Source organism: Rhinolophus sinicus, chromosome 1 (genome assembly GCF_057876585.1).
Source record: "Rhinolophus sinicus isolate RSI-liver-muscle chromosome 1, RSI-T2T, whole genome shotgun sequence".
Classification (NCBI taxonomy): domain Eukaryota; kingdom Metazoa; phylum Chordata; class Mammalia; order Chiroptera; family Rhinolophidae; genus Rhinolophus; species Rhinolophus sinicus.
Genome location: NC_142501.1, coordinates 103929004 through 104001092, shown reverse-complemented (window position 1 = coordinate 104001092; position 72089 = coordinate 103929004). Strand labels below are relative to the sequence as shown.

At 38.2% G+C, this 72089-nt stretch overlaps 1 pseudogene; it reads right to left on the bottom strand.

Annotated features, from left to right (window-relative positions):
• Positions 1–14988: 14988 nt before the first annotated feature.
• LOC109433960 (eukaryotic translation initiation factor 2A-like) lies at positions 14989–67989 on the bottom strand (annotated as a pseudogene).
• Positions 67990–72089: the final 4100 nt, after the last annotated feature.

Genomic DNA, 72089 nt, shown 5'->3' with positions numbered 1-72089 from the left:
TGATGTGTTATAGAAATGTACACTTGAAACCGATATAATTTTGCTATCAATGTCACCCCTATAAATTTAACAGAAAATTAAAAAAAAAGTAAAGATTCTTTCATTAGAAAAAAAAAAAATCCTTGTCCTTGAAATACACTTAAAAAATGAACACATAACTCACTTTTAACCATCTCCTGCAAGATATTTTCGAGAACAAAATCACTTCCTAATGGCAGTGACAATGTTCCTAACAGTTAACACTCACTGTGAGTGGATGTGTAAAGCACCCTGCTGAGCACTTCACATTCTCAAAACAATCCACGAAGCAGATACTCTTTCTATTCACATTTTCTAGACAAAGAAACTGACCTTTATAATGTAATAGGCACTAGATTACAAACCAGTTTATATTCTACTACAGCTTTACTCTGGCTCAGAAGAAAAACAAAATGTCCATAAAATTACCTTCTATTGTCAAGGAAGAGATTTTCCAAAATAAAATCTTGGAATTAATGCGTTAAGATAAACCATATAAAATTACTCTTTTTGTAGGTCAACAGTGATCAAATGTCAACAAGTTTATATGGTTCAAACTAATTATTTTAAACTGGAAGCAACTATAGAAAAATACATGCAAACGCATTATAAAATAAAATTCTTTATGGGAATATCATTATCAAAGACCACTTAATGCATTTCACAGAGGGCAAAACTGAGACTGATAGAGCTTACACAGATTTTCCTAGCACTTAACAGAATTATACTTTTAGAAAGATTACATCTTTAGTAATGTTTTGAATTTTCAAAACTGTAAATGTTTTTATTCTTTTCATCATATTGGTAAATATTTTTGCCTCCTCAAAATTAAAATTTGTTTTCTTCTTCCTTTGTCTCCCTACTTTTTTCTAACCTCGCCCTTCCCTCCAGCTCTCTCATTCTCTCTCTCTCCCCACCGTCTTACTCTCTATCGCCTTCTCTGTTTTTCTGCCTCTCTTTACATCTATAAATGTTTACTGAGAAACTACTAAGTATTATACTATACTCAATGCTAAATTCTCATATGTGGTGATAAATTGGGCACAGTCTTTCTTTTAATGAGTTTGTCCATGAGGCATTAGAGAAGAAAATAGCCAATTTATTAATTTATTTCCATTGGATATGAAATGACTTGGCCAGGGCACTTCGTAATTTTGGATGATGGTGGGAGGCCTTTGAAAAAAGGAGATGACTTTGAAACTGAGATGTTCAAGGGGATGGAGCCCAGGGAGACTTAGCATTCTCACTGAACTTAGAGACAGAAACTGGGATTCAAGGCTGTTGAAGTGGTCAAAATTAGTGGGGTTGGACACTGGAGGTAAGTAATTGCATTTAATAGCACCATGTTTATATAAAAAATAAAATTTTAAATAAAAATCTTCCCACAAAGAAACTTTTATGTTCAAATGATTTCACTGATGAATTTTATCAAACATTTAAGAAAGAAATAATGCCAATGCTATTCAAGCTCTTTAAGATAATAGAGGAATAGAGAACAGTTCCCACTCATGTTATGGGGCTAGTACAAATCTGATATCAAACTCTAACAAAAACATTAAAAAAATAAATTACAGGCTAACATCCCTTATGAACACATATAACAAAACCTTAAGACATTGGCAAATCAAATCCAGCAATAAGTAAAAATAAAAGACATCATGAACAAATGGTTTTTATCTCAGGAATGTAAAGCTGTATGACATTCATTATTTTGATAGAAGAAAAGAGAAGATCCACATGATAATCTTAGGGTACAGAAAAATCATTTGCCAAATTCAACAAATATTCATGATACACACCCTCAGCAAACTAGGAGTAGAAGGACACATTCTCAACTGATAAAGTGTACCTACTAAAAACATTCCACTAGCATATTACTTAACATCAGATACAAGGCCAGGATGTGGGCTCTCATCACTTCTATTCACAATTGTTCTGGAAGATCTAGGAATTGCAAGGAGGCAACATAGAGAAAAAAAAAAGGCAATAAAAAATGAAGACGTAAAATTGTCTCGATTCTCAGTTGTCATTAGCATTTATCTATACAATCCTTAGAAATGTACAAAACAACTTTCAGAGATAATAAGTGAAAATAGTATGGTGGCAAGGTGTCTGGTCAAGAAACAAAAGCAGTTGTATTTCTATACTACTGTAGCAAAGACTTGAAAAAATAAATGCAGATATAGAACGGATTTAAAACAAAATGTCATTTAGAGTAGCATAAAAATCATAAACTGTGTGGGGCAAATTTAACAAAAGGTATACAAGACCTTTATACTGTAAACTATAGAGATAAAGAGCTATAAAAAATGAAAGTTGTACCATGTTCATGGATTGGAAGACTCTATGTTAAGATGTGAAGTATGTTGATTCCAGTACATATCTGGGGATAGAGAAATGATCACTGCATGGTTCCAGGGACTCATTTGACCTAGTAGGAGATGGCCCTGTCTCCGTTGCGACCCCACTCTAAGAGGGGTCCCTGACAGTGCTTCAGGTCCTCGGGTCTGAGGGCAATTTGGATACTATGCAACGGTTCCCAACATGCCTGGCTATTCCCCAATGTATGGTTACCCATGTAAATATGTGTGTCCCTCTGAAGAAGTACTGGAGGAATCATAACTGCACTTGCTCTAGCATGGCAGACTCTTTCCTCATGGAGACCCAGTGTCTCCTTTAGACAATGAGTTCCATTTCTGAAAATTGGCACATTCATACCTGGTATCAAAATATGCTCTCAGATAAAGAAAATGAACTCAGTGTAGAGAGCACATAATTCTCTAGTGTCATATTTAATAATGTAGGTACATGCATAAGAAACACCTGAAATGTTTGTTATAACTGCAGATTTCTGAGCCATATAGCTGACCTACTGGTCAGAAAATGCTGTAGCAATTCCCAGAAGTCTGCATTTTTAACCCCACCCCCCATCCTGTCATTCTGATGCACACTAATATTTGAGAAAAACTAACTTACTAGGAAGCCAGCTCCAAGAAATGGCAGATAGCTACAGTGTCAACCCAAGAAATTATACAGGCAAGTGTAGTTCTAAGAAAGTGTATCCAATAACATGCAATGGAAATCAATTTCAAGTGGTGGTCAGGCAGAGTCAATTTGTGTTTAGAGGAGAGCAATTTGTTCAGAGTAGGTTCTGGGTGGTACCAGGATGGATGGGGAAGTAACCTTACCCTTTGAGGAAGGAAATATTTAGAACTAAATTGGTATGATGGCATTCTGGAGTTTGGAGCACAGCCCTAGTCTAAGGGGCAGTTCTAACATAGGAGTCTGAGGAATAGGACAAATGAACAAGACTTGCTGAAGGCGAAACACTGGACTAAGGGCAGCTCTGACACCAGGTAAGACGTAGGAGGCTCTGGGACTCGGCCTACACTGACGTTCAGAATGTCCACTTGGTCTTCCTGATAAGATGACTTTGTTCAAAGCTCCAGAACACTGTGCACTGGGGCTGCTGTCAGCTAGATTTGGCCCTGAGCTCAGCCCACAGATGGCCTGTTGGTCGATCCAGTGATAGGCTGCTAGGTATACAGCGAAAACAAAACAATGCAGTTCAAACGAGCTGATAGTTGACCTTCTTAAGCTTTCGTAAACTATACCCCGAATCTCATATTTTTATTTAAAATTTTAAAGTTAAACAGAATATCGAGTAAGTAGTTCACTCAACAGCTATCTTAATTTCCAGCCTATCTCATCAACATGTCCTCCGCATTATTAGTGGTTTAGCTTCTGCTGTCCTGCTCGATACACTGTCTATTCTAGACTCTTCTTATTGCTTGTCAGAATAAATGAAGACTCTGTGGGCTTTACTGGGTAGGCCTTGTGAATAATGATGCCACTGAAAAGATGTCTTTCAAATGTTACCATACTGTGCTTATGACAGATTTCAAAAGCAATTTCCCCCTAGTTGTAACAAAAAGATATTTCCATCACTGCTTCATGCTACAAGTTCCTTAATGCAATTGAGAAACTGTTTAGTTCTTGTTCTTTAAGAAGATGTAAATCACACACTTTCACACCAGCACTAGATGACGTGCTGCAGTGTCTTATTGTAATCGAGCTATCTGATTTAGAAATGTTGTACGTTACTAAATGTACATTACCAACCACCTTTCATCTGCTTGTAAGGCATCGATGAAGGTTGCTGACTGAAGTAGGGTGAGTAATTCTTCCTCACTTTAGAGTATTTTCCAGTCGTCCTGTAAAGCCATGGCAGACCTTGGCATTTCCAACTCTATGTTCCATAGTTGGCATCTTTAATTCTGATCATTAGACAGACACTATTTCCTGGAAAGATTGTGTGTGTGTGTGTGTGTGTGTGTTTGTGTGTGTGTGTGTGTGTTTTATAACCTTCTTTGGGTGAGTTACGTTAGCTTATGAGGGCTAAGATGTTTTTCAGCAGCTATATGTACTTGTTTCTTTTTTATTATGTTAATGCCTTATCTGGAAAGATTTTAAAAATACAGTCCATCTCCTGAAGATGAGTTTATTTTTTTCCAAGTCTAACAAAAGCACTTATAGAGATAATACACAAAATAAAAATGGTGTATGGTTCTAGTTAAATTAAAATGTTGGTTTTGCTGGAATGGAGATAGTGAGGTTTTAACACTGCAGCATGTTCCCATGGACAGAGAGGCAGTGAACTACTTCTTTGACGATGCAAGTTCTAGTCCTGGCTCCATCTGAAATACATTTAGGACCTGTGTGAAGGTCATTTCCCATATCTAGACTTCTATCCTACCAGCCAAAACACAAAATATACCATGTACTGGCAAAGACAGCCAATCTAAGGTTCCTGACCTCTCTAAGATGCTTACCTTCTATGTATCAACTGAATATATGGTGTGGCTCTAAGTCTGTATTGGAACAAAATCTCTTGTGGAAATAAAAATTCCAATTATAGTTTGATTCCTTCACATGTCTGGCTAGGTTGGCTTTTTTTTTACTGAACGAACTCAACAACAAATTGCTTTAATTTGCCTAGAATGGGGATTTAAACTCAGAGCCTCACATTCCACCTGGGAGACGGTCTGCATCACCCCAGCCAGGGCCTCAGTGCAGAGGATAGTATAAAAGCCTGAGGTGCTGACGGAAGAAAAGAGGGAGAATCTCTGCCCAGTGTGCAGTCCCTGGCCAGGAACCCCCATGTCTGGATCCTGTTTTTCTCATGTGGCTCTGAAGTGCCAGGTCTATAGACTGACTCATCCACTTAGACTTGGAGGAAAGGGGGTGGGCCCAGTCCTCTATTTAGGACAAAAGCAGAGTTAGCATGTTACCCAACAGTGCACTTCACTATTTATTACAAGCTTTCACATGAATTCCAGATTATCTGAAGACATGCCTGAGACTCTCAGATGACAGATAAAATGTGAAGAGGTTGATGTGTTTGGGTTGATAACTAACCCAAGTAAGTTTTCCTGGTTTTAGATGTCATGTTCTGGGCCTCTCCGTCAAATACAAAGCTAAAATGTTTTCCAAAAAGAAGCCATTAATTAAAGACTACACAAATAACAGCATTTCTGCTTTTCTCGTTTCTTTTCTTTTTCTGTTTTGGGAGCCTGTTCTTTAAAACTCTGAGCAGCTGAGGTAAACCAGGGCAGACTTTCATTTGAATTGAAGCTGGTCTAAATCATCCTGTTGGAAACCTCCCAAGTACAGAATGCTTGGCACCCAGGTCCATTAAGGAGTGAAATGTGACCAAATGCTGATGTTTTTTGCTTTACTGATGCAAGACCACTCTATCAAGTGGCAGCTGAATAGAAAATAGGCTTTTAGCCTGAAATAGAATCTCATATTTCTTTACCTCCTTTCATGCAAATATTTTTTTTAAACATCATCAGTGAATGATAGATATAATTCTTTAACTATTTTAACATGACTAGTATACTTTTTCATGGTAACATTTTAAGTTATGCAGCATAATTCTGACTCTGTCATAGAGAATTTCTTTCCATTATTTGAAAGCAGAATGGTAACTTTGAAACCTATGGAAAGATGGAAAGACATCTCTCCCTTTTTCTCTAAGTTGTATAATTAATCACCTTTAAATATATTACATTTCTTTCCAATTTGGATAAATATTTTTAATTCTGTGTGTCTATGTGTACATGTAGATTCTTATATTTTACATTAAAATTATATCTAAGCACAAATATTTACATGGTCAGATCTTATATATTTTATTTTTTGTTTACATATTTTAGATTTTAATATTTATATGTATATCTGAGTATAGATATTTATATATGTGCTTATATTTATGTTACAACTAAGCATAAATATTTATATGCATATACCTATGAATATATGGGTAAAAATAAGTCACTTATTGTGTTTATATATGCTCATGTAGGGTTCTTATGCATTTTCACATTTAACAAATGTTTATTGGGTACCCAAGCACTCTTCTACATTTTGAGTACATTTTAGTAAAAGTTAGGCCAAACTTCTGCCCTCATGAACTTTATATTGTCAGTTGAGGCATTCTTGATTTATCATTACTATGTGGGGTAAAGTGAGTATATTTATGGCTTTTTGAGTATTGAAAATATTGTTAAGGGGGAAGAATAAATAATTGACATTATTTTTTTCTGAGTTCTATTGCTTCATTTGTATCAATTATTAGGTGCAAGATATTTTTATCTCAATCAATTCCATTTTGTTATATTTTATATGTATAGTCTATGGCATTTTATTATTCATATTGTAGACTTTAATAATTATTACCAAGCATCAGAAATGACACAAAACTTAAATAACTCTATAATTATTTGTCTTCTAAATTAATTTAACAACAGGTAAGTTAGTGTAGGGAATTTTGTATCCTGTATCCCTAGTTCAGGGTCCAAAGCCAAATTTCTTCTTGAGCACGATTGTCCCTGTTCATGTCAACCACCTGCACTGTTTATTTGATTTTGAAAATTACATAAGGCAGCTTGTAAAAATGTATACACCACAACCAGACAACATGTTAAAATTGATGATAAAACAAAAGTGGAGACACATTAGGGGCATAAGTATGTGACTAAAATGCATAGTAATGAATATATTTAATTGCTGTCTGCTTCTCAACTACAGTTGCAGATTGAACTGATTTAGATAGGTTAAAAATACAGATTCCCAGAACTCTTCACCCTTAAAGTCTGATTTGATTGGTTCCCTGAGGTGGGGACCTCACAAAGTTAAATGTTTAAGAATTTAAAATCTAATCTATGAGATCTGATAATTACATTTGGGATCTCATCCTAGAAAAAGTGCTACATACCTCATTGCTGAATATCACTATGGTCACCTACAAGTACTCCCCTTGGGAAGCTATGTACCCATGCCAGTGCCTAGTCCACCCTTCAAAGCAATTTTGGAACTCTTTTTCTGGAATGGCCATTAGAGCTGTCTTCATATTACCTTTGATGTCCTGAATGTCATCAAAATATCTTCCTTTCAATATTGCCTTTATCTTCAGGTAAAGAAAGAAGTCATTGGGGGCCAGATCAGGTGAGTAGGGAGGGTGTTCCAATATAGCTATTTGTTTACTGGCTAAACACTCCCTCACAGACAGTGCTGTGTGAACTGGTGCATTGTCATGATGCAAGAGTCATAAGTTGTTGGCGAAAAGTTCAGGTCGTCTAACTTTTTCACGCAGCCTTTTCAGAACTTCCAAATACTAAACGTGGTTAACTATTTGTCCAGTTGGTACAAATTCATAATAAATAATCCCTCTGGTACCAAAAAAGGTTAGCAGCATCGTTCTGACTCTTTATTTGGACTGACAGAACTTTTTTGGTCATGGAGAATTGGCTGACTTCCTAACGTGCACTTTGACTTTTTATTTCAGGGTTGTATTGATGCACCCATGTTTCATCACCAGTGATAACACGGCCCAAAACATCGTCTTGCCTCTCCAAAAGGTCTTAGCACACTTTGAGTCTCCTTTGCTTTTGTTCATCGGTGAGCTCCTTTGGGACCATTTTTGCACACACCTTTCTCATGCCTAGATTTTCAGTTCAGATTTTCCTAACTGTTTTTCTATTGATGTTTCCTTGGTCTGCTATGTTTCTCACAGTCAGCCAACGATTTTGACACACAACTTGATGAATTTTTTTGCAATATTTTCGTCAGTTCTGCTTGTTTCTGGCCGCCCTGACCTCTCTTCATCAGTGATGCGTTCTCTCCCCTCAGAAAAATGTTTAATCCATTTGTACACTGCTGTTTTCTTCATGGTATTATCCCCATAAACTTGGATTAAAATGTCCCTGATTTTACTTCCATTCTTGCCAAGTTTAACAAGAAATCTAATGTTTATTCATTGCTCTAATTCAAGCTCAGACATTCTCGCAACAGCACACAAAAACACATAACAACAGTAATGAACACCACTTAGCAAGACACCACCACACGTTGACATGAACACAGCTGTGAGACGCTGAATACCCAGGTTATGAAACCTTACCAGACTCTTTGTACGGTGCTGCCAATGTAAGTGCACGGTGGCAAGTTTGCAAACTTAATTGTCAGACGTTGTATAGACCAGGCAGGAGAACCACTGCTTTCATTGAACCACAAAGTTGTCTCTCTCTCTCTCTCAGCTTCTGGCCAAACCAGGCCCCTTAATAACGTCTACAAGGTTAGAAAGAAGCCAGTGTTCAGGATAAGTACAATACCGTGCTCCTAGACCGAAGTAGATATTTCCCTGGTGGGGGGGCAGGGGGTGGTGGCCATAGGAGGACACATCGTGACACAATGAACCAACCACACCGTCAGTAGCATCTCTGTAAAAATATATAATGATAAGATTCATCAGACTCTTTCTTACAATGATTCTGATTGGAAGCACATTTGTTACATTGCTATTAATTTTTCTCAATTACTGTGTAATTAAAAATAGGAAGAAAAGGAAAATTTAAAAGAGGTGCAGGCCTGCTGAAATAAGCAGCACTAGGATTGATAGTAATACTTCCTCTAGCACGTTTTTGTAGGCATTGATCAGACACAGGCTAATTCTCACTTCATTGACTCTGCTATATTAAACCAAAGGACTCCCATCATTAAATTAATGAGGGAGACAACCTATGAAAGTAATTAAGGAGGAAAGGAGGGAAAATTAACCTCAATAAATGGTAAGAGAGGGATTTCTTTGAGTAAGATGTAGATGTTCTATGGCTGTGAGAATGATGCTGTACAGGTATCATTAATCTTCCTACGCGGCTGGTGCCGTGGAAGGGAAGATGGTGAAATGCCGAAGGCTGGTCTAAGCTGTTCCAGCCAGAGTTAGAATTAGATTTTGTGAGTCTGAACAGCACCTTTCTGCATCTATGCCTCTGTCTTCTGATGTGACAGAGAAAGGATCCTGTCAACACTGACTGAAAAGCCGGCATTGGTTGGAAGCATAAAATGCTTAATGTTAAGACCACAAAAAACAGATTGTAAACGTTTCATAATGTGACCTTCAAAAGGGCATATTGCAGAAACCCACATCCCTCCTCAGTGATGACTGGGGATCAATTATTAGTGGCACTGTGCCTGCAGGCAGGTCATCGATCACGTCTATCGCTGCTGCAATGGCCGCTGTTACTGCGGTTAATAAATGCTATTAACCCAGGAATCCGGCCCCGGATCACGAGCACTGGCCATCCCCTCATCCTGTTTCCAATGTTGCAGGAGAATGGGAGTTCAAAACCCGGATTCAAAAGGTTGCCAAACCCTAGTGTCAGATTTCTTTTTTTCTTTTCTTTCTTTTTTTTTTTTTTTTTTTTTTTTTTTTTATGAAATGTTTGCTGTAAAAGATACTGCCAAATAATTCAATAAATATCTTCATATTTATAAAAGTAATGATACCTCAAAATCTATACTAAAAGTTAATCTTATTTCATGTGTAGTAAACCCTGGAGTAAAAGAGCCTATCAGCTCACCCTGAACGCTTGAGAGGGCCATGGCTGGCCCCTGGAAGCCCATGCCGTTGGCATCATTAGTTGCCAGAGAAGTGGAGAGTTAACTCTTGGCACTACTACTAGGGATTCACAATATCGGGACTGAAATTTTGGGAAAAAAGAGACAAGTCTGCTCTAGTCTCCAAAGTGAAGATCTAACTTGTGAGGGAAACTTCCGGGAAATTGAAAAGTGGAAAAAGCAAACAATAACTTTCTTTTGGCCTACCCTTTTGTGATTGTGTTTTTTTAACTTTATTTTGAGTTAAAAAGAACATTTTATGTGTGGTAGTATCTAGGGACACTCAGATGTGATTGAACCTGATTCTTCAGGAGGGGTCCAGGAGAATTGAAAGATCCAGGCTACTTCTTGCCAGCCTGATAAGGAAATACATACATATGTGTGTGTGTGTGTTTGTGTGTGTGTGTGTGTGTGTGTGTGTGTGTGTATATATATATATATATATATATATATATATATATATATATATAGAGAGAGAGAGAGAGAGAGAGAGAGAGAGGTAAATGTTTAAATTTTAAAAACTTCATTACAGTAAAAGACACATTGCCATTAACCCCCCTCAAAATACTCCCCCTTACTTTGAACACACTTATCCAATTGTTCTTGCCACTTTCTGAAGCAGTTCTGGAAGTCCTCTTTCATGAGTGTCTTTAGTTGTGCTGTTGTGGCTGCCTCCATGTCCTGAATCATTTTGACTTTGGGGAAGAGCCAGAAGTCACACGGTATCAGATCCGGTGAATAAGGTGGATGAGAACACCGTAATGTTTTTATTTGATGGAAATTGCCATATACCAGAAGTGATTTGTGACACGGAGCGTTGTCAGGATGGAGGATGATTTACAGCTTTAAAACGCACCTTTTCTCAACCGTAGCTCACACCCAACAGACAGCACTGAACAAGTTGAAACTTGTCACACACTGTTTCTAAGATTCCATGTGCAGCTTCCCATATTGAATATTCCTACCTTACTGATGGATGGCACTTGGCAGCAGCATTCACTGCATATTTTGATCACACCTCGTATTTATATTTATATGACAAAAACCAGTGTGGGGCACTGAGCATCAGCAAACACACAAGCAATGAGTAAAGACAAATGCCAAAGGCAAGTGTGGCAGAAGTGATAGCAAAAAAAAATCAATCAGTTTAGGCAACTGATCCACTAATGTAAAGGAAGTCCTGGGAAAAAAACAGCAGGAAAACATTAAATCACTAAAAATGATGTGTTCTCTTCTTTTTTCAAGGAAAAGAAAGGGGCTGTAAGGTACGTGATGCTTCCGAGCACTGCTGTGAGGTCTCAGAAATAAAGACCAGCCATTGGAGTCCTGGTCCTCCCTTGGTGGGGGCTCGAACTTCTCACAGGATTACAATCTGTCAACCAGCAGGAGCTGTGGCCTCATCTGAGACTCGACTGGGCTTGTCACCACTCTCAGTTCTGTAGGGTCAGAGTAAGGGCCACACTCACTCTTGCACTTCTGTCATGACCAAGAGAACATGGCCACGCTAGCTTGACAGAGGACAATGACACAGTGTAAGACATTCGGTGCCCTATCCCAGAGCCAGCTAACTGGCAGTCGTGTGACTGAGGTCCTCTGAGAAAACAGCTCTGCTGAGGCCAGTCTTTTGGCAAAACTGGGAGGTGAATAAAAGCTTACTGTGTTAAGGCACTGTTTTTGAGGTAGCTTGTTAACGCAGCATTATTTTGTAGTAGATAACTGATATACTTATAACTAATCTATCTTAAAATTTCTCATTTAATTTAAAGTTATTAGCACTATTGAGGGGTGTGTGTGTGTGTGTGTGTGTGTGTGTGTGTGTGTGTGTTGGTTGGGAAGCTTAGTAATTCATATTATGGATTTTGATTTTTTTTTCTTTGATAGCTCAGCAGTCAATTTTTCTAGTAATGAATGAAGCTAATGCTGATCCAAGATCCCAGATATCAGATATGACTTGCACAGGATATTATGCATAAATAATTGGATACCAGTAAAATTTTATAGATGTTAGCATGATTTGTTTTCCCCACCACATTCCTGATTTCTTATCAAATTGCCTCAAATTTATGCAATGAAAATGATATTTATCTTACAAAGAAGTTTCCACAAGATGGCATTTGACATATGCATTCATCATAGTCAATACTTTTGTTTTGAAATATGGAATCTGTACACCTATTGCCTCCCAAGTTTTTGTAAAAAAAATAAGGCTCTGAGAATTCATTTCCATTTTTCATGTTTCAGTTCATGTACAACAAATATTACCATACTTTAAAAACTAATCCTGATTTCATTCATTTTAATATTAATTGACTTAGCTAATATCTTACAGGAGTAAATTATCTTCAGCTTAAAGAAATCTCTTACTGTGGAGTGAAGAACAATGTCAAATACCAAATGGCAATCAATTAACTCCTAGTTAGATTTCTGCATTTAGCACCTACTGTCCCTGAACTTTTTAAAACTGAAAATGTACCTATTCTTATATTTCTCTTTTAGCATTTATTTTAAAAGACTGCTAGTGACATTCCAAATGACATTTTTCTAACCAGATATTTTGATTACAGAAACTGTGGTAGGAATTTTGGAAAACCACATTACCTAAGTGAGCAGCAACTATTAGAATCCTAAACAGTGCTATGTGATGGGAAAGAATTCTGAAAGCAATCCCCAGAAATGTATGACATTCAGGGATCATTTTATTCTTGAGATAATTTCATGATCTGAGCTTTGTTCAAAAATTGGAAAGAAAGTTACAGACTAACACCATAATTTGCTTCAGTGGGTTAAATTGTATGTGAATTAAATGTTTTTCTACTATATTGCGATATAATTCATTTACAGTAAACTATGCATATTCAAATTGCATAATTTGAAGAATTTTGATATATGTATGCAAGGTGAAACCATCCCCATAATCAGGATACTAAACTTTCCAACTCCCTGAAAAGTTTCTTTATGTCTCTGGGCCATCGTCCCTCCCTACAATCCTATCCAGCAACCACAGATCTGCTCTCTGTCATTCCGGAGTAGATTGCATTTTCTAGAATCGCATACAAATGGAATCAGAACAGCTATGGTGTTTTGCCTGTCTGCTTTTACTTAGCCTGATTGCTCTGCAATCCATCCACATTGTTGTATGTGTCAGAAGGTTGTTGATTTTCTCACTGAGTAATTTTCAGTGGAATGAATAGGCTGTATTTTGTTTACCTGGCAGTCTATTAATGGACAGTTGTGATGTTTGCAGTGTCTGGCTATTACAAACAAAGCTGTTATGAACACTTGTTTAGAAGTCCTTTATGGGCATATGTTTCCTTCTCTCTCAGGTAAATACTCAGTAGTGGAAGGGGTGCTTCTTATGGTCGATGTATGTTTAACTTGTTTAAAAACATTGTCAAACTGTTTCCAAAACAGTTATGTCATTTTAATTCAGGGTGCATGAGAGGTTCTGTATCCTCACATCTGTCTTTGTAGCCATTCTACAAGGTGTGTCGTGGTATCAGACTGTGGTTTGAATTTTCATTTCTCTGCTGGCTCATGATTTAACCATCCTTTTGTGTGTTTTTTTTGTTTTTTCGTTTTTTTTTCATTTTTGGAGGAAGGTAGGATTTATGTATCTTATTTGTGAAAGACTATTTGTTTAATAGTTTTAATTTTAATGAAGTTCAAGTTAACAATTTTTTTTTTCTTTTAGGATTCATGGTGTGTGTGTGTGTGTGTGTGTGTGTGTGTGTGTGTTTAAAACTCATAGTTTTTTTTTTTTTTCATTTTCTTCTAGCTATTTTCATTTTAGGTTTTATATTACTATCTATGTTCCATTTCAAGTTTTTTAATGTATGCTATGAGTAAAGTGTCTAATTTTCTGATATCATGTGTTGAAATGACTCCACTTCTCATAGAATGGCGTTGGCATATTTGCCAAAAATAAATTTACCATATATGTGTAGGGCAAATTCTAAACTGGTGGTCTGAATTGACAGGCAATTTTACCCCTAGGGAATATTTGGCAATGTCTGGAGACATTGCTGGTTGTCATGATTCAAGGTTGTTACTGCCACCTAGTGGACGGAGGCCAGAGATGCTTCTGACCATCCTACAATGCACAGGACTGCCCCACCACAGAGTTATCTGTCCCCAAATGTCAACAGTGACAAAGCTGAGAAACTATTTTCTAGGCTTTCGCTTAAGTTCCAGAGATCTGCCTTCTCACCAGTATCACGCAGCATTGTTTTCTGTAGCTTTAGAGTTTTTCCTGAAATCAGCTAAGGGAAATCCTTCAGTTTTAAAGAAAACACTTCTAGGCTATTCTAGGTTCTTTACATTTCCATATCAAGTTTAGATACGACTTATCAGTTGTTACAAAAGCAGTGCTGACTTTGACTTTTGTTTAATTGCATAGACCATATAAATACATTTTGGGGGAAATACTGAACTTTCAGGAACATGATGTACTTTTGGCCTTTAATTTCCCTCAGCAATGTTTTGTACAGTTTTCAGTGCAGCGTTCTTGGACACCACTTGTTAGACTTACTCTCACGTATCTCATGTGTTCTCACGCTATTGAAAACCTCTTGGATACATGGTTAAAGTTATAGATAAACATTAGTGGTGGGCACGTGATGTTCCATACATACCAGTGGACTTAAGGTAAGTTGTGTTCACTCTGGTTTCTGTGAATCTTTAGATCCTACGTCTTCTGGCTCCTGGAGTAAGGCCCTCCTGCTGCATTTTCTCCAGTCGATGTTTTCCCAGTTGTCTCCAGCTGCTGCTTGCCTCTCAGGTGTTGACTGCTCTCAGCTTCTTCTTTAGGTTCCGGATTAATTTGTCTGTCTCAGGGTCTCCAGAAGGTGACCGAGGCTGCCTACCATGGGGTGCTCCGTGGGCAAGCCTGGGCCACCTCACTTCCTGCCCAGCAGCTGTCTCAGCCTCATGCTACCTCTCATTTTCAAGGCTGTTTTGATAGTGTTTTCCTGGTTGTGGTTTTATATTCGGGGTGGCTCCCCTCACACAGTTTCAAATGGGTTTATTTCTTAAAACGGGGCGTTGTCAGTGGTTGCACCTTCATGTTCTTCACTGGGGAGTTCACTTGGAACTGCTCGGTAAATTATTGGTTTTGCTGGAAATAGTCTATCAAAAAATGGCTGTCAAGAAACCTGCCATATTTCTGTTTGATGCAACACAGAGCCTGGTTAATGCCAAGTCTTGTACCCAGTGTTAACACATAACCTGGGAGGACACATGGCTATTAAAATGCACTCGACATCTGGGCACCAAGGAAAATAAAATGAATCAGAGGCCACAGATTCAGAAATAACTTTTGTAGTTGTAACCTCTCACACTTCCTTGGGCTCCTCAGATGTCGGAATTCAGCTAGTAGTAGTAACATGTGTCCATGAAGGCTGTCACAGGCTGTATTATGACAGCCAGTTCCAAAGTCAAACACAGAATCATATTGGGCAGGTGCAACAGCACAAAACTAGAACTAGAACTGTAGAACTAGAGATCTGAACTACACCATAAAGGAGCCATTTTTTGGTAATTGCACTACAGTGCTTCTTCCATTTCTGTGCAGCTTTACCCCATAGTGGGAAGCTCTTGTCTTGTCCACATCTGTGCTGTTACAACACAGCAGTAGCTTTTTCACGCCCTAGCATTGTAACTTTATCAGCCTCAAAGAAGCTTTTGTTGGCTAAAGCTGTACCAGGCACACCAAAGTTGGGGTACTGAAATAATCTAAAAAAATGAAGATATGCCCTTACTGCCTGAAACATGGGCAGCCAGCCACCTTGTATGGTTAGGTTCCAAGCATAACTCAAAACAATTGCTTGCAAATTCACTTTATTTGTAATTGTATTAAAATTGTTGTTTGCAAAGAACTGGACTTGATTGTTAGCATTTCTGGCACAAATAGTTATGTCTTCTGACAAGCATGGATAATAATTTTGCAATTTTTCTGAATGAAGACTTCAAATACACCCCAGTTTTCATGTGACAAAGTTGGAGCTTGGGTATCCCAGCTGCGCTCTAAGTTGGTTTTAAAATATATAGAATGTATGTAACATTTTGTAAGAATCAAAGAAGAAAGAAAATATATTTACTGTATTTTTTTTCCTTTCGATGGCTCCTGACTCATGAAGTAGTTGGACAAAAATGTTTTATTTCTTAATTTTAAAATTATTTTTATTTTGAGATAACAACAGATTCACTTACAGTTACAATAAATCATACAAAGAGAACCCGAGTGCCCTTTAACCTAGTTTCTCTCAGTAATAACCTATTATAAATTATAGCAAAATAACAGTCAGGATGTTCACATTGATACTGTCAAGTTACAGAATATTTCTATCACAAGGATCCCTCATGTTCCCTTTGATGGTGACACCACTTCCCCTTCTCCCTGACATACACCAGTGTATTCTCCATTTCTATACCTTTTCATTTCAAGAATGTTATGTAAATGGAACAACAGAGTATATAACTTTTGGGGATTAGCTTTATTGTTTTTCATTCAGCATCATTTAATCAAGATTCTTCCAAGTTGCTGTATGTATCAACAGTTTCTTCTTTTGTTTGCTAACTAGTATTCCATGGTATGTATTTTGCTACAGTTCAACCATTCACCCATTGAAGGCCATCTGCTTTGTTTCCAGTTTTTGACTAGCAAGAATAAAGTTTCCATAAATAGTTGTGTATATGGTTTTGTGTGAACATAATTTTCACCTCTCTGCCGTAAATGTCTAGGAATGCAACTGCAAGTTGGTATGGTAGTTGCATATTTTTTTTTTTTTTAAGAAACTATCAAACTGTTTTCAGAGTGGTTGTCCCATTTTACTTGTAATTTATCATATTACTGAAGGAATATCAGAGGAGAAGAGTTTCTGGCAACTTAATGAGTGATGGTTTCCTTATGTGGGACATGGGAGACCCAAAAGGAGACACAGTTTTGATGAGGTTAAAATCATGAGTTTTGTTTTAAACAAAGTGTGTTTGAGATGCCCAAGATGGGAATACAAGTGAAGATGGCTGGCTAGCATTTAGATAACTACCTACTGCCCAGCAATGAGACTGGCAGAAGACACAGATTGAAGATATGTTCCTGAAGTCACATTTGAAGTCACCAGAGGACATGAGGGTTGAGTGATAAGAATAGAAGGCAAGAAGAACCCTAAAAAATAGGTCAAGGGAGGAAGAAACTGGGAAAGAGACTGTGAGGTGAATTTCAGACAAATTAAGGAAATGTAGCAGGTGCTGATGTCCATGAAGCCAAGGCAGAGCATGATTATAGGAAATGCTACAGATGGACCACTTTGGCATGTTCCCTTTGGTGGACTGGCAGAAACAGAAGCCATGTTTAAAAATAAATATGGCTGACCTCTGGCCGAGTTCCAGTCAAGATGATGCAGTAGGTAAATGCTGTGTTTGCCTTCTTTCGTGACAACATCAAAATTACAAAACAACCATCATTGAGAATCACCTGAAATCTTGCTGAACTGAAGTCCTACAACTACAAACATACAGAAGAAGCCACTTTAGACTGGGCAGAGATGCCGAACAGGCTGGTCCCACATCTGCATGTGACCATTAAAAATCAGGAGGGCTATCTCAGCTGTGGAGGGCCCCTCTGAGGAGGGAGAGGTCCTAGCCCCACCCCAGCCCAGGGTTTCAGTGCCGGGAGAGAAGTCCCCATAATTTCTGGTTGTGAAAACCAGTGGAAATTGTGTCTGACTGAGACAGGTGGGCAGTGGCTGTAGTCCCAGGTGCTGCTCTTCAAGGGACTGAGCACAGACTAACTCACTGATGGAATCACTGGCTGAGCTCCAGAGCTAGGGCAGCAGCTGGAGAGGGAGCAGGGACATATGGGGGCGGGGCAGGGGTGTGGCTATTGAGTTGTCTGGTTTCAGGATGAGGGCTAGAGGGAAGCTTTCTCCCAGATGGGGGAGCTGGTGGAGGCCATTTTTTCTTTGCTGAGCCCTCCCCCTTCCCAGCATGCAGATGCAGGCAACCACCATATCTGAGTCTCCATCAACCCTGTTGACAGTGTTTGTTCACCATTCCCTGGTGATTCTGAGACCCAGCCCAACACAACTTTCGGACACACCCAAGCCACTTCCAGTGGCTTTTTTGTACAAACTGCCTGCCTTGGTTCAAGACGCAGGCTTTCTTCAAAGGTTGTGGAACCCAGATAATCAGCATCTGGCTTGAGAGAGAGTGTCCTGTACCTCTGACTGAGGAGCCCTAAGTGCAGTACTAGTGGCAGCCAGCCTTGGTTCGTAGCTTGGTCTCTTGAGGCACTTCCAAGTATGGCACAGATAACAGCCATCTGTGGATTTCTTTGTGACTGCTGCCAGGTGGCCCTGGGTGGATCACAGGCTGCTGTTGAATTTGACCTGCAGCAGATCCCCTCCCAGATGGCCTTGGGGCTGACATGCCTAGTAGGTAATTCTGCAGCATTACCTACCCACCTAAAAGTACAACACACCCAAGGGGTGGATTGGGGAGGCACCAGAGCTCTGCTGAGGCAGATCCTGCTCCGTAGGGTCAGCTCCTGCACAACAACTCCTCCACTGTAGTTGTGGCTAGTCCTCACAACCGTCCTCACAACAGTCGTCACAATGAGCCCAGGGGTCAATCCCTCTCATTGACATGTAAACAGCAACCAAGACTCAACTACAAGAGGACGGCACACACAACACACACAAGGGACACACCTGAAGCACCCAGCTCTAGTGACCAGGGAGACTAAAACACTGAGCCTCACAGCACTCCTACTACATAAGGCCACTTTACTAAGACCGGGAGACACAGCAACCCTACCTGATACATAGGAACACATATAGGGCTAAAATGGGGAGACAAAGATACATGTCCCAAATGAAAGAACAGAATAAAGCTCCAGAAAAAGAACTAAACAAAATGGAGACAAGCAATCTACCAGATGCAGAGTTCAAAACACTGGTTATAAGAATGCTCAATGATCTCAGGGAAAACTTCAACAAGGAGATGGAAAACATAAAAATAGAGATAGAAAACATTTAAAAAGATAGTCAGAAATAAAGAATATAATAACAGAAATGAGGAACACATTACAGGGAATCAAGAGTAGGTCAGATGAAGCAGAGGATCAAATCAGTGATTTAGAAGATAAGGTAGCATAAAACATCCAATCAGAACAGAAAAAAGAATAAAGAATACAAATGATGAGGAAAGTTTAAGGGGCCTCTGGGACAACATCAATTAGACCAACATTTGCATTATCAGGGTACCATGAGGAGAAGAGAGAGAGCAAGAAATTGAACTCACTTGAAAAAATAATGACAGAAAACTTCCCTAAGCTGGTGAGGGAAATAGATGTACAAGCCCAGGAAGCACAGAGAGTCCCAAACAAGATAAACCCAAAGAGGAAACACCAATTAAGACACATCATAATTAAAATGCCAAAGGTTAAAGACAAAGAGAGAATCTTAAAAGCAGCAAGAGAAAAGCAGTTAGTAACCTACAAGGGAGCTCCCATAAGACTATCAGCTAATTTCTCAACAGAAACTTTGCAGGCCAGAGGGATTGGCTGGAAATATTCCAAGTGATGAAAAGCAAGGACCTACAATCAAGATTACTCTACCCAGCAAAGCCATCATAATAGAATAGATGGACAGATAAGGAGCTTCCCAGACAAGGAAAAGCTGAAGGAGTTCATCACCACCAAACCGGTATTACAAGGAATCTTAGAGGGACTTCCTTAAGATGAAAAATAAATAAATAAATAAATAAATAAATAAATAAATAAATAAATAAATAAATAAACAAACAAACAAATAAATAAATAAAATGATAAAATAGCAATAACTCAAACCTATCAACAATTACTTTCAATGTAAATGGATTAAATGCTCCAATCAAAAGATAGGAGGCTGAATGAATAAGAAAACAAGATTCTTACATATGCTGCCTACAAGAAACTCACTTCAGATCAAAAGACACACATAGACTGAAAATAAAGGGATGGAAAAAGATATCTCATGAAAATGGAAACAAGCAAACAAACAAAAATGTGGGGTAGCAATATTTATAGCAGACAAAACAGACTTTAAAACAAAGACTTTACAAGAGACAAATCCCAGTTCTTCCCACTTCTGGGTATTTATCCAAAAAAAACCTAAAATGCTACTTCGAGGGGATGTGCTCATCCATATGTTCACTGAAGCATTATTTACATAAGCCAAGATATGAAGGAAACCTGGGTGTCCCTGAATGGATGAATGGATAAAAAACAGGTGGTGAATTTGATTCTATTTATTTTGTTTGTTTGTTTGTTTTGTTCTTTAGATTCCACTTATAAATGAAATCATACGACATTTGTCTTTCACTGTCTGGCTTGTACTCAGCACAATACCCTCTAGGTCCATCCATGTTTTCGCAGATAGCAAGATTTCCTTCTTTTTTATGGCTGAGTAGTATTCCATTGTATATACAAGTAGTCAATAGTATTGTGATAGCGTGGTAAGGTGTCAGATGGCTGCTGACTTATTATGGTGGATCACTTCTTTAGCATAGGGAATGTAATCAATAATGTGGTAACTCTGTATAGTGCTAGGTGGGTACTGTTGAACAACTATGATGCACACCTGAAACTAATATAATATTGTATGTTAGCTGTATTTCAATACAACTGTTAAATGGATATGGCTGAGACAGTATAGACAGTACTCTGGTCTTTGACTCTGTTCTGCAGAGCACATGTGGCTGCTCCCGGTGGGGGGAGACTTTGTCCCTGAGTGCTCACATTGCCCTGTGTCAGAATGGTTGATAAGGCAGCTAAGGGTTTCCTCAGAGCAGGTGGGAATCAAATACTTGCTGCTAGTGTATGAATCCCTAGTCTCTTAACCTTCATAATTAGATTCTTTAAAATTTTGCCATAGGCATTCACAATTAAAAAGAGGGTAAAGTTTCTTTCAAATTGAATGTTAAGTTTAGGTATCAATAATGTTGAATAATCACATTACATAATAAAGAAATGATAATTTAATCATCAGAAACTAAGGAACTAATATTGGGCAGCTGTTGAAATATATCTCTTAAAATTGCTCACAGTTCACTTTGTCAAGAATCTCTATAAGCTATAAAAGTAACATGTGAATTTTTAACATTTCAATAATTTTTAAATACTCTCTTTATTTACACAGAATGATATTTACTATTTTGGCTTTTGTTTTATTCAAATGATCCATCATATGTTCAATAAAATAATGTTCATGATCTGAATATAATTGTATTCCTTAATTCTGAAAGGATTTATGTTTTTTTTACAGAATGTATTATAAAATGAATGACAAGATAATTATTTGATTAGCACATGGATGGTAATGACTGGAAAAATGGGGTTGACATAAAGAAACCCATTAAAATATATTGGACAGTGGGATCTGGAAAATGAATTATAACAGCAGAAGAGTAGTATCTAATTACCCCTAGAAAAAAAGGAGACTGAATTTTTTTTCCCCCCTAAACTATAAACTAAAAAAGGAATTGCTTTTAACCCATCAGGAAGCTCCTTCATCCTTACTTGGTTAATAATAACCCCACCTATCTCAAATCTTGGTACTTACAAGGCTTTTATAGCAAATGAGAAAACAGTAAATTTAATGCCCCTTTACAGGAATTTCATTTGCACCAGTTTCATTCTGAGTATGACAAATCCATTCAATACTCAACATTTACCTAAAACGATTTAAAATGGACAATTATATGGGTACAGTAATTGAACTTTCCCCCTCAGCTATGAGGAAATCATGTCTTTAGTAATAAAGACTTTCTAAAACAACTGCATTTCAGTACAAAGAATGACCTCAGAGGCCGACTATTAATTTTTCATTTAATTTCTCTACTTTCACTCATCCCTATCACATGGAGACTCACTTATCCAGTTTCTTAATTTCTTTCCCTTGATGTCTCTACTCTACCACTTTCCCACTGGAAGATGGGCTTGTCCTTTCTACCCTAAGGACACATTGTTAGGTTCACTTCACCAAATAAATTTTCTCAGTTAGTGTGCGCCACATGCATTTGATGCTAAAATATATGGAGTGGGGTCTTTACTTTAAAAATGTGGGTTTTCTGACTCCACTCTTTGGTCTTTATAAAGCCGTATGCGTTTCTGACTTTGGATAATGTGAGGCAGTGGGCAGCTGAGGATGTGCAAAGGCTGCTGAGGATCTGTGGAAAATAACAGAACACTAACAGAGGACGTGGCACCGTCCTCAGCTTCTAAAACATCTATGTCCCGTTCCTTGGGACGCATCAGGAAAGACACCGGCACTGGTGGTAACAAAACTGCTATCAAACACGTGGTTTGTGAGGTGACAATACTTTTGCCCCTGTGAGAAGTTCCTGACCGATTATCCACGTGCACTTTAAATGAATAGACTGGGCAGTTAGGGCACAACCCAACCAGTGGGATTTAGTAAATCCAGCATCCTAAACCTTCTCTCTGAATAGGCACATACAAGTGCATTTAACATGCTGACATTTCTTTGTCTAATTAAAATGGTAAGGTACTTGATTTCAAGGAGCCTAGGAAACCCAATCAAAACTTTTTTTGAGTTTTTATTTAATTCTAATTTCTACGTTACATTAGTCATAGCTTCTGTAAGTTTCTGTACAGGAAACTGCAAACTAAATTTTAAAGATTGTGAGAAAGTAAGTAGGCTTTACTAAAATATGAAGTATAAAAAGATCAGCTTGTTTAAATTATCTATGTAATTTGGCCAAAGATGCTGAAGGGTATCCAATTTAAGAGTATTTTATGCTTTATTTTGCTATTCCATGAATGACTAACAATTCTATCTTTTCTATACAATGAAATGTGATATTTACATGACTAAATTTTAGTATATTGTATGCATTTTGTCCTGTCCATATTTACACCTAAATACCAACCATAGTTAAGGAAACAAGCCAGATTACATTCTTCTGAATAAAGTTACACAAATGTTAAATATTAATTTGAGAGTAATTTTACTAGTAGGACTATATTATAAGAAATTCCTTAATTTCCAAAGTATACAAAAGCTTATTAGACAGAGAAAAGAATTATTATGAATGTGCTTTTTTCTTTATTTAAAATTGTTTCTCAAAGCTACAAAGACAGGTGGAAGGGCCAAATACCCACAGTAGTATGTTCATTTAGTGACTTTTTTTTTTTTTTTCAGAGCACAGTAAGTAGACTATTTCAAGAATGTGATTCAATGGATTACTGGTCTCAGGTCAAAAATAGGTGCTATGCATTTTTATAAGCTTGTTATGTAATCATTCACCAATAATGGATTCTTAATCATTCCTCTATGCCTTCATGAGTTTTGAGAAAGAGTACACTGTTCCCATGAATTCTGGGACTTCCATGGGTATCATGACTGCCTGGCAGTATTAAAACACAAAAAATTGTGTTACTTCTATTACACAATAACCAATATCTTTCACACTCTGATAAGAAAGGGAGCAAATGGGTTGAAAGCATTTTGCAATTAGAAGATGGCTATGTAACTTTAAAGAAATTGTTTTTTCATATTATTGTGACCTATTAGTTCTACATAACTTGAAAGTAATTTGAACTTTAAACATGTGGTCTAGGAGGGTTCAAGGGACAAGTGCCCTTTACAGAAGTCAACACAGTCAACTGCCATCAGTGACCAACCATTTTAGGAGCACCTGCCTCTGAGGTTCTTAGTGTGTTTCCAAAGGGAGCACCCTTGAGAACATGCCCACCAACATGGTCCTAAATCCTTGGTCTCCAACTTTGCCTAGAAAGTAATCTGTTGTAACCTGCCTTTGGTTCTCAGTTGAAAAGGACTGCTGATTGCTTTTAGCAGAGAATAGCTCAGCAGTAAACAGCTGCCCACAGGCTAATGCATCTGTGAAAGCGGTTTCAGAAAGTGACAGCAGGAAGCTAAGTGGAAAGAACCAGATACCCCAGGAAATAATCGGGCAGACACAACTATCTCTGCCCCAACTACACCTGCCCACAAGCTGAGAGGCTCATAAACCGCGCCAGGGGAGGCAGCCAGGAGGAACAATAGCATTTTTCATCACTGTGGAATCTGCCAAGGAACCTATCTGACTTTTACAATCTCTAGGTCTCATCTGCACATCAAATTTTATTAACTGTCATCCCAACCTCCAGAAGCCTCCTGCTGAAAAAAAAGTCCAATTATAGACAGCTCAACCAACTCATTTATGATTCTGACAATTCAGCATAAGAAATGTGTTCAATTTTATCAGATTGCAAGTTTCTTTTAACCCTGATATCTGTATCCATTCTATATCTCTAAATACTTTAAACCCAAGAGAATTTCCTTGTCAATAAATTAAGTTCAGAGGTTACTTCCTAATAGTCCAGCTGTTATGTACAATAAGGTTAATATACAGCATTTTTCATTTTTTTCTTCCCCCACTGGAAAAGTAATGGCCCACAATTTGACTGGAACTGCAAATCTGTTCTTTTGGCCATCTGGGATTGTTTCTGGAAATTTCATTGTAAAAATTAGAAAGTCAGGGTGGGAGATACAAATTTCTAGTAAGTCACTGGTTCCAAACCATGAGTTAGATATTCTCACAAATAATCATCCAGTGTCATATAAAAGAGAACAATCGAGCCAACCAGTATGTCACAGTTGTTCATGTCTGAGTTAGGAATGGCCTGGAAAAAATGCTTTTTAATCATCAGCCATACTTTCTGTTCTTCCAATATGTCAGAATGGGGAAAATTGGACAGAATTTTTTAATAAACATTTAATTATGCAAACATATTTCTTATATCACATATATAAAATATAAGATATCACTGTAATATGTTTATATTCTACGATAGTGTTATGAAGCCTGGTCAAATACCTTTTGTTGTCACTAAAATTATAATAAAACAAACCTGACATTTGTCATGTTACAATGGCCCTTTTTTTAAAATGCAAAATCAGGATTAATAGGTTTTGAGGATTGCCTCAAATTATTCTAGACTCGATGTAGCTCTTTCCCAGAGCCTTTCTATTCTTTTTCAAGAGAAAGAAAGGAATGTAAGACCCGTAGAATCTCTTTCTCAGGAGATGGTATGAGCTAATATTTCAGGTTTTTACTAGAGAACAGGGAAAGATTGAGTCTCTTGGTGCCTCATGAAGCCAAGAGAGTGTTGGTTGAACATCACCTTTGTACTTGCTTCACACTGAATAAGAGAATTATGAATGGGTGGCCCCTATGACTGATCAGGATGATTAATGATATTACATGGGTCCCTTCCCCAGCACACACCTATGAGCAGTAATCTGTTCCTTCCATAAAGCTGAGCTGTGAGTGTGGGCAAATCCCTGTGTGCCTTCCCCTGTCGCGTCCCACATGACGAGAGTTGTGGGGAGCGAGGAGGGCAGTGCAGGGTTAAGAAAAGACAGTAGACAAGAATAGAGTGCAAGCAGGGCCAAGGGACCACAGTCTCAGGACTGAACCCTGAATTGGGCCTACGCATAGCTTTTATTAGTTAGGTGGGGAAGTAAAGGAGATAAAGCTTGTCAATCTCAAGATCTGTGAATCCCATACATTATAATAGGAAACTGATTCAAGCCAATCACCCTTGTCTGCAGGCAGCAGAACCATAAGTCTCAGGATGTATGTACTTCCCCAAAGAACAAAACCTTTATACATATGAATAGATGGAGAGCACACCACTGAATCTCTTCCCTTGCAAGTTGTGGGAAGGAATGCAACCACAGAGGCAGAGGCTCTCCTTAGCTAGGGGAAGGTGGGGGGCTGTGCCCACCTCTATGAACCCCGTGGATTCTCTTGCTGGTCCCCACTCGGCTGTGCCTGGCTAAAGTTGTCCCCCCTGTGGGGAGTCTTACTCGTCATTGGCTGACCAGCCATCTTTCTGGGACCAAACAGGGAGACATAAGGTACAAGCACAAAGGAGAAGCAAAGTCCATGAAACGATCCATCTCACAGACTCTCCTTTCTTTAGGGGCAGGTAGGAGGAGACAGACGGGTAGGCTGCTGCATGGCAACATTCTCCCACCTCCGATCCCCATTGACCAAAGGAATAGGGCCAGCTTGTGGGTGGGGCAAGGGACAGCTCTCCTGAGCAGAGGAGAGAGAGCATGGGGATAACACCTGGACGTTACTAAAACTGCCTTGTAAAGGCACCATTGAACAAACCAGTGAAGTGAGTATCTGTCTCTTTGGTATCCTGAAATATCCTTCTCAAAGAAACTCCTAGTCAGTTGGTCAGGAAGATTCCTAACTTCGCCAAACCCTAAAATAGTGAACCTATAAAATCATTTAAAGTCTTGCATCACTATAGTATCACAATGAACTATTGATTGGCTAAACAGATAAAGAATGCTCTAATGCTGATACATAAAGTACCTCTTCGGTGGCCCCACCATATGTGCAAATGCAGTTGTTGTTTTTTCTTTTTTTTTAACATTTAGTTTTTATTAGTTTCAGGTGTACAAAGCAGCATAATAGTTAGACATTTAAACCCTTCATAAAGTGATAACTCACCCCCAAGCTACTACCCCTCTGACATCTTATATAACTGCAACAATACCATTGACTATCTTCCCTATGTTGTATTCCATGTCCTGTGACTATATATATCTATATATTTAGTTAAAGTTGACATTAAATATTATGCTACTTCAGTTTCAGTTGTATTGCGCATTGGACACAGTCTATGAGGTGATCCCCCTGAGAAGTCCAGTGCCCACCTAGCACTTTACATGATCTTTACATCATTGTTGATTATATTCCCTGTACTATATTAACTACCAGTTTGTATTTCTTAATACCTTCATCTTTTTCACCCTGCCCTCAACTCCATTCCCTTTTGTCACTCTGACAGAACTGGTACCTACCTAGCACCATACCTAGCTATTACAATATTATTGACTATATTCCTTATGCTATACCCTACATCTCCATGACAACTGTGTAACAACCAATCTATACTTATTAATCCCTTCCCCTTTCACCCATCCTTAACACCCTCCCATCTTAAAGAAGTTCGTCTTAGATTCCTTGTAATACTGGTTTGGTGGTGATGAACTCCTTCAGCTTTTTCTTGTCTGGGAAGCTCCTTATCTGTCCTTCAATTGTAAATGACAGCCTTTCTGGGTGGAATAATCTTGGTTGTATGGTGTTGCTTTACATCACTTGGAATATTTCCTGCAGTTCCCTCTTGGCCTGCAAAGTTTCTGTTGTGAAATCAGCTGCCAGTCTTATGGGAGCTCTCTTTTAGGTAACTAACTGCTTTTTTCTTGCTGTTTTTAAGATTCTCTTTTGTCTTTAACCTTTGGCATTTTAATTATGATGTGTCTTGCTGTTGACTTCTTTGGGTTTATCTTGTTTGGGACTATCTGTGCTTCTTGGGCTTGTATGTTTATTTCCTTTACCAAGTTAGGGAAGTTTTCTGTCATTATTTCTTTAAATAGGTTTTCAATTCCTTGCTCTCTCTTCTTTTTCTGGTACCCCTATAATGCAAATGTTGACACACATGATATTGCTGTTCTGGTTGGGTGTTTTCTGCTACCTTATTTCTTTATTACTGGTTGGATCCTCTGCTTCATCTAATCTACTGTTGATTTCTTATAATATATTCTTCATTTCTGTTATTGTATCCTTTATTTCTGACTGGTTCTTTTGCATGAGTTCCAGCTCCATTTTTATGCTTCCTATCTCTCTGTTGAAGTTCTCCTTGAGATCACTGAGCATTCTTATAACCACTGTTTGGAACTCTGCATCTAATAGATTGCTTATTTCCATTTCACTTAGTTCTTTTTCTGGAACTTTGTTCTGTTTTTATTTGGGATCTGTTTCTTTGTCTCCCCATTTTGGGTGCCTCCTTGTGTTTGTTTCTATATATTAGGTAGGGCAACTATGTCTTCCAATCTTAGTAGAGTGGCCTTATGTAGTAGGTGTGCTGTGGGGCTCAGTGGCACAGTCTTTCTTGTCACCTGAGCTACGCACTCCAGGTGTGTCCCTTGTGTGGGTTGTGTGTGCCCTCCTTTTGCAGTTGAGCCTTTGTTGATAATTGCACATCAGTGTGAGGGACTGACCCTTGGGTTCACTGGTTGTGAGGACTGGCAATGACCACAGTGGAAGAGCTGTTGTGCAGGGGCTGATCTTATGGAGCAGGATCTGCCTCAGCAGGGCCCGGGTGGCTGCCCAATCAGCCCCTTGGATGTGTCATACTTGGAGGTGGTTAGGTGATGCTTCAGCTTGTTTTGAAGCTGGCTTCTAGGGCGCCAGCCCTAGGATCACCTTGGAGGGGATCCACTGTAGGTCTACTGCAGCCACAGCCTGTGCCCCACCCAGGGCCACCTAGTGGGAGCCAGAAAGAAATCCACAGATGGCTGTTGCCCTGTTGTGCTTGGAAGTGCCTTGAGAGGCCGAGTCGCGAACAAAGGCCAGATGCTACTAGTGGCGGCTTAGGGCTGCTCAGCCAGGGGTACCAGACATGCTCAAGCCAGATGCTGCTTGTCTGGGTTCCACAAACCTTTGAGAGACCCTAGGAAAATTTGCAGTTTGAACCAAGGCAGGTAGTCTGCATGAAAAAGCCACTGAAAGCAGCCTGGGTGTACCCAAAAGTTGGATGGGGCCATGTCTGAAATCACCAGGGTGGGGTGAGTGAATGGCAGAGACCGAGTGGCAGTCGCCTTTGTTCACACACCAGGAAGAGGGAGGGCTCAACAAAGAAACAATGGCCTCCACCAGCTCCCCGGTCCAGGAAAAAGCTACCTCTCCAGCCCCCGTCCGAAGCCAGACAACTCATTTCCCCACCATTTGTCCCTTGCCGCCTTTCCAGCTGCTGCCCCAGCGCTGGGGCTCAGAGTGAGTGATTCCATTGGTGGGTAAGTCCATGCATGGTCCCTTTAAGAGGAGCGCCTGAGAGTGTAGCGGCACTGTCTCACTCAGGCACAATCTGTGCTGGTTTTCACAACCAGAAATTAAGGGGAATTCTTTACCCAGCACTGGAACCCTGGGTTGGGGTGGGTCTGGGACTTCTCATTCCTTTAGGGGTGGGGGGACCCCACAACTGAAATATCCCTCCAGATCTTTAATGGTGACACATGGGTGTGGGACCAGCCTGTTCTGTGTCTCTGAACTTCCTACCAGTCTAGAGGTGGTTTCTTCTGCACATCCTTAGTTGAAAGGCTTCAGTTCAGCTTGGTTTTAGGCAATTCTCAATAATTTGTTTTGTAGATTAGTTGTAATTTTGATGTGGTTTACCTACTGTGCCATCTTGGTTGTCTCTTGCAAATGCAGTTTTTATCATCTCATTTCCTAAATATTTTGCTTTTACCTCATAAAGTATTATTCATGCACCCTATATATAACCAAACACCAAACACCATTGTCATCTTTGAGTCTTAGGTAGTATAAGGACAAAATATTGATATTGAGCATGTTCTAAGAAATATGGTTTAATTCAGAGAAAATTATTTGAAATATGAAATTCCTTCTACAGTCTACATTTATAAACAATTTATAATCATATTTCTAGCTAATTTTATCCAGGTGTAACTGTACTCACTCATTATAACCACTTGGCACTTTTAAACTAGGCGAATTTATTTTATTTCTAACAACAATTATCATTCATGTGTGCATTCATAGTGAAATTCACTCTAATGGGATTCATTAATTTATGTAGGATGTTCTCAAGTCTTCAGGCAAGAACTTAATTATTTCATTTCCTACTTTTAAAAGTGAATTCATGTGCAGTTCATAATATAATTAGTACAATGTCTGAAAGATGTCAGAAATTACTGCAGTCTTTTGCAAGATAGGAAGTTACTTCTTTTAAAGAATGGGTTAATACGTGGTAAGACATAAAAGACTCATCCAGCTTTAAATTCCACTCAAAACCCATAAAGCCTGGAGCTTCAACATTAAATAATGATTCTATTGCTTTACCGAAATAATTTTCCCTTTTCTCCAATAGTTTCATTATATTTTTTAATTCACTAAATCATAGAAAATAACTCCAGATCTGTAAGCCTAAGGTGGTAATTTTAAAACAAGTAAAACTTTAAAAAATCACTCATTTTCTTTTTCACTTGTTATTGTTCTTTGGAAAACAAAAACAATGAGGGGATATTAGGGGTCATTCAGTCCAGTTTACTTTAGAGATGAGCAAACTTGTGCTTAGAGAGAGAAAGCAAGTCACCCCAGAGAGAGCAGACACTCAACAAGGAAGAGTGAATCCCCAGTCTAAAGTGAGGCCTGCAGCCAGCCCACATCCTCATCTTTTCCCAAATTCAGTATTAATTGATTTAATGGTTCTTTAGTCTGAAAACAAATAAACCTGCAGGGCTTTTCCCTCCACATTAAGGCAAATTTCTCTGTTAATAAGAGGCCTTCATTTGTCTTTAGTTTTAAAAAGTCTGAGTTAGAAAATGTAATCAGTAGCAGAATATGTGTTGGATGCTCCTAGCTCCCTGGTCTGGCTCTTTGTCCTTTCCCGGTAAGGCCTATTGGCCTACTCTCTGAAATCTAAGGACCATCACTCAGAAAACTTAAAGTGTGTCGCTCTCAAGAGCACATCCCTCTTGAGAGGGATGTGCTCTTGAGAGGGACGTGCTCTTGAGAGGGACACACTTTAAGTTCCTTCTTTAAGGAACGCCTCCATACTGGTGGAATGTCAGAGAGTCGTGCCTATAATTTGACATGAAGCACACTGCCTGAAATTTTTTTTCATGACACCACAGATATTTATTCCTTGCTTATTTGTATCCCATGTTGTTTCCAAGAGGATTTGTGGCCATACCACATCCCACAGGAGGCCAGGGTTTCTGTCCAGGTTTAGACAAGGTTTCTGCAGCATTTAGAGACTAAGCTCAGCATTAACTGTAAGGCATCTAGGTATTTTTAGTCATTAAGTACTAGTAAGAGTTATAGGATGGTCCCTAAGGCATAAAAAAGGAGGAAAACATGAATAAGTTATGAAAATCACAAGCAAAAAAAAAAAAAAACAAGAAAGAAAGAAAGAAAGAAAGAAAGAAAGAAAGAAAGAAAGAAAGAAAGAAAAAGAACAGTGAAAGAAAAATAACTACAAAGTCAGCAAGTAAGGAAAAAGTGGCTAAGTATCCAAATAGTCATAATTTAAAAAAATGAGATGTTTTGCTTATACAAAAACCAAGTCAAAGCCACGCACTTAAAGTCTAATATGCTCCTTTATACTAATGAGTACCAACATTTTGTCTCTCTTAGTAAAATGTTAATGTAATGCAAATGGTATTTCTCTATCTTAAATAAATGTACTCCTCTTGACTATAAATTAATAGAAATAGATCCAATTATAAGAGTTTAAAATACTCTCTTTTTTAATACCTATTTCTAAGTTATATAAATATTCAAATCTAGACAAAAACAGAATACATTATTGAGTCAACATCTTACCATAAACATCTCAAATTAATTATTAACTTACTACGAGCAACTAATTTATTTTGATATATTAAAACATAAAGGGTTCCACATAAATTATTGTTAATTACATCAATTTCATCTGCAATGCTGTATATTTTCCATTGAGCTGAAATAGAGCTATTTATATATGTATACATAGAGATATTTATACTATATAAAATATTGTATTTTAGGTTTTTTCTGGAACTGCCGTCACAAAGGAGAAAAAAGTAATCAGAAGTCAAGAAGTAGAATGGAAATAGTATAATTCAGCAGAGTGCTAGGATAGCAAAGGGTACTAAGTTGTTTGGAGATTATTTTTCCTTCCCTTTGGACAATCTTCTGTAACACAGAGTCACTGACCTTAGTGTTCTCATGAATTACCTGTAACAGTGCTTCACAAACTTTAATATGCATAACTATTGGCATTCAAATCCTTGTATCAGCTTCTGGTGCAACCCATCTTAAAACAGTGTCTAAGGTACAACAATGAGATACACTTTACAAAGGGCTACACTGAATGTCCAATGTTCTCTACTTACCATGGGTCGTTGGTTCCATCTGCCAACCATCCATGTATCTCTGGGCCAGTGGTCTCTATGAAAGGAGAGGAGAACATGAAATAAGTTGTCGGAAGACCTGGGTTCTAATGCTTGTTACCCCAACATGTTAGCCTCGTGACCTCAACAGGTCACTCGCCCTCTGTTGAATGTGGCTTCCACATCTGTAAACATGACAAGGACTTCCATGATTCCCTCCCAGAGCTGCTGGAAGTATTGTAGTAATGAAAGTAAAGTCACTCTTGAAATGGAAAATGGAACCACTATTCCTAGGCGCCTGCAGGAGACAGCGGAGAGCAAGTCAGGGACAAAAGCAAGGAGGCTCCAAGTCAGCTGTGTGCCTTCCTTCTTCCCGTGACACAGGAGATCCATTTCCTCAGTAGGAAAGACATTTTATGAAATGTTTGCTTTGTGTTTCTTTCATTTTGTCTTCAGTAAGAAGACCCATTTTCATAGGCCCCTCAATGAATAAAACTATATGAAAACGCAGTATATGCGGTGAATTTCCCTTTTATCAAGCCAAACTTTGCATCTCTAAAATAGTAAACTGTTTTCTGAGGTCACCTCAACTGACATTAAACAGACATGAATTCACTAAAATTAACTTGTCTATTCCAAATATCACAAATGTCACACAGTTCTCTCTCTGAAGCCACAATTTCCAAAAGATTCAGGAGGCACTAAAAAACATTCAGAAATGAAAGGCCACTCTCAAACACAAATACTAAATGAACAGTTGGATTATTTTGTGTCCCTGCAATGATCTTCAGAGGTTTCACTTCCTTTTATCAGCTTTTGTTCTAAAGTGGGGGGAAAGAGAGGACTGCAAGTGTAAGTGGTAAGTCACACAAAGTTGCCATTTCTCTACTAGATCTATTATCATTCGTATTTACTGTAGCCGATATCTGACTTTTAAGGGACCTTTTTTTTTTTTTTTTTTTTTAAGTAAAGAAACATGGCTTCCCCTATTTGGTGACATCTACAAAATGCATTGTGCGCAGGACTGTTGCTCAGTCTCTGTCTGTGCTGGTCATGCATATGTGTGAATTGCTGAATGACACTGGGCACCAGGCACAGTGGCTGATGCCTTCACTCTCTGCCAAACATCTAGAACAAACGGGGTCCCCGCCTGGTCCGGTATTCACCTCTTCACCAGGGGCAAAGCAAGTTAAAACATATCTGGTAAAATAGCTACTAAAGCCAAAATATATTACCCAGTGCACATTTTATTCCTTCTTTTTGGAGTGGAAACACCTATTGGTCGAAGAATGATTTAGGATTACTCTTAGCCGGGAAGGAGGAATTGATATTGAATCTTCATAGCCTTTTCCTAACACCTGATTATGATTTGTTAATTCTTTGGTTTTTTTGTTTTGTTTTCATTTTCTTTTGCCTTCTTATAAAGCATTTAGTAAATTGTGAGCATATTTTCAAGAATCCACAGGTTTTGTCACTTCAAGATTCAGGCCAGCCTGTGTATAGAGTAGATAATATATTTACATTTGGCAATGGAGATATTTGATTATATAACAGGAATTTAACTAAGAAATTTCCATTTTGAAACAGGATTTTGTAACATGTTAAGCTGGCTTTTGGCTTGTATGCCAGGCTTTTTCCCAGCTCGTACCTCATGCTGCAGTAGTTCTATGACTGCACACAGTCAGCGATGGTCAAGATCAGACAGCCAGTGGTCTCTCTCTGTATAATATATAATATGGTCTGCTTTGCAGCCCAAAGAATGGAGACAGAATTTAAAAGATTAGCATTTAAATTAAAATGTTAATCCTTTGATGTCTCAAATTCCATCAGCTCTAGATACTGTTATCTGCCACTCAGAAATCAAAACGCCATTCTTTATCCCACATCTGAGTTCTCTGCCAACAGTTCTGGAATACTGGGTGCTCATTACCCATTGTGTTCTATGGGAAAGACTGCTCCCTGCCTCTTGGGCGCCTGCTCAGCTGTACGGCCTTGCTCAGGTCTCACCTGCTCCTGGAAAGCCTCCAGAATCCCTCCAGGTCACAGTCATATTTGGCATTTAACTGCTGTGATCACTCATCTAGAAAGTGGTAATTCTAGGATAACGTGCTTTGTTGTTTCCCATTTCCGTTTGCACACTATCACCCACTGGCACTATTGTCCAGTCTCTGTGACTTACAAATTATACTTTGCTTCACAAAGTGGACTGCAGAACTGCATTTATTAGTAAATACACAATATTTTTGTCAATTAATTAATTAAAAATTTTTTTTTGAGATCTCCTCTGCAGCTGGTGGGCATGTAAAATGGTTTATCTGCCTTGGAAAACAGTTGGCAGTTTCTTAGAAGTTAAACATAAATCTACCTAGGCATTTACCCAAGAGCAATGAAAGCATATGTGCATACTAAGACTTCTAGAATTTAAGTTGAAAGAAAATAAACCAAGCTCAGTCTATAGAAACCAATATCTCACAGAGTGATTGGAGCTTCATAATATAGACCAGTCCCTCAAAGGGTCATTTAAAATTCTGTACCAGAGAACAACTTGAGGTTTACTTCATGACCAACAGTTATTTTCTACAATATGGTGGAACTCAAGGGCCATTAGAAATGATGATGTAAAGGAAAGAAGTGATCCAGGAACATAGAAACAAAACTGAAAGACACAATCCAGCACTAAGAAACAAATGTGAGGAAGATATATACTAATAAACACACCAACCAATAAAATAATTCTAAGATAAATAAACTAAACACATAGTTTTATTTCACTCAATAGTCATAATATAGTCAAGGTTAGTCAGATACATTTCAAGGGGGACAACATGCTACAGTAGAGGAAGAATTAGATGACTAAATAAGGTCTGGGCCTTAGGTCCAGGTGTGACCTTGGGTAAGCCACTTGACCTTCCTAACATTTGGTTGGGTATTAGGCTTGTATGAGCCCTAGAGTGTCTTCTAGCTCTAAAGTACTGATTTTCCAATGAACTACATCTCTAATTTGTAAAACCTAACATTTTGGATATCATGTTTCTAAGGAATGAAATGTTCCTGTTACTGGTGGTGTTGCTATATCATAACATCATTGCTCCCACCAAATTAAGGAAAATTGGAGTTGTCACTGATATATGGAATGGCTGTTTAAAGACATACTTTTAAAAGACAATTTTAAGTACATAAATGTTTTATAAAGTAGTCCTGAATGATTCCCCAAAATAAAGAAACTCTAATTTGGTATATATTCTTTAAGATTTTGGATAAGGTATATTAATTCAAGTTAACAATGGCTGTTATGCAACAAATGAAGCAAATCTCTTCACTTGCTTTCAGTCATTTGCATACTATATTAAGCTGTGCAATTCACACCCCAATGACAGCTACAAATAAACTGTTTGAGAAATATGACATCTTTGTCTAATAATGCCCCCATATGTTTCTGGCAAATACATAATTGAGGTTTCAAGGAAATGTTATCTCTGCTCTCATTTCAAAAGAACAAAGCTCCAGTATTCCTTTCTACTTATTTTTTTTTTCAAGTCATAGGTCACTTACATTTGAAGGAAGCCAGTATTAGTATTTCCTTTTCACCCTATAGTGCTTACACGGTAGTTCCAACTGAGATGTACACACCCATCCTCTAAAGATGTGATTGTAAGACTCTCGTGTTTTAAAACTTCTCCAAAGGACTGTCAAACAACTGTTTGGCCTAAATCATCTGGCTAATCAGCTGGTGACATCAGGCCAACTCAATGGAAAGAGAAATAATATGACTTTGCTATTTAATCGCAAGTAGAATACGAGTGGGGAAACCCCCACCAAGTTCTCAGTCATTTCTTTAAATAGTTCTCCTAAGCAATGTGAAATACAGGCAAACAGTCTTAAGCCCAGCTGCTTTAATGAAAATTAACAAAGCATGCCAGGATGCATGACCCAGTAGCTCAGGTAAACAGTGGTAAATGTTGTAAGACAGGTAAATTTCCTATCCTGATATCTTAACCTTTCCTACCCTCCCGGGCACACCCAGTTTGTTTCAGCCCTGACAATGATACCCCAAACTGTCCTCCCTGGCTGAAAAACGGTAAAACAAAACCAAACCTAGACATTCACTTATCTGAATTTCAGTTCTCCTGGTATAAAAAGAAAACAAATATGTATGCACTATACACATGTTGTTATGTCTAAAAGATTCTCTTTATCCAAGAAGAGGAGCTGCTTGAATGGTATCGTGGAGCCAACAGCATTTTGAGTGCCTGCTCTGTCTTTATAAGGGTCCTCGACCTTCATTTTTCCCTCAGTTACTTCCATGAGCACTGTTTGTCAGCATTTAGGATTTCCCATTTGGCAGTAATCACATTTCTAAGTTTGACAAGATTTAAGTCATTTCAAGCTGTTTTCAAGGCTCACTTTCAATTCCTGTTTTAAATTGCCGTATATGAAGCATGTCCAACACTTGTTTCAATGAGAACATGATACTCACACTTAGTATTTACACAATATGAAATAAATCCTGTCACAGTAAATAAGGGCTAATTCTATTAATGTCAGAAAAGATTAACGTATGTTCTCTCATCTAAGCAGACTTACCCAGTACTCTCTGAATTATTCTTGACAGTGTGAAAATTAGACTGAGCCTACAAATAAAGTAGGCTAGCAAATAAATTGAAGTCATAAATTAAGAGGTTGTGTGAGGAAAGGTGTGTGTGGTAGAAGCAGCGGGTGTGATTGAAAAGCCTTACTAGAGTTGTCGTCAACAACATGCTTATCAGTATCTGTCCCTATGATTCCAGCTGCCTCTGAACTGAGTTTGTTTCCTTTGTGTGTTTTTCACTAAATGCAATTTTCATACTTGACATGTAAAAAAGTTAATGATAATTAAGACAGGCTATACCAAGCAAGTGAGCACGATTTAATCATACAACTCTGGTTTTGCTTGTCAGGTGGATTAGCTTGATCAGAGGTCGCTAAAATGTGTATCTAAACCTCAGGAGTTTGTATAGACAAAGAAAATGTGCCTGAGGTTAACTTGCATTATCCCTTTTATTTCTACATTTGAGTGCATTTGTTTCCAGGTACAAATTAGTACTCATACGGATGTGTTCTTACAAAAAGTGGGAAAAATAAGATGTCATTAACCTTTCACTGAACTTTTTCTATCTAGCCATGAAAAATTATTGCTTTCATACAAAAGTTATTATTTTAAAATGTGGTTGGCATTCCAACTGGCAGTAAATGATATTGTTCCAGTATTTCATAAAAAGGAATATAGATCAAGTTGGGGGCACTGGAAGAGAAAGAGAAAAGTGATGTGAAATAATGTAGAACAATATAAGAACAATACAGAAACCTACACCACCATGTTCTCAATGGGCAATCTACTTGACTGAGGATATTATAGGTATGTACATATTATTCACTAGGAATTTACATTATTAAGGATATATACTACTTAAAGCTTAGATTCTCTCAAGTATTTTGTGTAAAATTTATTATAATCCAAGAATAAAACTTAGTCAATTCAAAGAAGAAAATTTTGTTCTAATAATGAAATAGGAACAAGCCATGCTTTAATTTCCCCCAAGAACATGGTTTGGAGACTGTGGCTTCAAACATTCAATTGAAAGAAATAAAATGGGAAATAATGTAGCTACCAGTGTCATGCTTTATGATGGCCCCCAGTCCAATAATATTTTTTCTGCAATAATGGGCAGTTAAGAAAATGATTCAGATGACCTTGAATTTTAAAATCCTATGATTCTAAAAATAGTGGAAGAAAACAGAAGCGATTCAAGAGAGTAGCAGTTTAAAAAGATGAATACAAGTTAATAAATTAGATGCTTTTAATAGGTTAGATTGGACCTAGAAATTAAAAACACAAATAATCTGAAACAAAATCTGAAAAAATAAATCTAAAACAAAAATAACATTAAAAACAAAAGTAAAATTGGGAAATAAAGAAATATACGTTAAAGAAAAACAAACAAACAAATAAACCAGGAATAGCTCAGTGTATATGAGACAAATACATGACCAGATGATACCTGTAAAAGAATCTGCCCATGACCAGCGAATGAGTATAAAGCTTTAAATTACAGGAGTCTGAGATTACAGGTAGGGTTGCCATGGTTTGCACAGGAAAGATGTTGAAATCAGAAATGACAGACTTGTCCCCCTACCAACAAGTTAAACAGCTTTTAAACATTTGTGCTATTCACTTAATAACATTATATAAAATTAGAAAAGATGGTCATTATTTGAAACATTTTCTTAGAAAAGAAATCCTGATCATATCAGTTTGGATGATTATGTCTCTGATTAGTCTAGAAGAAAATAGACATACTAAACTGGTTTTATTTTTAATTATAGAAACGAGGCTTAGTTTTCTTTATTCTGATAAAGAAAAAAATGAAATGATCCAGCCTTAAAATATTGTCTGAAATTCGAATACTAGGACTAAACACACCGACTAAAGTAAGAGATCATGAAAGTGGTTCGTTTTCTTTGGGGAATTACACATTCTCTATAAATTCTCAAAATACAAGTAAATATCAACTTGTGATACTTCATAGCTACAAAATGGAAAACTGGTCATAAAAGAGAGCTAGTGTTTCCATGGGAACACTTGAGTAGTATGATGAATAATGTGAGCAAAATCCATTCTGGAAAAGGTTTCCTAACCTGATTGTCTCAGTAAACATAAAACATTGACTTCTGCATCTGACAAACCCCAGTATCAATGGATTAAGCACACAAAGGACTGCCAGTCATTTCTCTGCTAACATGACACAAATATAAAATATGAAAACTCTTTCAATCTTTATGGAAAAGGATCAATTTTTACTTTTAACTTGCTCAATCCTCTTACTGATGTTCAATAACAATTTACCCTTTAAATGCTACTTAATTTAACCTTAATTTATTTTCTAGAAAATGACTCTAGGCAAAAATTGAATTGAATAAGAACCCACGTTCCCTTCTTAACTTTCATCCTTTCAAAGACGCTATAGCACAAATCATTGTAGACTTTTAAACTTTATTGTTAGTGTAATTTATTTAAAGAAGACTCCTAGCAAACCAAACCAAACAATTGTATCATCTGTTTTCAGAACCCTATCAGGCTTCTTCTGTTTCAGGGAGAAGGGTGAAGTGCTCACGTGAAAAGTTACTAAATGAATCAGTTTTCAAAAAATGGATTTGAAGATGCTGGGAAGCACCCAAAAGTAGAGAAACGGGGCATGTCAAGACCTGAAAAATGAAATTGGAAGAAGTAAGAACTGAGAGTTGTGACTTCCTAGGTCACACTGGTCATCCTCCCGTGAAACTGCAAACACACGGTGGAGAAAACCACAGCCTTATTACTTAAAGGTGCCAGAGCTCCACGCTCAGGGCTGGAAGCGAGACCATAGGAGAAAGGATCAACACTTCACAAGTCCCGAAGATTGAGAAGACACATTGTGCCCACGAAACAAAAACGGGGTATCAAGAATAAGGAGAAATCATGGCATGTGAAAAATAAGGTGTAAAATGGAAGGTTCAACACAAGGGTGGGTAGATAAAATAAGGAAAATTTCTCTGAGTTAGTGTAAAATCTCTCTGAGTTAGTATAGGAGTTAAAAGAGGAGAAAAACAGTTTAGAAATATATGGATATAATAAAATAAGTACATCAATCAATCATGTTCAAAACCCTACTTATGTGTGTGTATGTGTAGGCATCTGTGTGTGTGTGTATAATGACAGAGACAACTTTTTAAAGAAAATAGTACAAAAAATTGCTAGAATGGAAGAACTTAAAGCTGCCATATTGAAATTGTACCCAGTACCTGATAAAGTGAATGCAATATGTAAACAAGGCCTCCTTTTGTGAAATGTAAAAGTAGTAGCTATGAAGAAAAGACTAATAGCTTAAAGAAAGAAAGATCAGGTTTCCTACAGAGAAACAGAAATCTCCACTTTAACGTATACTGGAAGAGAAATTAAAATCAATTCCTTTCACACCTCAAAAACACTGGTAGCCAGGAACACGGAGGAATATGCCCTTCCAGTTCTGAAAGGAAATAATTCTCATCCTAGAAGTTCATGCTCATTAAATCTACCACATGTGGAGACCATAAATGTACCTTTAGACATGCAATGACCCAAAGTACCTACCCATTTACACCCTGTCTTTCAAAGTTTGTTAAGTTTTCACCCTGGAATATCTTTTTCTAAAATCTCCAACCTTACCGAGTTCTCTTTATTAATCTCCAAAACATATGTCTTCTCAGCATCTCTCTGTCTTCCCCATTCCATCTCTGTGTCCAGCAGTACCCCCCCTCTTTTCCACAGAGGAACACCCCCTAATTCATTCCTCACATACTGTCACACTTCCTTTTAAAATATACTCGTCTCACTAGCCTACCCCAAATCTTTGAACGGCTTCTCACTGCACGTAAGATGTATTTTGATATCATGCTCTGGTATTGTAGATGGAATCTTGATGATTGGAACTGACTTCTCCAAAATCACTTGAGTCAGTTATCTCATAGTTCCAAACACGATGGCCTGTTTTATTTTCTTGATCACATAACGCTCTCCCTTTCTGTAGGATCTTGTCCCATGTTCTTTATTCTGCCTGATTTTTTCCTCTCCCAATTCTTATCCTGTCTAATCTATGCTTATTCAAACGTCCTGTCTCCCACCGGACTGGACTTTTGATTAAAGCACAGATTACATCCATTTTTGATACTAGCATGTAGCTTACCACTTGATACAAAGTGAGTGTTCGCGAAAAGGTGGCTGAATAAATAAATAAGTCATTTTCTCTATTTGAGATCAAGTTTGTTCTCTCTGAAGAAATGAAAATTAGGACATGTGCTTTTATATGAATTAAAAAAAGCAGATAGTCTTGGGAAGGTTATGACTAATTCAAACAGCGTATTGGCAAGATGCAATGCAGTCAAAAGGTATTATAAAAACGCTGAATTTTATCCCCTCTTTTGTTTGTCATTTCTTCATTCTACCTGTCTTTTTTTCTTTTTATAGTTTTCAGGCATTTTAAAATTTAATCATGACACATAGATCTGGCCCTGACTCGGGGATTTAGACAGCCATATTAGTCAGCGTTCTCCAGAGAAATAGAACCAGTAGGATGTGTATATTTGTGGAAAGAGATTTATTTTAAGGAATTTATGACCCACATGATTGTGGAAGCTTGGTAAGACCAAAATCTGATTGGGGAGGCCAGCAGGTTGGAGACCAGGAGGAGTTACAGCTCAAGTCCAAGGGCCATGTCCTGGAGGAGCTAACGATGTTTGAAGACAGTATGTGGGAGAACACCACTTGCTCAGGGTTGGGGAGTGGGGGTGTCAGCCTTTTGTTCTATTCTTCAACTGCTGTGTGAGACCCACCCACATTGTTATATTTTACTGCTTTACTCAAAAGTGCACCAATTTAAGCGTAAATCTCATCCAAAAACACCCTCCTAGGAACATTCAGAATAATGTTTGACCACTGAAGCCCAGCCAAGTTGACACATAAATCTATCACAATAGCTAATGAGACATTTAGGTTAAATTGCCCAAGTATATGGTCATTCCAACTTTCGAGGGTCTAGAACAAAAGTATATTCCAACTGTCAATGCAACACAGATTAATAATGGCAGTATTCTTTCCTTTTCTATTTCTATGAATACTTCCAGTGTCCAGTGGGGTGTGACACACAGGAAACAGAAATCATCTACGTATCACGATGTATAGTAACATAAATTGAAATTTGTGAGTTAAATTTCCATTATAATCATGAAAATATTTTTATGCTTTTGAAATAAATTTAAAACTTACAGACTAATTGCAAAAATTGTGCAATGAACAAAAGTGTATCCTTCATTTAGATTCACTGGTTGTTAATTCCTCTATTTCTTTCTCTTTCTGAATGTACGTGCATAGTTTTCATCATCTCTTCCTTCTTCTCCTTCATAGTATCACTCTCATTATGATTAGTGCCAAATCAATAAAGAGTAAGTTTTGGACATCTTAATCCTTCAACCCTGAAAACGTCCTCATCTATCTCCTAAGAACAAAGCCATCACCTTACATAGCCACAGTACAAGTATGAAATTCAGAAAATGTATCAAGATATCATACCAGTGTGTATTATAGACCCCATATTCATAGTTCACTAATTGTTTCATTAAAGTTCTTTTTCAGCATTTTTTTTTTTTTTTTTTTAAGTCAGCATGCAATCTGGTATTGATCACTTCATTTAGCTGCCATGACTCTTTATTTTTTTCTGGAACAACTGCTCAATCTTTGTTTTTTATGACATTTACATTTTTTGAGGAATATTTTCAAACTGTCCCCTGATCTGTAGATTTCTGATTGTTCCCATGACTAGACTCAGGTGTGTACTGCGTGTGTGCTTGTTGACAGAGAGGCTCCCTGAGTTGTGCACTCTTAGCTAACCATGCTGGGAGACACATATCTATTCCATTCATGGAATGTCACCTCTAGTCACTGGGCTGTGGTGGTTTCTGCCAGCTTTCTCCACTGTAAAGTTATTCTCCTCTGTCGTGAATCTCTGGGGAAATACCTAGAGGCTGGTAAATATCCTTTTCCCAACAAACTTACACCAAATGGCTTTAGCAATCATTAATTACTCTTGTGTAGATCAACTATTCCTATTATAGTTGCTAATTGGTGACTACTGCCTCCATCCTTCCTACTGCATTTATCAATAAGGCTTTCCCTGCCTCAACTCCACTTTTTGAAGTTAATTTAGTCAAGCACTTTGAAGTCAGCATAATAAATATTAAGCTGGGCTAAAACAGGACAGTACATATATATCTGGTACACAGTATATGATGTGGACCACTGAATAGAACATTAAATCTGCATTCAGTCCTAATTTTACTGATAATGTGTAAGGCATGTTAGGGAAATTACTTCACAGCTCTAACTTTTAATATTTGTTGTCTACTTTGACTACTTTGACTATTTAATATCATTTTGTTTTAATTTCAATAATCTACAATTCTAAAAAAAAATAAATAAATCAGTGTTTGTGTGGCCTAAAAGATATGTAAGCGAGGAAAATCCCCTTCTCAGTCTTGGTAACAGCTGGCTTGATTAATTGCAAATGGCCAAAAACAGGCAAACAAACTCCTAACCCCATTAACTTCTTTTGGTTCTCATTAAACGTTTAAATTCATTTACTTTCCCTTTCCTTTGTCTATTTCAAGCTGATTTTCATCAGTGTTTCTTCTTTGGTAACCGTATTTGGAAAATGCACAGATTGAGCACGTGTGTGGGAGGAATTATTCAGCTAAAAAACATTGCATTTAATGATCGTGGTATTTCAATTTGCTTCAGGATTAATTATAGTCCTGCAATTCCCACATCAAGGCAGCCTATGGGTTAAAAGGTTGGGCTGAGAGAGTTGTCATCCCAGTAATAACATTCAAGAGGAGTGATTTACTAAAACAAAATCTGTACCAATTTCAACCTACACTTTTAAAACAGCCATATAGCCATTAAAAAAAAAAAAATGCCACTAGATGTATTCCTAGCAAATTCTGCCCTATATGTTCTAAAATGAGAAAACTGTGGTGGAATGCTGAAGGGTGACAAAATGTATAACCTCGGGAATGATCATTTTAACATCATTACTAATACTTAAGAATCTAGAGAGCAGAATGAAAAACCATTCTGGGGATAATATGGGGAATGTAAAATAGTTAAGCATATATTAAAAGTTTAAAGTTTCAATTCCATAAACATCAATATATTTGGTTGTTCCTCTTGACATTGTTCGGAGTATAAATTACGTATATATAAAACAATGTTATTTTCATGCGTGTAATTTTTAAACTATAAATTTTAAATTTAAAAGAGTTAAAGAAGGTTTATAATTCCACTGTGATTTTCTTGGAAATAAATATTCAAAAAGGACATGATAAATGGTCACTCTACCTATATCTATCATCTATGTTTGATATGTATATGCATATATGTGCATAAACATATCACTATAAATATATGAGCATAATAGATCATTTTAATTGAGTACTTTCTTGGAAAGAGGTGCTAAGCACTTCACAGGAATTATGACTTTATATAAATTATGTCATTTAGTTTTCTTAATCCTGAGATATCTACTGCCACTGTCCCATTTTGCAATCAAGGAAATCAAGTCAAGAAGTGACTAAGTAAGTTGTCCATAGTCAGACGATTAATAAATGGTAGAAGCCATTGGAGAAATAATCATATGCAGCTAAATACTATGTCTTTTATTCTTAAAATTTATTTCATCAAATGACTTAATATGGATGCATTTTTCTCTTCTTTTTTCAAGGTGTAATATATATATATATATATATATATATATATATATATATATATATATATATATATACATATATATATGTATATACATATATAACTTGGATCTGTTTTTATATTTGCAACAATGTGTATGTATTATACGCTCACAAGTTGTACTGGGTACAAATACATTTTCTGTCTGTTTTTTCAACAGTATGAGGAGCCCAGACTGGCCATGTAGGTTGTCCTGGCTTATAATTTGATAGAACTATGACTATGTTCTCTGTGAAACATTGTCCTCTTGGTCAATATTACCCTTTAAATCATGTAAGGACCAAGATTGTGGAAATGAGAAGCAAAGCACTTCTTAGTGGTCTACTCATATAACATGAGGGGCTGCCTTTATTCCTGCCCCATGGTTCCCAGTTCCTACTATGGCTGTGTATTTGACAGTCAAGCACAACTCCTTAGGATTGCAACCCAAACTCAAAGGGTTTTATCTCTCGCAAGCTTTCAGCAGGCTGCTCCATCATCCTATCAGCTGTTCTAGTGTGAGGAGACAGCCAATGACATGGGTTTGGCCCCCGTCTCCTTTCTTTGCTGTGAAATGAGGTTGTTAGTGATTAGCAAGGATTTTTGAAAGTCCATGAATAGTTATTATGGCAGGAGTATTGCAGCAAGTGAAGGAAAATTCCTATTATATTTAAAATCAAGTTTCCCTCTTCATTATGAAGAGTCCAAGGTCATCAACTTGCTACTGGGTGGATGGCTGGCCCTTCATGTAATGGCGTGATAAAGGTAAACAGAATTGGTCTCTCCTTTAAAACTGGGCACTCAGTAGGACCAATAACCATTAACCTTTGATAGTGGAACTAGATACATTTATGACTAATAATTATTTTAGGAATTTACATGAACAACTAAACTACTTCCTATTTTGTTCTCTCTGTCTCTGTCTCTCTCTGTCTCTCTTTCTCTCTCTGTCTCATCTCTCTCTTTATATATATCTTTATCTCTATCTCCATCTCTATCTCTCTATATCTCTATGTCTCTCTCTCTGTCAACTTTGAAAGCTGTCTAACCTTGTCTTGCCTGAACTAGAGTCAGGTGAGTTTCCGTAGTAAGTGAAGGACTAATAGGAAAGTCAGAGCTGCTGGACTCTCATTCTGGTGAAGGTAGCACCAGGTTTGCACGAGTCCAATATACCCCCAGGAGTTATAAAACTGCAACAAGACTGACACATAACAATCCAGGAAAGAAGATTTGAGGACAACCAAGGTGGACAAGCCCCTCACCCTTTTTAGAGATTTTGATTACCAGAGGCTTTATTTTATATCTCATTTAAAAAGAGTCCAGGAGTGTCGCATCAAACACGCAGGCAGGAAGGCAGGCAGTGCGGGGCCGGCGGGTGTGGTCTGTTTTTAATCCCACTCTTCCTGCTCCGACTTGGTTTACTGCCAAGCAGCTATAAGGGTAGCACCCACGGGAGTGTAAATCACAAGTTCACTGTGAACAGGAACGTCCTTCTAGTACACGATTTGAAAATAGATCCAAGTGAGACCGACACAACTCAGAACAGCTTGTTTGTTTCCTCCTTGAATGCCACAGTAATACAATCCCGTCTCTACAAAGCCAAATGCCCGGGAACGTAGAAAAACTCTCACGTTCTCCTGGCTCCTGCTTGAGGAAAGGTCCTACTCAAATCAAGAGACAGACATCAGGGCCCAAATCAGGAAGAAAACAATACCAAACAGAAAAATAATCTACTGATGCCTTTCTTTTTTTTTCTTGTTTTTAAATTTATTTTTTAAATTTATTGGGGTGACAATTGTTAGTAAAATTACATAGATTTCAGGTGTACAATTGTGTATTACAACATCTATAAATCCCATTGTGTGTTCACCACCCAGAGTCAGTTCTCCTTCCATCACCATATATTTGATCCCCCTTCCCCTCATCTCCCACCCTCATCCCCCTTACCCTCTGGTAACCACTAAATTATTGTCTGTGTCTATGAGTTTCTGTTTCTCATTTGTTTGTTTTGTTCTTTTGTTGTTTTTGGTTTATATACCACATATCAGTGAAATCATATGGTTCTCTGCTTTTTCTGTCTGACTTATTTCGCTCAGCATTACTCTCTCAAGGTCCATCCATGTTGTCACAAATGTTCCTATATCATCTTTTCTTACTGCCGAATAGTATTCCGTTGTGTATATATACCACAACTTCTTTATCCATTCATCTATCGAAGGACATTTTGGTTGTTTCCATGTCTTGGCCACTGTAAACAAAGCTGCAATGAACATTGGAGCACACGTGTCTTTATGTATAAATGTTTTCAGATTTTTGGGGTAGATACCCAAGAGACGGATTGCTGGGTCATATGGCAATTCTATTTGTAATTTTTTGAGGAACCTCCACACTGCCTTCCATAACGGGCTGCACCAGATGCCTTTCTATTCAGTTTAATGCCATCCTTTATCGTTTGGGTACTTACAAATAAAAGGGAAATTTGTGCTGGTATGAAAGATTACATTGATTTTCAATTGTCCACATACTCCAGGCATCCCTGTTTTTTGCCCAACCATGGTGATCCTGCCCTGAAACTGCACCAATCTTTGATGGCTGATGAAGTATGCAGGCTGGCTGCATCCCCTTGAAATCATGCCTCATGAGGTGAACAGAACCCCGAGTTTGTCGAAGATACCTTATACAATTGGGGGTGCTGATACAGGAATATGTGGAGTGAGAATTGGGACATAAGACTATGGTTTCAAAACTTCTTTAATATTTTTCGGATCTGTTGATCATAGATAAAATTTTACACAAAAATAAAATCAAGAGAACGGTAGCTATTGTCAGTCCAAATCCTCTGAAAAATACAGATTGTAGGGTGAATCTTTAGGATTACATGCATCCTCAGGTACAAACGAAAACAATTGCAATCAGTTCCCAATAACATGGAAGAAAATCAGAGGGTAAATTCTTTGGGAGATGTGTTGATGGGCTCATAAAGTATTGAAACTGAAATACAACAGTGTTACAGGTTCTTACTGTATTTGCATCATGTTACACCCTATTTGTCAAGTTTAAGTCCATTTCAGTTTCTCTGAGACAACCCTAAAATCCTGACACCATCTCTAACACAGAACTCTCCCAGCTGGTCTCACCTTTCAGTAAGCCTACAGGGAAGTGCTTACGTGAAAAGCATCATTCTGCTCCCATCTTCGAGTTGTTTTGTTTTTCCCATTGAGGAGTTTTGTTGCTTGAAAAACCTGCCACAAAGGAATATTTTATCTTACATTCTGTTTAGAAAAGTCGTTAACATGAGTACTCGGCATTAGAATTGGCGAACACAGTGACACACACACCCACATAGGTGGTACCAGTTTTTAACCCAGTTCAACGTGGATCCAAACCCCCAGACTGGGGCATTTATTGTGACAGCACTGCAGTGTGTCCTCTATAACTGTTACATCTAGGGACAACTGGGTACATATGTTTCTAATTGACTCATGCTTAGCTCATCGAAGTCTGGTTTTGTGGAGGAAATGCGATGTCCAAGAGGCTGTTGGGAGGTACTTTTCTTGGAAAAAGGAAGTAATGTTCTTTTATTTTATAGTTGACACACTGACGTCTAAAGACTGGAATTTATTTCCAAGGTATGAAATCCCAAAGTTCAAGTATATTCTAAATTTGGTGTGGCATTCTTCCATTTCTGATTAGAATGATGTCACTGTATGAAGCTAAAAAGAGAAACGACAACACCTCTGGACCAAGCAAGCAGAAATTGCGTCTCCAGGTTTCTTTCTCTTGAAACTCCCTTTGAGTGAGGCCAATGTTTGTGTGCACACAAGGTCAATCCATGATGTCATATTCCCCAGTAAGTCTAGAACAAAGTTATAGCTCCTTGAGCAAATCTGATTAATATTACAAAATTCATTTTAATATTTTTTAAGATTTTATTGCTCTGTGGAATCCTTCCAACCTTCAATACACAGTATGTTTAAATTTTGATAGTTCCACTTTAGAGAATAAATCATGCATTGTTCCAGCATTATTGGAGACAGCAACTGAGTGTGGTGTAAAGTTCAAAGCCTTTATTGTCTCAGACCTTGGCACTTCCGCTTTCTCGGCTATGTGATCTTGTACAAATACTTTATCTCTGTGTTTTAGTGTCTTCATGTAAAATGGGTGGTAACACTCACTTGCAATTTTGGCAAAAAAAAAAAAGTAAATGAGGTCATGGTTGAAAAACAAATAACTCATTGGCATTTGTAGTGACTCAACAAATGGTGACTTCTTACTGCATCAAACAGGAAATTTCACTGCCATTATTGACAACCAGTCCATAGAATGAGTTTTGCTAGATAACAAAAACCTAACTTTTAATCACATTTTAGGGAGTGAAATTCTTATGGCAACCAAGATTTATTATCTTTGTGGAGAATGCAAAGTGCTCAACGGACACTGAAACTATATTTTAAACTAGAATTTAAACACATTTAATTAAAATTTTAATCATGCATGATAGACTTTTTGACCTCCCTACCAAGAAGAGAAAAATTGGAGAGCTTCTAGCCACTTTTGTTTCTCTCACCATCAGCATCTCTTTCATCACGGCTGCGTCTTCCTGAGCATCTTCTCTGCTCTGACGGCTGTCAGGTCTGCTAGCTGATCCACCAGGGCACTGGTGAGGAGGAATGCCGTTGTGTGGGTGCTTATCCCACCACGCATCAATTTTTGGAGAGAGGTGAGTTTAAAAATACATATGTATGTGTCCATAAGTTAAAATAACCTTTAAAGTTCATCTCTAATGTTTACATTTTGAAAACACTCAGGCTTCACTACTCTCATCAAAGCACGTTGATAGTCTATGCAGTATTTTAATATGCCAGGGTACAGTGAGATTGGCCAGTATGCGGAGCCCACAGAGCTCAGGTACTTTATCTTGCTGTATCTGTCCCCTCACTGCTCTCTGATGGGGACCATCACCAGTGGTGCTGCTTTTACCCTGCTGGGCCCCCACCATGGCTGCTCAGGCACAGGACTTCTGTGACTGCTTTCAGCCCTGTGCCCACCCAGGCTTTCCCACTCTGCATCTCTGGCCTATGACTACCACCTTTTGAGATGACCACATGTCGCTCTTTTGAGTCGATGGCTTCAGAAGAGTTCCTTTGATTCCGTTTCCTTTAGCACTGACCTTGTGTAACCTTGCCTACCCTTTTCTTCTCTGTTCATCTCAGAAAGAAGTATCTCTTTGTGATCTTGGAAGAAACAACATGGCCCAGTAATAAGAATGTGGCTTTGATTGGGCAAACCTAAGTAGAAATCTATCCCTTATTAGCTGTGTGACCTCGAATGAGTTTCTTAAATGTTCTAAACCTCACTTTTACATCTGTAAGATGATGAAAATGGCCTACGCCTGCCAAGGGTGACCATGAGCATAACATTTTACAAAGTATTTAAAGCTGTTTCTCAGGTTCTTGTACATGCATCATTTCATACCTTATCAGCAGCATTCATTAAAAATGTTTTTTGTTTGCAGCTACCCTGTTTCCCCGAAAATAACACCTAGCTGGGCAATCAGATCTAATGCGTCTTTTGGAGCAAAAATTAATATAAGACTTAGTCTTATTTAGTCTAAAGTATAGTCTTATTTTACTGTAATATAAGACTGGTTCTTATATTAGTTTTTGCTCTAAAAGACGCAGTAGAGCTGATTGTCCTTCTAGGTCTTATTTTTAGGGAAACACGGTAATAACAGTCAGTTTCATAAATGAGTGTGAAAAATCCAGCCAAGAAAGCTGTCTGTACGTACAATGTGGAACAGATTTTGCAAATTTAGCTTTCTGTAGAGTGCTTTTTCTAGCATGTTTCCACTCATGCTGGTGGCAAAACCCTAATTGCTAGGTGGTACCCACATGCAGCGGATTAGCTCCAACAACACTTCTGTGAGTGCATCTACTCTTGCAGGCTCTCGGACCTCTAGCCTCCAGAGCTGTGAGAAATAAACCCTCACTGTGTAAGCACCGCTCTGTGGCATTTTATTACAGCAGCCTGAGCAGACGATGTTAGTACACCTCAGCAGTAATAGGTCAAAAAGAGTCACCTTTGTGGTCCAATTTGGATTTCTACTTGTGTATTTTCCAGACTATATGTGTGTATTTCTGTGCATCCCATATGCCCACAGATCTTCCTGGCCAATGCTGGGATATCGTATTTGAGTAGAGCCTTATTATTATTTCTGAATTTTTGCTTTTTAAATTGTGTAAGTTCACTTTCAGCCAATTCCCTCACAGTAGTAATTTTGGGGAAGAGACATTAATCAAATTTTCTTGACAAATCAACTCATTTATTGATTAATTCCTCTTCTTTTTCTCTTAAAGCTGTTGTCTCTAAATGCTCTTATTACTCCGTCTGGCCCAGCTTGCCTGTAGCACTGACGAGGGGCTGGGGAGGAACTGAAATGTTATAGTCCAGCTTTCACAATGATGTTTTCTCACTTGTCACACAGCTAAGGAAAACAAGGAAATCACACACATGGCTTAGAGCAGGACTTCTCCTTGTGGCACGACCAACACTTTGCGCTGGATGATTCTCTTGTTGTGGGACGTCCTGTGCACTGTAGAGTGTTCAGCAGCACCCCTGGCCTCCACCACTGGATGCCCAGAACAACCCCCTCCCCATCATGAAAATAAAAAATGTCTCCAGACATTGTCACATATTCTCTGTGAGGACAAATCTACCCTCACTGGTTTGGAACCAGTACCTTTCAATGAAAAAAATGACACTCAGGAAGGAGATTTTCATATGTAGTTACTTGAATAACTGGGTATTAAATCATACACAAAATAATTTATTATTAATAGTAACTGCAATAACAGCTCACCTATTTCGAGCACTTCTTATGCGTAACATCGTGGTAAATTCTGCACATGCATAATCTAATTTTACCCTTAAAACAACATCAAATGCCTTTTTGAGCCTTGTATAAATCTAGGCAAGATGTACAAACAGACTGAGCCTTGAAATTCTGCTGCCTTAAAGGCTACACAAGGGACCCGGTGACACCACCTAATAAATTTTCCTCATCTATTCAGCATCAATTGATCTATTTATTTTTTCAATATTTTCTATTAAAATGGGTAGTCATTAAAAGATACCTATCTTAAATTTCTTCTTTGAAATAAATCCTGCCACTTTATTTTATTTTTCTGTGTTCTCATCAGTGGTGGGCAATACATTTAATTGATTTTCTTTTCTGTGTTCTACAGCGATCACAGCAAATTGTGTATTTAAATGTATTCCTGCTATTTAAACTGTCATCTTGGGAAGTAAACTAACAATGGAGTTTGCCTTCGGCCTTCGGGAATTATTAATAGAACAATACTACTTGGCTGCACAGATTTTCTTCCCCACTGATGAAAATGGATTTTTAGTATGCAGTGCAGGGTTTTCAAAAGAAAGAAATAAACAATGAATATAATTGCTATATATACGACTCATTTTATACACTTGATTTTCACATAGTACAGAAGAAGATTTTTATTTTAGTGAAAACAATCACATTTCTCTAAGATAATTCCTGGTCATGTTATCAGAAAATTTGTGAGCGACTTGTCCAGCTGAGAGAGTGGGAATTCATAACTCACTGTCAAGGCACCATTCATTGGGAGAGGCTGAAATTAAAATTGTGTCTAAAGACAGATTGACATTCAAGGCCAAGTTTCTACCATCTCCTACAATCGATGCTAGCATTTAACCGGACAGTCTCATCTGGACAATGTGAAAAATTATTTCATATCCTGAACTCCAATGATTAATAAGTATTTTATTCCTCACAATAAATCACAGACTTATTGAAAATAAATGAACAGCCTTTTTACTATGTCCAAAGTACATCAATAAAGAATCTTATATGTAAAAGAAAAAGTGGGTCCCAAGGTATAAATGTTGAAGAAAGTACTAGAATTATCTTCTCCATTGAAATCACTGGGCTTCATTGTGCTGTTATAGTCACACATCATCAGAACCTATTTCTAATGTGCTCCCTTTCTCTGGCTCCTTGATCTCTGTCTACAAAGAAAGAAAACATTTGAAGAAACAATGAAAACTGTAAGCCATGGGTTCCTAGATCATTTCAACTGCTGTACACGAACCAGTGGAGCACCTGGCAGGTGTAGGTCTTACATGTTCCGAGGAAGAGGAAGGAGTGCCTCAGACACACCTCTGCTTTGAGTTTGACAGACACCAGTAGAGTTGCTTCATTTCATCACAAATGAGGGGCTCGAGAATGTGACAAGCAAAGGAACAGAACTTCACAAGAGCTTACAGAAAAGTTTCTAAAACACACGGTCATCCTTCTGGACAAATACAATTTGAAGTGTTGATTGATCAAGAATTCTATATTAAATAGAAAAAGTAATACTGAATAGTTTACAATGTATCTCATGCTGATGCACAGGACATTTTGATAGCTCGCTGTATGTCAGACAGCCTGCTAAGCTCTCAGACATAGATCGTTCCATAAGCTAGTCCTAGTGTTTCATCCCTCACTCATTCTTCATAAATACCTAAAATACTGGGGTTTGGGGCTGTTGTAGAAAATAAAATAGATAATATAAAAGAAAAAAACCTGGTCATCATTAAATACATTGAAAAGATAATGGAAAGCTGGTTTCACCAAAGTTCTGAGCAAATAATTATCACATATTTATTTAACCAAAAATATTTTCCTAAGACTTTCACGTACTATTTACTGTGGCCGTCACTGGGTTTAGAAGGATAAAGAAGTCAGGCTAGTTCATCCCTGCTCTTGTGGCTTATCTCTCCTAGATCGCAAAGACCAAACTAAGCATGCAAACAAACAAGTGAACTGCAGGACCACCGTGTAACACTGATGTAGGATAGTGATGGCACTAAATCGACTGTGACATTATCACCAGTGTCCTGAAAGGCAAAGCACATACAGTAGAGTTTCCAGAATAGCCTCTCAGAAGAGCTAGCAACTGAACTGAAACTTGATCAGTGATGAGAAGCCAAGCACGTGAACAGCTAGAGAAAGAACATTCCAGACAGGAGGAACACAAATTGCAAAGCAGAAAATTGCTAAGAATTTTGAGAAGCTGATAATAAACCAGTGTGTCTACATTCGAGTAATTCAGGATCCTTGAAAATTCTGTTCTCAACGCACTGAAGACCATGGAAAAACATACAGAACAGTCACACTTTTCCTTCAGAAAGCTCATACCACCTCTTGTGTAAAAAATGGATTGTAAGAATCAGAGTTTTAGCAGGTGCATCGTTTGGCCGTTATTTCATGTAGTGCAGGTAAGGGATGAGAGTGAGTAAGCCTAGCATTCACAGAGATTTGCAGAGAAATGGATTTATTTGGAATTATAACTGATAGGAATGACCGAGGGAACTTAGTCGTCAGGGGCCTCTGTCAATTTTCAGAAATACTTGTTTTATTAAATGAGTTTTCTTGAGTCACTCACCGTTTGCCTGGTTTCGTGTGCCTATTAACATGGAGAAACACGTTGATAAGTTGATTGGGTTTTAGCAAGAGCAACATGAGGTCCTAGTGCTATGAGTTAGGGAGTTGAAGCTGCTTGGTGCTTACGTGTGAACAGAACTAAGTGTACAGTCCACTTCAACAATAGCACAGGCCTGGAAGTATCTACAGAGATACACAAGAGTGTTATGCATGCCATTCTTTCTACATTCTGACCACATAAAGAAAAGGGCAATTTTGCTCACAGAGGTGATATTTCATAGAATGAAAAATTTAACTGTGGTCTTAAAAATTGAAAATAGTTTTTCCAAATAGAGAGAAGGAAATATTGCAAAGAACAGATAGCACTTAAAAAGGCATCATGATGCTGAATGAAGTCAGACAGAAAAAGTCAAGAACCGTATGACTTCACTCATGTGGGATATAAAACTGAAAGCAACAAAGGAACAGGACAAGCAAAGTCATAGACACAGACAATAGGATGATGTTTACAAGAGGAAAAGGGGGAGAAGGGTGGTAGCTGAGGGTAAAGAGGGTCAAATACATGGTGATGGAAGGAGAACTGACTGGGTGGTGAACACACAATGTGATATATAAATGTTGTATTCTAGAACTGTACATCTGAAACCTATGTAATTTTATTAACCAAGGTCACTCTAATAAATTTAATACAATTTTAAAAATAGCGTGAAGATATGATAGACTGTGGTATATTGGGGAGTGCAAGGAAATGTGGGTAACTAGATTATATGGTCAATAAGGGAAGGTAGTAGGATAGAGTTTAAGAGTTGGTTGAGCATAGGTTACAAAGGTCCCCACATTTCATGCCAGATTTTGGATTCAATGGGAAAGGATCATATTTGGATGTTTTTAGATAGTAGAGTAAAATAATTGAATCCATATTTCAAGAAGATAACACCCAGGACAAAATTGTGAATTAGCACAGGTTGCTATACTGCTTCTTTTCCCAAAAGCAACCATGGAGAAGCTATAAAAGTTCAAGGAAAACATGGTCTGAGCAACACAACACACACACACACACACACACACACACACACACACGCACACACACACACACACAGACTCACACAGGAATATGCTTGGGACCACAAGGCATGACATAAACTGCTGTGTGATGGATTGAAGGGAAGAGACTTTCCTGATGGACTACCTTCCCCAGTACTACGCAGCTAAGGCTCCCCCAAGTCTTTCCATTGCTTGAGAGCTTATTTCTTTTAAGCGCTGAATAATATTCTATTGCCTATTCATCCATCACTTCCTGAAGGACGTCTTGGCTGCTTCCATGTTTTGGTGATTATGAATAAAGACTGGCAGGTGTTTGTGTGGACACAAGTTTACAACTCTTTTGGTGAATATCAAGGAACACAACTGCTGGATTGTATGGTAAGGGCCTGTTTAGTTTTTGTAAGAAATTGCTAAACTGTCTTCCAAAGTGGCTGCACAATTTTGAGTTCCCACCAAAGATGAAGGAGGGTTCTGTCACTCCACATCCTCGTGAGCATGTGGTGTCGTCAGTGTCCTCGACTTTGGTCAGTCTACTAACTGAAGCAGCCTTGCATATCTAGATAAATGCCACTTGGTTATGGCATATAATTCATATAACCGTTGGGTTCGCTTTGATAATATTTAGTTGTGGATTTTTACATCTACGTTCATGAGAGATATTGGTTTGTAGTTTTCTCTTCTTATAACATCTTTGATTTTTGTATGAGGGTCATGCTGACAATGACTTTGAAGTGTTCCCTCTGCTTCTGTCCTCTGACAGAGACTGCAGAGAATCGGAATATTATTTTCCTTAAATGTTTCATATAATTCACCAGGGAACCCCTATGTACTTGGCACTTTCTGTTTTGGATTGTTATTAATTATGGGTTCAATTTCTTTAAAATATATTTAATCTATTTTATATCTATTTTATTATAGATTTAATAGATAGGACTTTTCAGATTATCTATTTCTTCTTTGTGCGAGTTCTGGTAGATTGTGTCTTTCAAATAATTGGTCCATTTCCTCCAGGTTGTTAAATTTGTGGGTAGAGATGTTCATAGAATTCCTTTAATATCCTTTTCGTGTCCATGACATTTATAGTGATTTATGGTATTAGTAATTTGTGTCCTCTCCTTTTCTTTCTTGGTAAAACTGATTAGATCCTTATCGATTTTATTGCATTTTCCAAGAAACAGCTTTTGTTTTCATTGATTGTCTGTATTGGTTTCCTGTTTCAATTTCCTTGATTTCAGCTCTGATTTTTATTATTTACTTTCTTCTACTTACTTTGGATTTAATCTGCTCTTCTTTTTCCAGCTTCCTAAGTGGGAACTTAGATTATTGATTTTATATCTTTCTTCTTTTTTAATATATGCATTCAATGCTACAAAGTTCCCTCTAATCATTTCTTTCACTACCTCCCACAACACACCTTATCAGAAAAAAATTTGAAAGTTGTGTTGTAAATACCATTTAGTTAAAAATATTTTAAATTTTTTCTTGAGATTTCTTCTTTGACCCATGTATTGTTTAGAAGTGTGTTGTTTAATCTCCACATATTTAGGGGTTTTCCAGGTATCTTTCTGTTATTGATCTCTAGTTTAATTGCTTTGTGGTCTGACAGCAGATATTGTGTGATTTCTATGAAAAGATGCTCAACATCACTAATCATTAGAGAACGGCAAATAAAAACCACAATGAGATATCACCTCATTTCTGTCAGAATGGCCATCATCAATAAATCGACTGAGTGTTGGCGAGGATGTGGAGAAAAGGGAACCCTTGTGCACTGTTGGTGGGATTAAAAATTGGTGTAGCCACTATGGAAAACAGTATGGAGGGTCCTCAAAAAATTAAAAATATAACTACCTTATGACCCAGGAATTCCACTCCTCAGTATTTACCCAAAGAAATCCAAAATATGAATTCGAAAAACCATATGCACCACTATGTTTATTACAGCGCTATTCACAATAGCCAAGGTGTGGAAACAACTGAAATGCCCATCAACAGATGATTGGATGACAAAAACAAAACAAAAACCAACTGTGGCACATGTATACAATAGAATATTACTCTGCTATAAAAAAAGAATGAAATCTTACCATTTGCAACAATATAGCTAGATCTAGAGAATATTATGCTAAGTGAAATATTCCAAGAAAGAGAAATACCATATGGAATCTAAAGAACAGAATAAATGAGCAAACAAATCAGAAATAGAGTGATATATACAGAGAACAAACTGATGGTTGCTAGATGGAAGGGTGGTTGGGGGTGGGGGAGAAGGTGAAGGGATTAGCAAGTACAAATTAGTAGTCACAAAATAGTCACGGGGATGTGAAATACGGTTCGGGGAATATAATCAATAATGTTGTAAAGACCATGTAAGGTGCCAGATGGGCACTGGAATTATAACGGGGATCACGTCATAGACTGTGTAGATGCCTGACCACTGCACCGTACACCTGAAGCCGATGTAGAATAACATTGAATTTCAACTATAATTATATATATGGTCATGGGATGTAAAATACAGCAGAGGGAATAGAGTCAATGGTATTGTAATAGCAGAGGGGTAGTAGACTTGGGGGGGTTATCTCTTATGAGAGGTATAAATGCTAATTATGTTGTTTTGTACACCTGAAATTAATATAAAATAATAATAATAATAAAATAAAATAAATAAAATTTCTTTAGGTGTGATTATGTCTCAGAGTGTGGACTGTCTTAGTGAACATTCCGTGTGTGCAGAAGAATGTGAATTCGGCTGTTGTTTGATGAGGTAGTCTATAGATGTCAATTTGATCTAGGTGATTGATGACATTGTTGAGTTCAATTCCAAGTGGATTTTTTGAGGAAAAAATAAGATACATGAATAATTCTTGCCTTTACCCATGTCTAGGTGTCTTTTCTCTTCCTGCTTTGCTGTGGTGGTCCCTAGTCACCACATTGCCATCTTTCTTCCTATTAAATTAACAATATTTACAACACAATCACCAGAGCATTTTTTTTTTTTTTGCATTATTGCAAAGTAAATTTATTTGAAGATAAACTGTTTCATAAAAGGTCAGAGGCCATTTGAGATCTCATCACCAGTGCATTTTTGAGTGAGCATAATGTGAAAAAGTTTTTGTCAATGTCTTTTTGCAAATTAGAGTTTAACATGAAGACAACCCCTTTTACAGTCAAGTCAGTAAGGAAATATTGGGAGGGAGGAAGAAAAAGTGAGGCAATTTTGACAGGGAACTTCTAGTGTGATGTCAGTTGTTATTTAGTTTGTGACTAAAGGTCAACCATACATCATTTTACCCAGCCACTCTTGATCTGAGGACACTCACGTTGGTTCACAGGCATCAGTATTGTTGGCTTCTCACTTTATCACTTTTCCCACAGATAAGTCTCAAGGGGTACTGTCCAGCTGTTGGGAAGAGAGAAGGGGAGCCTGTCTAGCGGATTATGATGTGAACACTGTGGAGTTAGGGGATTCCCAATGGGTAACAACTGCTTGTGTTCTTTAAATAAAAATTAATATTTTACATATCTTGCACAATTTTAATTGGTATTTAATATTATTTATTACTGATTAAAATATAAAACTTCTAACAGATTATTTTTATAATTGATTCAGACATCAATGAAGAAAGATATATAGGAAAGTACCACTCTACACTGAAAATTTTTTATTTAAAGTCATTGAATGCTTTTAAGTAATGTAGTTTAGAGAATTTTGAACTGTTTAGTTATTTTCTAAGATTGCTGGGAGAATTTATGCTAAAACAGGCTTTTTGAGCAGTGATAGTGATATTTCTATTACTTATTGAAATTCGTCTCTCCGTCAAGACTAAGTTTCTTGGGATCAGGAATTTGAATGCAGCATCCTGTTTATCTCTGTTTACTTATTCTTGAACCGAGTAGGTGTTTAATATCCTTTTGTTGAAAGAAAATGGCATCTTGTCATTGGCCACTGTTTCATTTCTGGGGACCTTGCTATAGAGAAAAGTACAGCAGTTGTTTTGAATTAAGATGTTCTGAGAATTTGCTCACTGATTCACCTCTGCCAAGTACGAACTATTGTATAAACCTAAAAGCATCAGTTGCGTACCTACTGTGTATTTAGCATCATTAGATTGGCACACCTACTCGATAACCATGAACAGATGGAGTTAGCTGATATAAAAGAGCATGTGTTTTTCCCTCTCCAACCCCCACCCCCCAGAGTAGAAAAATAGAATTCATCATTTTTTTTCTAACAAGGACATCTTCAGATGTATTAGTCAAACTTGGAGTTCCTCCAAAACTAAAGCTGATGTCTAAATTTAGAACTAATGAGCTCTCTGTATGCACCAAACTGAAAGCACATATTCTCTCTCTTAGCATTAAGGCACTTTTATTCCACATAGATCTACTGCCAACGAGAATATTAATGTTTCTTACTTAGTGTTACTGGCTCACAAAACTCAGTCTTTCCTTAAAGTGCTTGAAAAAAACATGAACATATTCACAGGGAAGAACAACAAGTTTGTAGAGAAAATTGATTTCCAAGAACCATAGAGCTCTCCATCTAAATGGGCCTGTAAGGGTCTTCCAGCCCAGCACTCCTTGACAGCTAGAATTCCCTTCAAAACACTTTCCTGGGTGATGACCCAATCCTGAAACACCTCCCCACCAAGGCACTTTCACCTACCTTTTGCTAGCTATGACCGACAGCCCCCTGGCACAAAACCAAAATCTTTTGACAGTTGCCTCCCCAGTTATTCCAGATTTGTTGCTGGCGACACACAGATCGATATTTTGTTCAGCGTTTTAATGTCTGATGACATCTACCACGTGTTCTCCCTCTCCAGTCGCTCATCCCTCTCCATCCCAGTCTTCTCTTCTCCAGGCTAAAAACGTCACTTCATTTACTTTTTTCATAGGCTCCCATTTCAGGTTGCGCCATCATCCTGGCCAGACTCTTGTTATGGTCCAAATAACACAACTTTCCTAACAAGGACATCAGGATTTTAAAAGAAGTTAGTTGTGGCAGCAGTGTCAACAACAGATTGCTGGGGAAGGTTCTCGAACCCCAACTAATGGTTATGCTGAGAGGAGTGATTTTTAAGTGCAGTTGACGGGAGAGGAGAGAGTAAATCCATGACTATTTTATTTATGGAATCAAAGGAAGTAATGGTCACTTTGATGGACTGAGACCACGGAGACGAAAAACTCAAGGACAGCTGCAAGATTTACTCATACATTAGGAGATTAGTAGAAGGTGATAGCGTTAATTTTACATTAGAATATAAAGGGTAAAGTACATTATCATGTAGGAGGAAATACATGCTACACTAAATATGTTTTCTTAGAAATGTTTACTAAAATTGCTACATAGATGACTTTACAGAGTAAGTAAAATATCTACATGCTGGTCATACATAATGCATGTCATAGCCAGGTCCTCTCACCCGAGCCTAGACCATCATAGGTAGTACTTAAGGAATTTAAGCGTTGAAAACAAAAGGGAATCCTCTTGTACAAACTTTCTGCCCCATTTCACCATCACACTCACCACTATGCAGTCAATCTTCCACATTAAAAAACTGGTATTGCCCTGTGAGGCGTCTTTTTCTTTACTATTCAATCAAATGCCATTTTTTTATTACTCTCTAAAATGTCTATCAAATCTAGATGTTTTCTCCCATCCTAATGCATTAGTTTTGCCACTTGCCATTAGTCTTCTATTTTGTGTTGTTTCACAGCTTCTCACCTGTCGTCCGGACTGTGAGCTCCTGTGCAGCAGACCAACTCCTGGAGCCAGCCTGCATTGTCATGCAGGAGCCCACTGATAAAAGTTCACAAATTCTTTGTCAAACAATTACTAGCTTGAAATGAACCATTGTGGGATTATTTCCATCATGGAAATACACAAACACTATGAATTAGGACTTGCTCTTTTGTTTCTGTTTTTGCTTTTATCAGAATACTACTGTTCTTGCCTTTTCAGCCCACCTGCCACACTGGTATCAGAATTCTCTTCTTACAAAAGCAAAAGTGGTGATGCCACTGTCCAATAAAATGGAGAAGTTATTTCTATAAATGCAAGAACTTGACTGAGATACTGGTGAACAGAGTCTGGTCTCAATATACTTATAAGCCAGTGCATTACAGATTCATATACAGAAAAACACAGTCTCACCTGGGCTTCTTTATAGTTTAAGGTGGGAGCCGCCTCCCATTTTTAATTTAATCTAATTTTATTTTTTAAGGAGGGCACAGCTCACAGCGGCCCATGCAGGGATCGAACCGGCAACCTTGGTGTTATCAGCACCTCGCTCTAACCAACTAAGCTAACCGGCCACCCCTCAGGAGTTGCTCTTCTTGATGAAAAAGCAGGTGGCAGATCCATCTTCAAGGAGGGTGGAAGGTCTTCCGTCAGACAGACCCATTTGGTAGCTCTTCCACTCATGACCAGGAATCTTTTTTTTTTTTTTTAATTAAATTTATTGGGGTGACAATTGTTAGTAAAATTACATAGATTTCAGGTGTACAATTCTGTATTACATCATCTATAAATCCCATTGTGTGTTCATCACCCAGAGTCAGTTCTCCTTCCATCACCATATATTCGATCCCCCTTACCCTCATCTCCCACCCCCCCACCCCCCACCCCTCTTACCCTCTGGCAACCACTAAACTATTGTCTGTGTCTATGATTTTCTGTTTCTCATTTGTTTGTCTTGTTCTTTTGTTGTTTTTGGTTTATATACCACATATCAGTGAAATCACATGGTTCTCTGCTTTTTCTGTCTGACTTGTTTCGCTCAGCATTACTCTCTCAAGATCCATCCATGTTGTCACAAATGTTCCTATATCATCTTTTCTTACTGCCGAATAGTATTCCATTGTGTATATATACCACAACTTCTTTATCCATTCATCTATCGAAGGACATTTTGGTTGTTTCCATGTCTTGGCCACCGTAAACAAAGCTGCAATGAACATTGGAGCACACGTGTCTTTATCTCTAAATGTTTTCAGATTTTTTGGGTAGATACCCAGGAGAGGGATTGCTGGGTCATATGGCAATTCTATTCCTAATTCTTTGAGGAACCTCCACACTGCCTTCCATAACGGCTGCACCAGTCTGCATTCCCACCAACAGTGTATGGGGGTTCCTTTTTCTCCACAGCCTCTCCAACATTTGTTATTATTTGTCTTGTTGATGATAGCCATTCTGACTGGGGTGAGGTGATATCTCATTGTGGTTTTGATTTGCATTTCTCTGATGATTAGTGATGTTGAGCATTTTTTCATATGTCTATTTGCCATTTGTATGTCCTCTTTGGAGAAATGTCTCTTCAAGTCCTCTGCCCATTTTTCAATTGGGTTGTTTGTTTTTTTGTTGTTGAGTTGCATGAGTTCCTTGTATATTCTGGATACTAGCCCCTTATCGGAGGCACTGTTTGCAAAAATCTTCTCCCATTCAGTTGGTGGCCTCTTTATTTTGTCAATGGTTTCTTTTGCTGTGCAGAAGCTTTTAAGTTTCATAGAGTCCCATTCGTTTATTTTAGCTTTTACTTCCATTGCCTTTGGAGTCAAGTTCATAAAATGTTCTCTGAACCCAAGGTCCATAAGTTTAGTACCTATGTTTTCTTCTATGCAGTTTATTGTGTCAGGTCTTATGCTTAAGTCTTTGATCCATTTTGAATTAACTTTGGTACATGGTGACAAATAGCAGTCCAGTTTCATTCTTTTGCACGTGGCTATCCAATTCTCCCAGCACCATTTATTCAAGAGGCTGTCTTTGCTCCATTGTATGTTTTTAGCTTCTTTGTCAAAAATTGTCTGTCCATATTTATGTGGTTTTTATTTCTGGGTTCTCAATTCTATTCCATTGGTCTATGTGTCTGTTTTTCTGCCAATACCATGCTGTTTTGATTATTGTAGCCCTGTAATACAAGCCAAAGTCAGGAAGCGTGATACCTCCATTATTGTTCTTTTTTCTTAAGATGGCTTTGGCTATACGGGGTCTTTTGTGGTTCCAAACAAATCTGATGATTTTTTGTTCTATTTCTTTAAAATATGCCATTGGGATTTTGATGGGGATTGCATTGAATCTGTATATTGCTTTGGGTAATATGGCCATTTTAACTATGTTGATTCTTCCAATCCATGAGCACGGAATGTCTTTCCATTTCTTTGTGTCTTCTTCAATTTCTTTCAAAAAAGTCTTATAGTTTTCAGCATATAGGTCTTTCACATCCTTGGTTAAGTTTATTCCTAGGTATTTTATTCTTTTTGATGCAATTGCAAAAGGAATTGTTTTTTGTATTTCTTTTTCTGAGATTTCATTGTTAGTATATAGGAAGGCAATGGACTTTTGTGCGTTGATTTTGTAGCCGGCAACTTTACTGTATTCGTTGATTGTTTCTAATAGCTTTTTGGTGGAGTCTTTAGGGTTTTCTATATATAGCATCGTGTCATCTGCAAAGAGTGATAATTTAACTTCTTCATTCCCAATTTGGATGCCTTTTATTTCTTTCTCTTGCCTGATTGCTCTGGCAAGGACTTCCAACACTATGTTGAAAAGCAGAGGTGATAGGGGACATCCCTGTCGTGTTCCTGAACGTAGAGCAAAGGGCTTCAGTTTTTCTCCATTAATTATGAGATTAGCAGAGGGCTTGTCATATATGGCCTTTATTATGTTAAGGTATTTTCCTTCTATACCCATTTTATTAAGTGTTTTAATCATAAATGGATGTTGTATCTTGTCAAATGCTTTTTCTGCATCAATTGATATAATCATATGATTTTTGTCCTTTATCTTGTTTATGTGATGTATCACATTGATGGATTTGCAGATGTTGAACCATCCTTGTGCCCCGGGGATGAACCCCACTTGGTCGTGATGAATAATCTTTTTAATGCATTGTTGTATTCGATTTGCTAGAATTTTATTTAGGATTTTTGCATCGGTATTCATTAGAGATATTGGTCTGTAGTTTTCTTTTTTTGTGCTGTCCTTACCAGGTTTTGGTATCAGGGTAATGTTGGCCTCATAAAATGAGTTAGGGAGTACTGTCTCTTCTTCAATTTTTTGGAAGAGTTTGTGCAGAATTGGTATTAGATCCTCTTTGAAGGTTTGGTAGAATTCACTAGTGAAGCCATCTGGTCCCGGACTTTTGCTTTTGGGAAGGTTTTGGATGACTGATTCAATTTCGTTACTGGTGATCGGTCTGTTTAGATTTTCCAGTTCTTCATGGTTCAGCCTTGGAAGGCTATATGTTTCTAAGAACTTGTCCATTTCTTCTAGGTTGTTGAATTTGGTGGCATATAGTCCTTCATAGTATTCTTAGATGATCCTTTGTATTTCTGTGGTGTCCGTGATAACTTCCCCTTTTACGTTTCTGATTTTGTTAATCAGTGTCTTCTCTCTTTTTATCTTAGTAAGTCTAGCCAAGGGTTTGTCAATTTTGTTAATCTTCTCAAAGAACCAGCTCTTTGTCACATTAATTTTTTCTATTGTCTTTTTGTTCTCTATTTCATTTAGTTCTGCTCTAATTTTTATTATTTCCTTTCTTCTGCTGACCTTGGGTTTTACTTGTTCTTCTTTTTCTAGTTCTTTAAGGTGTAACATGAGGTTATTTATTTGGGAGTTTTCTTGTTTCTTGAGATAGGCCTGTAATGAGATAAATTTCCCTCTTAAAACTGCTTTCGCTGCATCCCAAAAATTTTGGTAGGATGTATTTTCATTGTCATTTGTTTCTATGTATCTTTTGATCTCTCCTCTAATTTCTTCTTTGACCCAGTCCTTCTTTAAAAGTATGTTGTTTAATCTCCATGTATTTGTGTTTTTTCCCGCTTTCTTTTTACAGTTGATATCCAATTTCAAAGCCTTGTGATCAGAGAATATGCATGGTATGATTTCAATCTTCTTAAATTTGTTGAGACTGATTTTATGTCCCAATATATGGTCTATCCTTGAGAATGTTCCATGTACACTAGAAAAGAATGTATAGTCTGCTGTTTTAGGATGAAGTGCTCTATAAATGTCAATTATGTCCATTTCATCTAATGTGTCATTTAGGGCTACTATTTCGTTATTTATTTTCTGTTTGGATGATCTATCCATAGCTGTCAATGATGTATTTAAGTCCCCTAGTATAATTGTGTTTTGGTCAATTTCTCCCTTTAGTTCTGTTAGTAGTTGCTTGGTGTATTTCGGTGCTCCCTGATTGGGGGCATAAATATTGATGACTGTTATGTCTTCTTGTTGTACAGTCCCCTTCACCATTATGAAATGTCCATCTTTATCTCTTGTTATCTTTTTCACCTTGAAGTCTGTTTCATCTGATATCATTATGGCTACACCTGATTTTCTCTGGGTACCATTTGCTTGGAGTGTCAATTTCCACCCTTTCACTTTGAGTCTATGCTTGTCCTTGTAGCTGAGATGTGTCTCTTGGAGACAGCATATGGTTGGGTTTAGTTTTTTGATCCAATCGGCTACTCTGTGCCTTTTTATTGGTGAGTTCAGTCCATTTACATTTAGGGTGATTATTGATATGTGAGGATTTCCTGTCATTCTATCTTTAGTTTTCTGGTAAGGCTGTGTCTCCATTGTTTCTTTGCCTTTTTGTTGTTGTCTATTATTTCTGTGTGGTGGTATTCTATGATGTTTCCCTCTGTTTCTTCTTTTATTTCAGTATATATTTCAATTCTGGATTTATTTTGAGTGGTTACCCTTAAGTTTATGTAAAAGAAAGTTTGATATTTAGAGTATTCCATTTTCTTCAGCACGCTTACCTCCTCCATTCCCATATTCCAGTTCAGGCCTTTACTCTCCCCCTTTTTGAGTTTTGGTTGCCACAAATTGTCCCTGTTGATGGTGGTCGAATAGCCTCCTTTAGTATTTCTTGTAGTGCAGGTCGTGTATTAGAAAATTCCCTCAGCTTCTGTATGTCTGGAAAGGTCTTTATTCCTCCTTCATATTTAAAGGATATCTTTGCTGGATATATTATTCTTGGCTCATGATTTCTCTCTTTCAATAGTTTGAATATTTGGTTCCACTCCCTCCTGGCTTGTAGAGTTTCTGCTGAAAAATCTGATGATAATCTAATGGGCTTTCCTTTGTAAGTTACCGTCTTCTTTTCCCTGGCTGCCTTGAGGATTCTTTCTTTGTCATTGATTTTAGACAGCTTCAATACAATGTGCCTTGGAGAAGGCCTGTTGGGATTGAGGTAACTAGGTGTTCTATTTGCTTCTTGGATTCGAGGGTCCAGTTCTGTCCACAAATTTGGGAAGTTCTCATCAACAATTTGTTTGAATATATTCTCTGTTCCCTTCTCTCTTTCTTCTCCTTCTGGTATGCACATTATTCTTGTATTGCTCTTTCTGATGGAGTCAGAAAGTTCTTGTAGAGTTCTTTCATTTCTTTTAAGTCTCAAGTCTCTTTCTTCTTCTATCTGTGTCATTTCCAGGTTTCTATCTTCGATGTCACTGATTCTTTCCTCCATCTGGTCAACTCTACTACCTAAGCTGGTTATTTCATTCTTAATTTCTTCTATTGAGTTCTTAATCTCCAGAAATTCTCTTTGGTTCTTTTTTCAAATTTCAATCTCTTTCGTAAAATGCTCATGCTGTTCTTTGATTGAGTTTCTGAGTTCATTTAACTGCCTATCTGTGTTTTCTTGTATCTCGTTGAGTTTTTTCAGAACTGCAATCTTGAATTCTCTGTCACTTAAGTCACACATTTCTGTATCTTTAAGTGCCTTCTCTGGAGACTTTTCACTTTCTTTCTGAGCTATCTTGTTGCCTTGGTTATTCATGGTGATTACTGGTTTACTATTTCTCTTCCTAGACATTTACAGGAGTGACTTCTGCAACAGGTTGATAGGAAGAGGTCTTTCTTTTGTTTTCCAGTACTTGTTGGTAGAATGTTTTATTATTTCTCCAACTGCAACTTATTTTTCTTCTCCCACACGGTAGTGCTGTTTTCTCTGCACTATTCCTGCTTCTCACACAATGGGGGGATTCCCTGGGAGATGGGCTTCTCCTCTGTTAATAGTTCGTCTAGGTCACAGGGCGCAGTGTCCCGGTGGGTATGCGGAGAGCTTTTGATGTTCCAAAGCTCTTCCAGCTCCTGATTCAGAGCCCGTATGTTTTAGCAGTTCTGTTTACTCCTGCAGGGATCCACCCAGATAGGTGGGGCCAGGGGCGGGGTAAGTTGTGAGAGGTGGCCCAGAGCAATGGTGGCGACCACCACCACAGCCGGTCCTGCTTCCACGGCTCCCTCCCCTTTGCCGGAACTAGTTGGGCTGTGAATTTCTTTCTGCGGCCCACAGTTCTCAAAACAGCAGATTTTCTGTTGTTTTGATCTGACACTGCTACTGTTTCGCTTCTAGCACCGGGCAGGTGGGGGCGGGGCGAGCTCTGGGAGGGGAGGGAGGGGGCGGCTAGTCTCAGTGCCCAAGGCTCCGTTCTCTGCTCGGCAGTGCGGGCTTAAACCACCGTTTTCAGCCTTTTTCCCTCAGTCTTTTCTCCGAGGTCTCTGCCGTGAGCGTTGGGTTCTGCCGTGTTATGTGCTGCCCCCTCAGCCCTGTGGGCCACAAGCGGAGCCCTAGCAGTCCGAGCTCTTCCCTCTCCCGCAGCTGCAGTAGCTCCGGGAAGCAGCGAGCTCGGCGCACTGAGCTGGGTCTGCGTCCTGCGCCCGCGCGGCTCCGTTTCCGCACTTCTCCCTTTCCTCCTCCCTCCACTCGCGCGAATCTCCCACCTGTAGGTGATTTCAGTCGGTAGTGGGCCTCTTCGTCTTGCCTGTCTGCTGTGCAGGGGGTCCTTTGTGGAGTTTTTGTTGTTTGATTCGTTGTAAATTCCAGGGGAGTTTTACAGAGGCTCACCTCACGCCGCCATTTTTCCGGCTCCACCAGGAATCTTGATGAAATGTTTCCATGTGTCCTGTGTCTTATGAATCAGTTAACACATCGTAAGGTTGACATATGGAGAAGATGGAGACTCTCAGTGAGGACAGTTCTCTCACCCATGTATTCTCCAAAGCCAACTTGCTTTCCCACATGGCACATCCTGGTTACACACAGAATCTCTGATTTAGGGGAGGTGAAGACGTCTCTGGCAAACGGGTTGCTCAAAACCACAAAGCAATACTGAGTTTTCCGACTTGCAAAGCTAATTCTCATGTTTCTGCGATGAACACGTGGGTCCTGTTGAACACTCATCCTGTCGTCCAGGCGCCTACACACAGTAGAAAATTCAGTCTCCAGAACATCTCTGTGTAGCCAGAGATGGCTATTTGAACTCTGCTAGTTTTCACTATTGGCCCAACATAAATTGTACTTATAAGTGTATCATTTAGTAACAATTGATATTATAATTTAATCTTGTGCACCCAAAATGTCTTTCTATGACCTCCTCCCAGGCCATCTAACTAATTTTTCTTTGTGCTGTAGTAGAGGTTCGTTTTTGGACTTTCTCTTATAGCTTATGATTCTATTAGCTATTATATTCTGGCTCATACAGTTTTACACATTTCACTTTTTTAAAAACTCTGCTGATTTCCTCTTGTCCAAAGGAATATTTGCTTTAAAGTCTTGAAATGAAAATGTCTGAGAAGGTCTAGGGTGAGAACAAGGCATCTGCACTCTTTTACACACTGGAGTTTGAAAACTATGGGCCCCTCGATCAGGATAATAGCCAAACTCCCTCATACGAGTCACAATGGTCCTTCATTATCCAACTCTATCATCTGAACTACCCTTAAAGTCCCATTTCCAGCCATACTCAGCATACTTCTTTTGAAACACTGAATTTCTCAGCTTGTTCACTGCTCTCTAGTATCTGGGCATATTAGATGTTTATATTTTTATAAATTCTTATATCTGTTTGAGAGGCTTGTCTCAGCATTACTGCAAATATTACCTCCTCAGAAAACAGTAACAGGTAACAACTATTGAATGCGTTTAGTGTGTTGCTATGTCCTTCCAAAGATCACCTCGTTCAGTCACCCCTGCATTTCACAGAGGAGGCTGAAGGAGGAGGGACATGTCCTCCAAAACCAGGGATCTGTGCTCTGACTGGTGCGTCAGGTCACAAGTGCAGACAGGAGATGGGCAAGCATGGCTGTTGCAGTCTCCCAATTGTCTACCAGCTGAGGTGACCGCAAGGGGGTTTAAAGGGCCAGAACCCTTCTCTTCCCTTGTTCATTTTTCTCCTTTGCCCATTTTGGATCCAGACATTAAAGACGAGGACATTTAAAAGCTAAGTCACCCAGCAAGCCATGTTTGCTCAGTCTAGAGGCCCATCCTAACCATCTCTTTTTAGCAGATTTTTGTGCTTGTTACCTTATTGTGCTATTATCAGGGGGTAGAAAGAGGTTCATAATATGCCTTTCCTGTGTGTAGTTTGTAGACTCTATGGTGATATTAGTACAAACACGAAGCATACTTTTGGAGTAACTACGATATACTCTCACCTTATTAACCCTGACAATAACTAGATGAGCTGGATTGTGTTGTTCAATCATTTGTATGGGTGACGGCCCTGATGCCTGAGAGTATGCAGTTTACCCAAGGTCACCCTTACTCAAGCCACAGTAGGTCTGTCCCAGCCTGGCTGGCTCCAAAGTTCTTAGTCATTAGTCTGAAATCTGAAGGACAAGGAAAGGCCTTCTAAGAACAGCTTTTCACCCCCAAAGGACCATGTTAATGCTGAGAAGTCTGAAATTTTGGGAAGCCAACGAAAGCAAGTATTGTGGATGTTTGCTCATTCTCCTTCTGTGAACCAAATACCTGAGGTATTTCCCAAAGAAGGAGAGGCAATGGCAAAGTGGGTTTGAATGGAAAAAAAATAGTCTACCATTTTTCAGCTCTGAAAATGATTATAATCTCCAGAAGTGCACTGCATGAAAATGTCTCCCATTACAAGTCTATTGTGAGTTAGCATATACACCTAGAATTATATGGTTGTTAACAGGAAATGTGTTGTTTAATATAGGCATTGGTTATAATCACATTCTGTGATGTACTTTTATTTACAAAAATAAATAATTTAGAAGGTAGTGATCACTTTTACTCTTTCCTTAATTTTCTTGAAACCACTGCTTTATTGTTTTATATTTAGTGAAAAAAAATCTCATGAAATTATGCACCACTCAATACTTTAAAAATCGGTTTGCCTAGACTTTGAGATGTTATTCAATACCGTCATCTAAAAATGGCTTTGTGTTTAAATATGAAAACTTGCCAGCAATTAGCACTTTTAGTAGACTAATTGCTGTTGCTATTCAAAACTAAAATTAAATAGTACAGCTATTTAAATTTGAACAGGAAGACTTATGTTCAAACATAAATAAATTCATAAGAAGTTTCCTAGGAAGTTTCTAGTTGTTTTTCCCCATGCATATATTACTTTGGTCGGCTTATAAGCAGGGTTATCAGGTTGATGATTAATAACCTCAGATTTCTCTAATAAAGCATATGCGATTGATCCAGAAGACACAATGCTGTCGACTGGGTCATTGATTTTTAAAGTTTGCATCCCCTTTGTGTACCAGGTTATTAATCAGTTGCAGTGGCTCCACTGGAGATATGCTAATTAATAAACTCTTCTGATGAACTCCTTGATATATGCATACCCTTGACCTGATTATCATTACTGAAAACAGTTTTAAAGTCCTTCATCATCTTGTACAAGTAATCTATAAAGAGTTTGATAGCCACTAAAAAACATGAGACACCATTGTTTTTCAGACACCAGAGGAATGCCCTCTATTGGGATAATATTCAACTTGGTTCTGGAGGTTAATGAAATGACTGAGGGAAAGTTGCTTCCATTTGTGTGTTTACAGAGGTGAAGGTATGTGGGGTCAGACAGTGGGACACCGGTTTGGGCATCAGGAGGTGTGGGTTCTCCTAGGACCCTGCTCACACCAACTCCAGTAAACAGTCATTCTCTCTGGGAGGCTCATTCCTTAATGTGGAAAATAAGGGTGGCAGAGAACATGATTTCTAAAATGCCAGTAACTTTGGTCTCATCTTGGGGCAGCTCTTGCTCCTGCACCCGCTGGGAACCCCCTAGCAGCACAGCAGGCAATCATCACCATTGCTCAATGTTTTAATTAGTGACTAGCAACAGACGCCAAGCCTGACAGCCTGAGCTTTAAAGGAGTTTGTTGCAAAAGCACTGCAGAGTCCACAGGACTTCAGGAAGCTCAGAACCATTCTTAGAATCTCCACAGCCAGAAACACAGACAGAGGTGCCACAGCATAGTCTCATGAGGACACTGGGGCAGCCTCATTGCCTCAGATTCTGAGGGTGTTACCCCTGGCACCCCAGGACAGGACACTGAAAGTTGCTGCTGGGACCACTTCCTCTACCATACCTAGAAATCACACATTCTCCATTGCAGAATTAAATCACACTCCAGGACTCTGGAGGTCTACACTGTGATGCTCTGATAGAGGATTAGCAGAGGTCTACACAGCATGCTTATGGACCACAGATACCTCAAGCATGACGGGGGCTGCTGTTTCATGTGGCTCAAGCTGGAGGTTCCTTTAACTGCCTGTTGAACTTGCTTCAAAGTTGTCTCCTATTCTCCGTCCTTCTCCGAAATGGCAGCCTTTCGATATTTGCCCTCCTATGTTCACTGCAGTGCTATTTACAATAGCCAAGACATGGAATCAACCTAAGTGCCCAGCAATAGACTGTTGGATAAAGAAGATGTGTTTCATTTTACGAGGTGTGATCAAAACATACGGCGAATGCTGCTGCCGAGTGCTATCCAACGGAAAGGCAGGGATCTTCAATACAGGAAGTTGCGTGTCCAATCTTAGTAACAGTGTGTGACAAGTTTCAACTTGTTTGGTGCAGTCAGTTGGGTGTGAGCTACAGTTGAGAGAAGGTGTGTTTTAAAGTGTGCTATAAATCATCCTCCATCATGACAACGCTCCATGTCACACATCACTTCTGGTATATGGCAATTTCTGTCAAATAAAAACATTATGGTATGTCCTCATCCACCTTATTCACTGGATCTGGCACCATGAAACTTCTGGCTCTTCCCCAAAGTCAAAATGACCATGAAAGGCAAACATTTTGAATTGATTCAGGACATCGAGGCAGCCACAACAGCGCAACTAAAGACACTCATGAAAGAGGACTTCCAGAACTGCTTCAGAAAGTGGCAAGAACGATGGGATAAGTGTGTTCGAAGTGAGGGGGAGTATTTTGAGGGGGATTAATGGCAATTAATAACCTCCGATTTCTGTCTTTTACTGTTATATATATATATTTAATTTAACCATTCTCTGTATTTTTT